Raw genomic sequence first — 72,089 nt, 5'->3', positions numbered from 1 at the left:
GGCATCCACGATGCGAAGTCTTTTTATTCCATTAACCCGTAATTGAGGATCCACAACAGTGGACGGGTCTTCTGGAGAACCCATTTTACAGGTGGAAGTTGGGTGATCTATTGTTACGGCCATATGACGAATATAACATTCCACGTAGGCGTCACTCAGAAACTCTTGTCCACCACACACAGTGATATTTAGTAAATCCAAAGACACTCCGATTTTCTGCATAGTATTTGTTTCAAGGTATTTTTCCATTACTCTGAATCCTCTGATAAAGGTTTTGACGTCATCCTTCTCCGCCAGGTAGTTGGGATCGATAATTGGAGGATCAAAAGGATCCCTGCTCCTTAGTCTAATAGTTCCCTTACTTTTGGGGTGCATCAACCCCACAAACCCATGAAAACCCTCACCTGTCAGTTTAGATTTCATCTCATTCGTTATATCCTCTCTTACGCCAAACATGTCGTTTACCATTGGCAAACCACTTAGAAACATAAACTGTATATCTGGAGCTGTTTTGTTCTCCATACTCTTCTTGGTATTTACATGGGCTACAACCTCCACTAAAGGAGAGCTAAAATATCCGCTGCCAAAGAGGTAATACTGCGCCAAGGTCCACCAACTTGACATGGCCTTTTCCGTGACGGAACCAGTAATATTGACCCCGGTGGCCACTGAAAACATAAGATGGTCCTGCAAGTTCTCACCAACGGGAAGATCTGCTATCACAGGAATTCCAAGTTGCTCGAGGTGTGACTTGGGTCCGATCCCCGACAACATCAAGATTTGGGGAGATCCAATGGCCCCTGCAGACAGAATTACTTCCTTTGCGGCATAAATCTGGTACTTTCGGCCTCCACGTATCATCTCGACTCCCACGGCTACCATTTTATTGAATATAACCTTCACAACGTGCGAGTGGGAACTGACATGAAGATTTTGGCGGTGCATGACGGGTCTAAGGAATGCCCTAGATGTGCTGCTTCGTTCAGCATTCCTTATAGTGAATTGAGTCTCTGCAAATCCCTCGAATTCCTCTCCATTATAATCCACAATTTTAAAATCTAATTCTTCTGCAGCATTTAGATAGTAATCCACCAATGGAGTTACACGAGCATGGCTTACACCCAAGTACCCTCCTGTACTATGAAATTTGGAATCTTTCAATGCTGGTATCAAAATGTCCTCAGACTTCAGGAAATATGACAAAATTTCGTCATATGCCCATCCAGTGCATCCTTGTGAGGCCCAGTTATCGTAATCATAACGACTGCCTCGATTATAGATCATGAAATTCAGAATGCTTGTTCCTCCAAGAACCTTTCCTCGTGGCCAATACGATAGGTTACCTCTCAAGCCAAAATGTGAAAATTTCTGGGGTTCAGTGTAATAACCCCAGTCAGCCTCTGTTTTCTGAAGTATAAAACAACCGGTAGGGATATGATATAGGGGATTTTCGGTCTCTTCTCCACCCGCCTCCAACAAAAGAACCGTGACATCGTCTTTCTCTGATAATCTAGAAGCAAGGACAGCGCCAGCCGACCCACCTCCAACAACAATGTAGTCGTATTCTTTTCTGATTTCCGACATGATATTCGAACCGCCATTTTTCTTCATGGACATGAGATAGGCTACCAACACAGCTACTGATATTCCCAACACGAGGTGAGATCGCAGTCCCATTTTAGATACGGGATATACACCGTGAGCAATTCTGGTTTACTATCTTTCAAGCAGCTTATATAATGTGAATGAAAAACACTTCAGTATATAGGTCAAAATCAAGGATATGGATAGGTCAGAAAATTGTATTCGTTATCGTGCACGTGTTCGATAATAAAAACGTATCTGATACGGAGTGGGACATCATGTATCATGTCTGCTGCATGATGTCCCAGTGCTAGACATCACTATAAACTGCCACACTGCAGACATCGTAGCGAAATGACTGAATTTGTTTTTAAAGTTACGTTAAATAATCCTGACACACACATACACATACACACACACACACACGGCAAATGCAAGGCGCGTTGGAACAGAGTGAAATGTAATATAATCTGTGTAACATGATAGAGCTGAATGGATGCCTGGATCGAATGACAACACAACACAATGTGATGAATGATGAGAATTTATATAAAATGAATTAATAAAAATAATTATATATATATATATATATATATATATATATATATATATATATATATATATATATATATATATATATATATATATATAAACAAATACAGTGATTCTTTCACGCTCCAAACATACGTCTCATTCAAATATTCTATCCAAACATTCACAAGTAGGACAACAAAAATGATTCATATGAAAGTGAGATTCAAATAAGCTCCTGGAAAGTAAGTGAGATTCACATAATCTCATGTAATCAAAAATAGAGATTCAAATAATCTTATGTATTCAAAATGACTCAATTTTCTCATTTGAAACAACCAATTGAAACAATCATGACTCAGTCATTTATACAGCCGTATGATTTATATATATTTGTAAAACTTGCAAAATGTGTCCACTGACAAACCGCAGCTCTCCCGAATTCTTGGGTTGGCCCTGACTTGTATTGGCCGTACACACCCTTCATGGATCCACCATGCGCACAAGTTCACAAACTAGCGGTTTCGTCTTCGTATGGCCTTGATGGTTACATCATCTTCCATATCGACCCACAGACTGCCTGACAGATAGCTTGAGATACCCGCACACACATACGCACCGACAGCACACAGTTCTCCTAGATTGGGTTGGCCCACTTGTATTGGCTACACCCTCCCTTCATGGATCCACTGTGCGCACAGACATACGTATAGACATACGTACAGACAGCTACAGACAGTTCTAGACAGTCCTAAACATCTTCAGCAGCCCTAAACAGCTACAATAAAACCAAACTGGTCATAATAATAGGTTCAGAATTAATATCTATATATGTGCTACTAAATTAAACTCTAAATACCAACTTGTAATTCAAAAGTTCAAAACGTTTCAAATCTGCTTAGTAATAAATGCATCATTTCACGATACGACATTAAAAACTGAAAACGCTACACATATCAAATAAAATACAAATTTTACACTTACCCTTATGACTGAAGAACGCAAATGGAGAACGTTCACTCCTTGACAAGATCCATAAACCAGTGTGTCAGTTAGAAACAGAACTTGCCTTAAATCCACAGAAGAGTGAGTATTAGGGTACAGTTTGGTACACGTTTTTAAAACAGAGTTGCCCGTGTCGCTGCCAGACGAATTCAAGCTCGCCATGTTTCACTTTTTTTTCTTTAGAAAAAAACGAGACACGTCAGCTATATCTGAAAGGTGGGGACATATCTCATGTTTGAAAGGAGCCAGTCTGCTCTAGTTAGTGAGAGACCCAAAGGCTAATGGTTGTTGTATATACGATTTAGTTTTTAAATAGCGAGATATCAAGTGCATACAGTGTATTTAGTTCAAGGGGGTCAGAAAATTTTCCAAGTTCTTACCAGGCATAGTAATAGAACCATTTTGGGGTTCAGACTAAAGGTTTACTGTTTAGTCAAGCATTATTCTAAATATTGAATAGGTCTCCATGGTAATGTGCAATGCTTTCTATCAAACTTTGCTGAAATGATAGGTGCCCTCCAACATCCTTTTGTAACGGTGGAGGGGATCAACTTGGATTACAAAAATAAACACCATTCCCCACTCCGTAAGCATGAAGGATAGATCTTATCAAGTTCCATCAAATTCCTATCTTTGCAAACCATATGTACACAATGGCGGATCGAGAAGATATTTTAGTGCTTTGTATTAGCGACATCAAATGGATTTCATGAGTTGCCTCCCTTAGTATGCAATGCCACGTAACCAATAGCGTGTAACCGCTGTGCATTGTACATCGACCGAAAATGGTGAATACAACTAACTTCAAAGGGATACTTTGTAAGTTTAACATCAAAAGTACGACTACGAACCAGAGAGAAGCCATTACAGGTGTATTTGAGTGAAAGGTATTTGAATAAACACGGGCTGGGCTTGCCGCCGCATCCAATGAAGTTCACAGACCGAAAACACATAAATATCCGTTCAATCCACCAAGGTGTAATAGGATTAACATATCGGAACTTTGGTTAGCAAAGACGTCAAATTCTTACCTTGGGATTTCCACGAAAACATGAACACAGAGTTTAATGAGGTATCAACATATGCATCAGTTAGATGGTGACCGTTGATCTCCCTCAGCTGTAGCATTTGTGATGGCGATTAATTATAGATTAAAAAAAGATGGAATAGTTGCTCAACATTAACCATACCGAAAACATTCAGATGGGTAGTCTTAGAGTTGATGGGTTCCACAAAACTTTATCCTATCAAAAATAAATAAAAATGTGGATCGTGACTACCGCCACCCCACCCCACCCCACCCCGTAATTCTTCAGCAAAATATAGGTTTTGATAGAAAGAAGCATACCACACTTCTTCATACTAATCAGAGCAAAAATCATCTAATTCTTAGACTTAAACTTATGGGCTTGCGCAAAATTTCTAACACGAGTTTAATTCACCGCCGCCGAAAGACATCGTACTAGCCAAATGTCACATTTTTGTCTCGTAAAGACAACGACAACAAACAAACAAAAAGTCAACAATTCAGAATTTGTCCCCAGGGAACTGCCTCATACGTCAGCCACAAATGATAATTCCACCATTTCGACCGCACTGAAGGCGTTTGTCAGATGTGTTTGATCTCTTTGCTGAAGATATCCAAGATCTCCATTTAATTAGAGGTGGTCACTGGTATCAGCACAAATCTCTCTCTCTCTCTCTCTCTCTCTCTCTCTCTCTCTCATGCTACTACAATATTGTTTTTCTGGCGGGCGGCTTGTTGTACTGACCATTCTCAGAATAGAGTTTAGGCTGCTTTGTACTGCATGCAGAATGAAAATTAAGAATAGGATAATCCCAATGGTGAATGGCTAACAAAATGTTAAAATTCTCATCTTCAACTGCACTACGCAACATACACACGTATATCTTAGTGCTTACCCTTGTCCTAAAATAAGTTCATGGCGTTTCTGACCAGTGACATTTATTTTGTAAACAGCATAATACGTAGCTAATATTTCTCATAGAGTTTATGTTAATTATTCCGATCATTATATTTGGAGGTAAACATGTTTGTTTTTCACTTAGAAATTCCTAAATTTGTTTCAAATTTGAATATTTTAGAAATGGGACTCACCTACATCCTAGCTCTATTATTGTTTATTAGGTTTTTTATTTTATATAACGTTATTTACTTGAGAAATTGCTTATTCTTGCCTTAACATAGAGAAGCAGAATCAGTCTTTTTGTTGTGTTCAATTTTTCATCTGTGTGGATTTATTTACTTCTATATTAAAATTATTATCAACTGGAATTACATAATGCTCAATAATATTCTAGGACGGAAACATTAATTTTGAATTATAGAGAATTCAAATAAAACTGTTTTGGATTATACTATTGTGATACGTCAAAAGACTGTAGCACATCATCAGAATTCAGGCCACCGGCACATTACTTAAGACTACAATCACATCAACGCATTCACTTTTGGAATTCAACTGGAACTTCATATATCTGGACTTGTGGGAGAACCTTTTTTTACTATTTAGAATTTAATTCACAATGCTTTATATTCCTTTTAAAATTTCACATATCAATGTCATAAACTTGGAGTATGCGCCATTTGCATATAGCTCTCCATTTTAAGTCTTTGTTAGACTTTCGTGATTTCTTGTTTGATTATGGGAAGTCGTGTTTGGGAAATGGTCCTAAACCCGATCAATTAGCCGGGTTCGCTCCTCCTCCACTGTCCAGCCATTTAGCAGAGAACTTCGCGGTACGTTTGTTACAGTTTTGGCAACCATTGGAAGGTAAGAGGCTCAAATCATCACGGAATCATATATTGATAACTTCTTCAACCAGCTGTCAATTGTTCCTCGTGCTCTTTGAAGCCCATGAGCCATCGCAGGCTACTGTGATCAGTGCGTACTTTGAAAGTTCTGCTGTTAAGATAAGTCTTTGGATACCGAATCAAATGTACGACGGCCAACAGCTCACGACGAGTGAAGCAATATTGGCGTTCCGTCTAGTCCAGGCACCGACTAGCATAAGCCATCACTCTTTCTTTTCCGTCAATGTTTTGGGATAGGATAACTCCTATGCCTTCAATATAATGGATTCGAGTTTCGTGCTTAGCCTGTGTGGGTATGTAAGAAAGCTTGGCAGTAGCTTCATGCGGGTCAGCGGTTCTTCCTGGGGATTTTTCGGTTTCTTTTTCCGCCAGTTATATTGGCGGCCATGTATAGCCCATCATGTGCTGAAAAATGTCGTTAAGCCCACAACAAAAACAACAGCAACAACTCAGTTCTAAAGCACTTTCCTTAAGGTTGCTACACAAGACGCAGGTACTAAACAGTATAACCCTTTCAAAAGCACTAGTCAGTGCAGATGACCTAGTCTCAAGTTGGTCTCACCGTATTCACATGCAAATGTTTATGTTATTTTTACATTTTGGCTAACTTTGTTTTATCAAGCCGTACATGTAAAGTTTCAAACAAAAGCCAACACTCTAATATTTGGGCATTTCGGTAGGGGTAAGGACACGTGGGAGGGGAGGTCTACAGGATTCCGTTCCACGCATCCCCTCGAGGAAAGGCAAAAGAACAAAAGAATATACTAAACGATATTTCTTGATCCACCCCTGCAATTCTTACATGTCTTTTGTTTTCAGAAACAGAACGATTATCTGTAAAATATAGTAAATAATGAATATGGACAACGGATGCAATCACAACATCCTATCTTGGCTTAACCTCAAACAGTGTTCCAGTAATGCTTATATCAATTTGAACAACTTGAATGCATCCAGTTACATTTGTTTCTTTTTCACCGCAAAGAAAGTTATTGATTTCCAGGATTTCACGACAATCCCTTGATTGTCTTATGTACACAGAACTGCGTACGTGATTTAGTCCGAATCGACGTCTATACGTCGAGGCCGTCAAGCAGAGATATATTCATAAGCCATATCACACGAGTTATTTCCCCAGATTCAGCCCCAAAAACACTAATTCGGTTTTGTACTTATTACATACCCCCTTGTGGGACCCGACAAAACGTACTGGATCAATATCTTCGGGTTTAGCCACTAACACATTCACAATTGAATGTACGCCATTATATCATTTATTTCTCGCACTCCTAGTACACGTGCGAAAAAAGACAGGGATAAACTATTAATTGGTATTAGGGAGACGTCATTACCTCAATATATATCGTTCAGATAAAGTATTATTGGTATTTATGTATGTTATCGGACATGTCGAATGACTAGTGCTATTTCCAGATCAGTTGGGATTGTCAATTGAAAATCTTCCGATTTTTCAAACCTTTAAACATATCTTCATACTTTTCGAATATTGTCAACGTTCCCTATTCTAAATGCATAATTATTACAATCCTCGTCTGCTTCCTCTACTTGCCATGCGTTTCTCGAGCCTCCGGCAGCACGTGGGGTTCCACGACTGAACATTTTGGTCTTGCACTTTTTTCAAAATGCCCAGTATGATGACATCTGATTTTTTTCTTTAGCCGGGCGTATTTTGTCTTTTGCTTTGTGTCCTTTATAGCCAGGTCGAAACACTCTAGCTGACCTTGATCATATGCAACATTTTCAGGGACAGTCAGCCTGTTCAGATGCGCTCTTCGGCCTTCTATTGATCTTGCCTGTTTTTCTGAATCTTACAGTGCACGAGCAATTTCTCTCAGCTTTGTAATGTCAGTGTTCTGCCATTTTCCAAAAGCTTCCTTCTGAGGTGATGTGAGATACATGTTTCAATAATTTGGTCACGTATTTGCTCGTCAGTTGTTGCAGCATTTCCAAATTCATATGTTTCTGCATTTACATGCAGTCTTGTTATGGATTGTTCTATCGCTTCATTTGGCTGTTGAGACATATTTCGAAAAACGTGTCTTTCGGATGGCGCAAATATATTCAACATATTTCAAATGCAACTCTTCGATAGACACTACACCCCTCTTTTACCTTTTGTAAACAGTTTTTGTCGTTACTGTTGGAACTATATTCAGCACTAAATGGAGTTTATAATAATTCACTGCGTCTAAAATATATGTATGCGTAGAGGTCAAAGAAGGCATCGAAGTAGGTACGCCAGATGAAGCATGTTCGATTAAATGGTTTACATTCAATGGGTATGTAATACGTTAATGTGTAGCCTATTCTCAGATGTAACAATTATATCTGGCCTTGAAGACCTAATAGTGAATAGGAGGGAGGCATGCTCAAAGTTTGGAGTCCGACTATAAATAATGCGTGTTTGACTTTACTTTTCATTTCTGAGTCGCCACAAAGCTGGATCTGTTTTTATATAAAATACAGATACATCTGCTAGAGTAGAATAAAGCAGCATAATTTAAAGAATGAATACATATCACGAGTCTAACTGGGGCTGCAACGGGAATCAATATCCATCACGTCGAAACCAAGGCGGTTTAATATCCTCACCGATTTGGACGAGTTGACAAAGGCGGGAAGAGTTGTATCAAATTACAAACACCCATGAAAAGGCCAGCTACATAGCAAGCCTTATCTCTGAAACGACAAACCCCCCCCCCCCGAAAAAAAAACAGCCAGAAGCCGCCATGAGAGAGATAAGTACCGGTCAGATTACGTTTCAGATGATGTGAAGTTTGGCAAAATTGGTGATCATTACGGTTTGCACGCAATTCACACTCGGATTAAAGGAAAAGGAGTACATTAACTTAGTGTTAATTTTCGTGTCTAACATACCTAAAATGCTTTTGGATGATATTATTACTGATGAAGCAATATCTGTTAAATTAGTAGACTGAGACACACATTAAAAAGCTAATGGCGTATGTAACCCTGTATTCAACAGTAGTTTCCGCTGTATAGGTTCCCTTTAGTGCCATTGAAAAACAAAACAAAGTAAAAGCAAAGCAAAACAAAACATGACAGAACAGAATCAAATCAAAACAAGAGGTCTTACTTCAAAAACATCTTTCTGTGTCCTTGTTGAGCATTGGTTATGAACACCTCAATGCTGTGAAAATGACATCTATGCAAGTCCTTGATTTTAACGAAGCCAATGCTCCAGAGCTAGGCGTGGATGGGGGTGTGGTAAAGTGCGCAACGCTGTGAAATAGTATAGAATGGCTGGGGGATGGGTGGTGTCACTTTCAAATTGCTCCAGGCCTCCAACTACCTTAATCCTATCTTGCATGCGTACATAATCTTTTAATGTGAAAACATCAACAGTTTTGAACAAATCAAAGTTTCCAAATCCATTTTTCTCTTAGGAATCTATAAAAGTAATGACAAATAGTATATTTACAAAAGATACATGAATATACCAATGAAGTTCAATACCATCTGAAACTTCTTTATAAATGTATCGCGATGATTTTAAGTGCTGCTTCACTAAAAGAAACATCAAAACTAAACAAACAAACAAACAACAAAATCAAACAAAACAGAACAAAACAAAGCAAAACCATCCATCCAAACAAACAAACATTCAAACTAAATAAAATGACGGCACACAAATCCTATAACTGGTACAGTCTTATTTGACACTGGTCGCTCATTATCCACTAAATAAGTATAAAGACCAGCTTCCCAAATAGTGAAAGCAATGATCTCGAGTTACCTCTCAAAAACTCGAAATTCCAAAACGAGGTTCTCGGTGCTGTGTGATTAATCCAACATTATGGACTTATTTCTGCCTGTAAAAAAATCGTCTACTACATACGTGCATAAACATGTTGAGTTTTATTTCAAATATCCAGTTCAATAATACAAAGATAACAGCTTCAAAAAAAAGCATTACACTTGTTAGTTTCGGATTTTCATAAGTTAATGAACCATTCAAATCATGATCTTAAAATGGAATTTCAGCTCGCTAAACGGAATAATTTCTGTGAAAGTTTTTATTGTTTGATACAAAATCAGATGCTGATTTCTTAATGTGACATACCACTATCGTTAAGTAAGTGATATAGCGCATTTTCTTGTGAGATGTACCACTGTTTTGAATATCTCCATGAGTTCCCTTTAAATATTAAGAGAATTATAAAATCAAACTCTGTGTTTGTGTGTGTATGTGTGTGTGTTTGATTTTTAACGTAGCTTTAACCATTTTTCAGTCATAATGCTACGATGTCTGCATTGTGACAGTTTACAGGATGTTTAACACTGGCGCGTCATGGCGCAGACATGTAGCATCATGTTTCACCCAGTCACATTATCATGACACCAGGCTGACCAGTCCCAACACATACAAGATCAGACATCGCCCTGGGAATGATAGGATGGACATCAGCGCAGTCCGAAATTGATAGAAGAAAATTGATGTTTTTACACAGATTGTGTTTGATGACTAACAATGGACATACTAAACGTGTGTTTAACGTTGCGTTAATTCACTTCATTCTGAGCGGATGCATGTCAAGCTACGGGTTAATTTCCAATTTATATTATACCTCAAAGAAGTTTGACCTGCTCGGGTATCTAACTGATTATTTGCATTATTCTGAAATTCCAGATAAACATAATTGGAAAGAAATTGTAAGGTCAAAAATTGTTGGTCTTGAAAATAGCCTCTGGAGAGTTCGTATGTCTAATCAAGCAGATTTTGATAGATTCTCTTCGATACACTTACGACCTGCCTCAGTGTGGCAGTCGGCTTAAGCCAGACAGCACACTAAGGTATTTACATATGTAGCTAAACTATGGGCTGCTGTTCCTCAAATACAGCTTGATATGTGTATTAGACGTGGGAATGTTTATACAGACTTGGTACTTCATTGTTGTGTTAGTTGTCCTTATATGTCGAATTTTAGAAACTCTTTCTGGGATTTCCTTACTGATAAATTTCCGTTATTTAATGCAGAAGATGAGCTGCAACTACAATATCTTCTAGGTAAAAGGTTACCATCAGGTGTGATCGATAAAGAAAACTCCAAGCTATTCGTCCTGTATGCAGCATACTTTGTCATGCAGTGTGCAGCTATCTTCTGCAAATAAAGGTACTGAAACTTGAAACTTATGCAGTTGACGAACACTTTGTTGACTGATATAGTGTAAGAATTTGTATTCTATTATTATTATTATTACTTATTTATTGATTGTATTCAGATGATTTATTCTTATATCATGTAATATTCCATTGAAGGAAATAAAGATGATGATGATGAGTAAGCAAAATTAGATCACCTTCCAACTTAAAATGCAGCGGAACGAGTGGGAGTAAATAAGCAGTTGAACAGAACTCCAACTGTTTATGTGTTTCTAATATAGTTGCAGTAGATCTCAAGGGTACGTTAGGTTTTTCCGATTTTAAGTCGCATTCATTTTACTCATCTGATAAAGCCGATTACAGAAATCTTTCTGACTTAATTCAGAAATAATTTCTTTCCCGTATGGCATACGTTAAATAAAAACGGACAAAAGGGGGATTGAAAATACGAACAAGAACATAGAAAATAGAAATTACTTGATAAAATTTAGGTTATGATATACATTAGATGCTGACAATGCATTATTTATCGTGCTATAAAAATTAAGCTCTGCTCGATAATGTAACATGAAGTTTCCCTATATTGTCGAGGGCGATGTTCATCAAATGGGACTCAGTGCACTTTCCAAGGCATTCTCAAGCCTCGTCGCAATCCACGAACGATAATCCGCTACTCTCCTTTATGAAGTGGCCACCTGAAATTTCTTTGTTTTGCATGAATATGCATAATTGTGCTTAACGAATCACTTCGAGTGCAAATATATTTTTCTCGCCTTTGTGATCCAACATGACTATTTACGCTGTTTGAATGAGCCAATCATAAGTTATCTTCTAAGCAAAGTCATTGATCGATTGATGAACGTGCGCCTTCGTTTATGTGAAGATTGTAACATTGTATTGCTCATGACGTAATAATGTTTATGCGTACTCATGAGTGAGGAAATCTCAGCACAGGAGGCCACGGACGATGAAGGAGAGTAACGGATTGTCTCCCGTTGTATGCGATAATGATAGCCAGGCTAACTTGTATAAAGTTTACATACTGAAATATATTCATACTATCACAGGCATTAATTCGTAAGATGTTTTTAATATAATGTGTAATAGTTTGAAGTTTTGAAACGTTTTTGCACGATGGGTCATGCATTTGTTGACGGCTCATATAAAAACAACAGATTCCTGTAGAAATTGGCCCACAGTTACACGCCAAATACGAAAAAAAAATGACAAGAAACGTTTGAATGAGATTACAGATGAAAAAACATAGGTTTACTTTTTCAGAACCCGACCCAGGAGAAAATAATAAAGTGTAGATCGGAGAAAACGTGTTGAGGCCACAAATCGCTCGACGTTATCGAACTGTCAATAGAGTTTTATATGCATTTTTTCTTTCAAATCAAAAGACGCGATCATTCCAGATACACGTGCCCGATTTTGTTAGTGTCACTGAATATCTTTGGCCCCAAAGTGTTGCCAAATTTGTGAATCACTACACAGCCTTCCGTCTATGCCCTGTGCACGAGGTATCCATCTATAAATCCGCCATTGCGGCAGACTTTCTGGAGTAAAGCATCCAAACTTTTGCGCATTATCCATACAGCCATCCTTAAGCTCATAATGCTTTTGTCTCAATCTTAGATTTCTCTGAGGGGCAGAAGATTTGAAATCCCCTCACAGTGGATGTACAGGTTTCCACTGTATGGAGATCATATAAAAAAGTTAATATAAAATGGCATTTAATAACTGAATAAATGTATGTAGAAGTGCATGGTGAGTAATTTGAGGGATACACCGACGTACTGTTCACTAACAAAGAAATGTATTGTATGGCGCACTAATAATAAAACGTTTTTAAATACTCCTGCGGATGTCGCTTGCTGACTGAATCGCTCAGGCTACAGTGTTCATTGCGTAGGATTGTATCGTAGACCGCAAATCTGATTAAGTCCAACATGTCGCAGATGATATTATTCATATTTAACAGCGGCAAATTCAATCTATGCAAGTCTGATGAGACTCAGATTAAAAATACCTCTTTCCCGCACAAGTAGCAGCAAAGAGGGCGAACTCACCTTTTGCTTGAACGTCATTTTTGAAAACTAAAGCTTCTTACGAAAATGAAACTATAAAGTCAATAACGCCAAACCGAAGCCTCTAACTAACTGAGAGTTTCTTTAATTGGGTTAGATTATTTTTGTTACTGCATTTTTGTCGTCGTAGTTTTTTTAAAAAGTATACACGCGTGTTTACCCGCCATGACACAAAATTTGTGGTCGCGCCCTCTCCGCTGCTGTGAATTAAATCATTGTTATATCAATAATGGCACCAGCTATGGAGTCTCATACAGCTAGAGTTGCTCGAGAGAGATTATAAGCAATTAAAAAAAATTCTTCCCGTTTGTGATTCTGTTAGACAAAACCTATAAGAACGTCAAGAATCTCAAGTTGAATTTGCAGAGGGTACAGAACAATTGTTTAAACCTGTCACGAAAGTGACTGAAAAAATAGCAAAAGGAACTAAACAAACAAAAAAAGATTTTACGAGATCTTCCAACTAAGATAGCTGGCGCACAACCACAGTTACAAAAAGAAATACAACAAGTACTTGATAGTGTTGACAAAGTCCACGAGGAGGTCGGCGATGTAAGGGATCTTGTTACACCAAAACCAAAACTAAAACCACCAGCTCAGTTTAACGAAGAAGGTCGTAAACTACTTCCAGAGAAAACTGTAGCAGTTGCCGCAACAGGATATCAACATCATGATAAATTATTAGATAAAAACACCGCCAGTGTTTCAGAAGGGAATTTGGTTCCTTTTGTATTTCGAAAGTCCCGTGGTATATTTAAAATCACTGATAAATATAAAGATGAATTTGCAGATTTTAAGAGAGAATTCGAGGAGGCTAAAACAGCACCATTACTCGGAGATATATTATCGCCAGGAAAATTGTCATTCAGTCACCTCGTATTGAGGAAGAAGAAGCAATTGGAAGTTCAGGTACCTGTGGGAGTGGCCTTGTTACTCCATGTCCTAGCAATGTTCTTTCTGACGTAGAACGACTAGAAATTCTGATTGGAGGTAAACGTGCTGAAAATAATTCTCTAGAAATTACTAATGAAGCAGCTGATATTTTGTCGAAGATTATTTACAGGCGGTATCATGGACATCGATGTTTATCGGTAACTTATCGATGAAATCGTTGATGATTACCACAGTGATTGGATAAATAAATAATAAATGATCGTACATAATGCTCAACGTGGAGCTGTAATGGTCAGGGTGATGAATTTGCGATTACCTACTTATGAAGCGATTTACGGTGATGGCTCGGCGATGTTGTTCAGGGTCTATTCAGAAGGATAACCCCAAAAGCAATACCAATTGCAAAACAGTTAGAAATGAAAGCTATTGACGTTGTTCATGATAAAGGTATTGGTGCTGTTGGTGATGTTGCTGGTAAAGCATTCTTGGCAATCAAGGATAGACTAGCACGATTAATACGACGAAAACCACAGGAACTTGTAAAACCGGTCACAGTAAAACTGGCCAGCACTGAAGTTATGCCTGCAAATGTCAGTAAAATAATAAATCAAGCCGCAAATCAAAAACTAGCAGAGCTGGTTGGTGTGCCATTATTAGAAAAAGAAAAAGAAAGAATATAACTGCAAATCTGATAGCAGGAAATGGAATTTCCCGAAGTGGTCTTCGTGTTAAACGATAACAATTATAATAAAATGTTCAAACGTGTATCCGACTCAGCATTTGACATGGACGCACCAGTTCTCAAATATGAGTCTGTGCGTGAATATCAGTATTATTCGTATGATGAGCATGTACGTAACGTATGTGGAAGAATCGAATTATAAGTTCAGGATACAAGTAGATATTTCTTGCCCGCTGAGGCATTTGTCAAGGTTGAAGGTAGACTTTTAAACGCAGATGATACAGCATACGGAATTGGTGATCGTGTTGGTTTTGTTAGCAATGGCGTCATGTCTTTGTTTAACGGTGCTATATACATGATTGACGGAAAGAATATTGAATTGTGTCTCGAAAATGTCGATGTTGCCACGACTATACCTGGTCTTACGCGATACAATGATGATTTTACGAGATCGGCCGGTCCAACAATGATGTTTGCAAAGATACAACTGATCATCCGGAAAACAGCAACGTAACAATGAATGCAGCTGGAACTGAAATTGCATCAATGAATGAAAATTTCAACTTAGAATTTTCCGCACACCGAGGAATGCTAGGAGATGATGTAGAGTTTTCAAGCGCAATTCCATTGTCTCATATTTTTGGATTTTGTAGAAATGATAGAAAGGTTATATTCGGTGCTAAACACTCTGTGGTACTTGTTAGAAAAGCCACTGACGATGATGCAATCTGGCGACCCAACGCAGTTGATGCTGGTAAAGTAATACTAACAAAACTATCGCTGTGGATGCCAGTAATGACTCCATCGATTGCTGAAGAACAGCGATTGCTGTCTTTTATGAACTCAGGTGGTAAACACTGTTATCATGGTTGACAATGACCACAGATAGTATTCAGGGTAATGCTGCTAGGTTATTCACATGACAGATAGCATCACAGCAGGGAGTGTCGGCACCACGACATATATTCATTGCATTTCAGATAAATACCAGATTAGACTCGCAGGAAGGAAATCCAATGGTATGTGACACACGTGGAGTTTCTGAAATTGCTTTAAGAATAAACGGACATCAAGAACCTTCTGAGGAAGTGTTGCTGAATTTTGAACACAATCATGTAGCACGTGCATATCATCGGTTGATGATATTTATGGGACGTGATCAAAATGTTGATACTGGTTTGCAGATATCTCAGGGGGATTTCACAACGCTGTATCAGATCTATTATTTTTCGTTAGAGCATTTAGATTTATTCAGGCAATCTGTCGTTGATATACACTGTCGAGCTCGTGTAGCTTGTCTATCCGCTGGTGGCTATAGATCAATCACTGTTATACTCAGTGACAAATCAATGTTACTCGAAAGTGTTGGTGGAAGAATGCGAGTTATTGACGCACCAGTGGAAAATATGTAACATATAATTAGATCACTGTTGATATTTATTTGTCATATCATCATATCAACGTCAGTCTGACTCCTGGTCAGATTAAAAGGCTTCAGTCGGAATCAGCAGCGCGTACTGAAATAAGAATATCACTAAAGCGAAATCAGATCACAGGTGGTCAAAATAAGTTCTCGTTGACCGAACGTCAACTCAAACATTTCAATGATGCCAAACAATTAAAAACCGGTGTTAAACTATTTCTGCGGGTGCCATCAAAGACTCGATTAAAACTGGTTGTATATTTCCACTTCTTGCGGAGATACCAGCGACGATAGCTGCTGAAGCTCTAGCCGTTGCAAAGGCAGCCGCATTAGGTGATGTTGGAACCACCGCTGGAATGGCATTAAAGAAAGCAACTGGACAAGGAACAAAAAAGAGGGAAAGGCCTAAGATTACCAGGAACTCCTTCTCGATACGGAAAAGGTCTGAGACTTCCAGGAACAAATCGTTAGTGTCACCGGTGACGGTGTCATTGATGTCAAATTTTGATTTACTTGATGCTGATAAGAAATTAAATATAAAAAAATTTAGAGGTGTTTTTATGCGCGATCAGTTACTTTTCAAACCAAACAATATTGAAACGGGTATTATCAATCGTGATAATAGTACAGGTGCTGGCACTCATTGGGTGGCATACGCGATTGATCCACGTGGAGTTATTTATTTGGATTCGTATGGGTTGGCTCCACCAAACGAATTTATGAATTACGTAGACCGCTTGCTGTCCAGCACAATAAAACTCAGGCGTCGAAAACGCCTATCTGGTATTCAACATTACCAACACAGACAATAACCGATCCGCCAATATACGGCCGTGAAGCAATTGCTGTACTCGACGCTATATCAAAATCAACGGTACCACCTCACAAAGTCGTGCATGATTATACAAGTACACGGCATCGCCGCGCGATTTCAATAGATCTTAAAGTATAATGGCAGATATTTACGGAAGATCCTCCTCTAAATCTTGCAAATGTGGATCCAAAGGAAGTGGTTGTATTTCAAGATAAGCAGGGAAGATCAAAAACGAGTAATCTTTCATTGCAGGATATTATCGTCAGAATTAATGGAGTAAACGAAAATAGCATAGCTGTGTTTGATAGTAATGGAAGAATTAAGCCCAGTGTTGTTATGTAAACGATATCAGATGCTATTCGCAATCGAATACAAAAATCCGGTGATGATATGAATGGTTCTCTCCATATGACTAATAATAAAATTACTGGTCTTGGAGAATCAGAATCAAACGATGACGCTGCAACGAAGCAATATGACGATGATAGAATGACGAAGTCGTTAAAATCAGTCAATAATGAAGTAATCAATCTTAGATCTGATTATATGCTCACATAAACACGTTCTTTAGTTTTGGTAGAAACATGAATAGAAACATTAACAAGTTTTTTGGAAGTTCAGCGGTTATCGACATTAAAATCGTTGACGTAAAAGAGATCACCGACAACATAGTATATACGGTAGCTTCTGGATCAGTAGTGTGGTCATCGCCTAATAAATTTATTTAACATCGCGCTGAGATTACCGGGTTACACAGGCTTTCAGTACTAGGTACTGCAGTATTTACAATATCCACTACAATACCACGTCGTTATCCACTAACAAAATCTTCTGGATCTTTGTTAGTCTACTAGATCAAAACAACGAAGTAACATTTGAAGCGGAACCTGAAGGAAAAAGATTCTGATTGATTTACTATTGGTGTCTTGAATTAATCGCCAAACTACCACCTACTTAAATAATGAGCTGCCCAATCAACGTGCAACACTAGACGTACAATCAGGTGCGTGAATGGCAAAATAAAATAAAAAATATAGTTGATAAGTATACATCAAAGGTAAACAATATCGCAATTGTTTTTTCGGTGTCAGCTGTTATCGCTATAACCGGCTTATTTGCTATCAACAATAACATCGCTAGTGATGGCAGCAGTAGTTGTAACAATTTGTGTTTCAGCTGCAACAACAATTGCTGGTGTTCTTAACATCATCGTGAAAAAATATCTACATGTTGCGAAAATAAATTACACACAGCGACTCTTTTTTTAATTTTAAGGACTGCACAACCCTTAACTTAATTATAAGGACGGCACAGTACATATACGGGGACCTTCTCTACGTACAACATATTTTTGCACACTCCCCGCATAATCAATCCCTGGAGTGCAAAAGGGCACCCACCAGATGGTGACATGGCGGGAGTGTGTGTTTGTCTGTTGAAGTTCGAGCAATTTAGGGTGGGACCCCAAAGATAAAACGGATCCTATGCTGTATAAGCCAACTATTGCTTGGAAATACAAAAAATAGCTCACGTAATAGGCGTGGCTTTTTTGCTGTTTGTACTCTTCTTTTTTCTTAAATATTATCGCTAACAAAATCTAGATGAAGCAAGAAACCTGACAGATTCAGAAAAATAAGGATAATGTTATTTTTATATAAAAATCAACTAAAAATAAATTGTTCATCAATAAATGAAATATATTTTTTAAAATTTCAGACTCTGCCTTATCTAACAGAGCTATCCCCCTTGACGCTATCAAGGACTTTGTTATCGACAACGTCATAAAACATTTAAATTACCCTGTTTTACGCTAGAGTTATTCTCTGAAGTAAGATACCTTTGTTTGTATTTCTTTCAAAACTATATTATTTGTAACGCCGATTTGCTTGTTGTACCGAAGGAGACAAAATAAACAAAACAAAGATATTAATTTATAAACGAGTACTGTTATAAAATACCGGCGAGGTAACTCTAACCGCGTTACGTATCCTCGGCAGAGTTATCTCACTTCACAATAATGAACCGATATTTTTGTTAATACTTCTGCGAAAACGCCGATTTGTTTATAATATTTGCGAATATTGTACCAAACGCGGATTAATATCAAAATGTCTGCCAGCTACATTTATCGATGGAAATATTATTTCTTCACCAGTCGCTGTATTTAAAGACCTAATCACCCTCCTTGCAGTTGTTTTACATCACCCAGTATTTCCACATGCAGAATTTTGACTGCATGATAATTCGTAAATTACGAAAATTATTATTACGTTTTTGGACATCAATATGATCGATTACATGACCATCTTGGATTGGTCCGTGGAAACATTCTAATATAAATCGGTGACAGTAATATATTTTCTTTCCAGCACTAAATTTGATAACCAGTATTATGACAGCACCGACTGGCTTTTTTAGTCGACAGTGTCTAATGATACCATCCTGAGATGCTTCGTACTTGTCGATATAGGATGTTTAAAAAATTTCTTTTGCTCCATTTATATATAACATTATTTGTCTAAATCACTATTTTGAAAATCTTGATATATAGTCTTCAGCGTTTCTGATAACTTTATCATTGCTGTCATTGTTTTTTTTTAAATCATGCTATAATTTCAGTTCTCTGTATTATTTGCCTCCACAACGCACACACAACTGTGTTTCTTCTCTAACTCCAACACCACATTTTAAACACGGTTTGGTCCTAAACTCTCCCTCCGTACGCTTTGTAAATGATGCCAGCAGAATTCATTTACACGGGCTTTGTTACAAGGGGTTGTAGAACCTATCATTGGCTACTTGCATATATTCTTTGTTTGGATTATTTTATGTATAATATTTTAATTGAAATGTTTGTCTTAGTTATAGAATGGAGGAGTTTGTGAGATTATCTAATATCAAACCTTCTAAATCTAGATTTCATCTTCAGAGACGAACACATGACTTACCGAAGCAAGAATTGTTTGATCTGACGAATAATCTGATAGAAAGTATTAGTGGCGCCAAGAAAGAATTTCGCAACGATGGTGCATATCATGTGTGGTCAACATTCAAAATTATAGGTAACACCAAGGATATTGGCGATGTTATCAATGCTACAATGAACGACGAAACAGCAGCAACGATTATTAACTTTCTCGACGATCAAAGATATATTCTCAAAATAAAATTTATCGTATTAGCCGAAACAGACAATAATACTTTATTATCCGTGACAAACGTGACCCTGTCCTTGCTAAAGAAAAAATTGAATAAAAATTCTAAACCAGGAATATTGACTGGTATTGACAAACCGTATTATACACGAGCGTATTCTGTAACCGCGGTTATTTATTCGCTAAATGATAATCCCAGCATTGATGATTTAGCGCCGATGAAATTTTCATCCTTGACTTTGTCAAGGCTAAATTGTGTAACCGAACGAGCAACGGAACATTTCAGAAATGCGATACGTGGAAATGGGTTAACGGATCTACGACGTAAAAAAATAGATGAGTGGGCTAAATGAGTCAAGGATAAGGGAGCTACAATTAATGATGTCGCTAAGTTAGAAAAAACGCTAAAATTCCCAATGAGAATACAAACGATAACATGAGAGATTTCACACGATTCAAAACATTTTTAAAAAAAGGGGGAGCTTCGAGAAATATCGTTGATCATAACGCGGACTAATGCAGTAATAATATTTCCACGTAATCGAACTGTAAGATTTTATGACTGTGATATATTTGATTTTATTAACGAAATAAGTAAAAGCGATCCTGGATCCGTGCGGTTGTTTTCAAGTTCCGATAATGACCAGTCGCTCTTTCTTTAACAACTTCAAGTTCACCGAGTTCATATAAATATCTTATAGTCACATTACCTAATACTGGTTGTTTTGAAAAGTCATGTCGTTGTATTGATATATGTTTTGTGATTGCATTAACGGGTTTCATAACAGTTGCACGAGTAATTTCATTATTTAATGCAGCTATCACACTTGGTAGTCTTGTAACCCATTCACGAGATCTTATATTTTACTGACTTATTTCCTTTGCATATTGATATCCAAATAATCGCTCAGTAAGTGTTCAATTAAATCGCTCAACAATAGCATGATCACGATGAATCGAGATATGTCCTCGTTGTATTTTGACGTTATGTTTTTTCATCAACTACGATACTGCACCTTGAAATGCTTTGCCAGGATCAACCTTTCGTAGATGTGACCATCAAAGACCACCTTGTGGTCCAGATCCTCGCCGATAAATTCGTTCAAACGCAGAAGTAACTTCAAAGCTGTGTTAGTTAATAAGGGCTCTGCTTCTTTATATCTACTTGCACAATGCGTATTTGTATGCGTATTGACGTTTTCCAATTATAATAGTATCGTGTGGTAAAATTATTTTGAACTCTGCGATCAAAATGTGCGTGGTCAATTCGTTTAGGCGGCGGTAGTTAATTTGCCATATTGCCTGTCGTTCTAACCAATTTGTGGCAGCAGAAAGTGTAACATTTGCTGCATCAGCGAGTTTACTAATCGCTGCTCTACCCTTCCAATATCCGCTTGCGCTATAATGAATTGATTCTATTATTTCAATAATCGGTTGATTAATTACCGGCTCCAAATAATAATGTACCTTTCATTGCGGATCTTACTAACCAATTAGCTAATGATTCTCGAAAAGATTTATTTTGTATAGAATTTAATGCATGAATTAATTTCACATCTGCAATATGTCTTTGTTGTAAATCTTTACTTTTATAAGCTACATCATGAATATGAAAAGTTTTATCAATTGCGTTTACTGGATATTCACCAGGTCTTGGATGATATTGTTTATCGAATCGGATATCAAATCTGGTTCCAGGACCAAAATAACTATATCCTGGAAGATGTTTTTCTCCTGGGTATTCAGCCCATGAAGTTTCTGGTAATTTTCCTAATGAAGTAGCTATCACCATCTATATTTTTGTCAGGGAGACAAATTTATATTTTTTGTACCACATTTCACACACTTGCCTGTAAGTGCTCGCTTTTTATTTTTGTCATGTTTGTTGTTACTCCATCTGTAGGGGTCGATGCTCTAAATTTTACACAGTATTGATCCATATTATTTATTATATTTGTATAACATGGATGTCATTGATTTCTCAGCGACACGAAAGCAAGAACCAGTCAAACATCATACAGCGTTACCGAATTCTATCAGAGCATTTATCATAGGTCCATCTGGGTCTGGTAAAACACAATTGCTGCTTAATTTATTAATGAGATGGCTCAAGTGGAATAAGTTGTATTTAGCATCTCCGTCAGTTGATGATCAGAGATGCTACGATGTGCTTAAAGATTTTAATGAAAATGCAAAATTGTTGGACGAGGATGGCAATGATATTATCGAATTTATTACTGGTATTGATGAAGCGCCATCTGTTGATGACATTAATAGATTTATTAATAATTTAGTAATATACTACGACGTGATGCTGGATAAACAGTCAAATCCAGTTAGAATATTTTCCAGAGGCAGGCATAAAAACACAGACGTGATTTATGTTACTCAGCGATATACATAAATACCTAAAGTGATTGGAGATAACTGTAACATTTTAGTTGTATTTAACGGAGTTGATAAATATACTCTGCGAAATATTCATCAGACTTGGTGTAGTGGGGATATGGACATGATTAAGTTCAAAAACTTCTTTTTGCGAGCACAATCTACCGCACACGGATTTATAACTATACATTTGAATGATCCCCGATCACGATATCGTATAGGACTTGATAAAATCTTTGGACAAGAGACTGATTTAATTCACAGCAGCATAGTGGGCGCGACCACAAATAAGTGTCACGGCGGGTAAACACGCGTGCATACTTTAAAAAAAAAAACGGCGACGACACAAATACAGTAACAAAAATAAACTAACCCTATTAGAGAAACTCTTGGTTAGTTAGAGGCTTCGGTTTGCTGTTAATGACCTTGTAGTTTCATTTTAGTTTTCAAAAACGACGTTCCAGCAAAAGGTAGGTTCGCTCTCTCTGCTGCTCAAGTTTGCTTCAAGTAAATAGAAAATAATAAGTGAGAATTTATCAGCAAATCAGGTGGGGATACAATCTTTACTTCCAACTGCCATTGGATTCGTGACTGCAATACAAAATATAGAAAATCATGTCAATGCCACAAGAGCGAAGAAAACCAGGATTCATCCTAATCCAGTGGCATATACCTAGTATTGTATGTGTGTGTGTTAAACATCAATAAATCAATCAATTAATCTAATAATTAACCTTATTAGCTCCCGTGCTTCGATGGCGTAGAATCTTGCGGTTTTGTTTAAAACCCAGCGAGTTAAATATTTACGAGTTATATTTTAAACAATACGAATCGACCGGTAGTTAAGTTATGATGATGGTAAGTTCAGCCTGGGTTTATTTTGGTTATTTCGTTCTGAGACCTGCAAATCGTCATAATTTCTCCACCGCAAAAAGTACTCGCTATATAGTTATTAAAGAAGGGACGTTATTCTAATACCATCCGCTAAATCTACCTACCTAGCGACTGTAGAGCGAGAAACCCGAAAACACAGTCTAACTGTAGATGAACCTTAGCTGACAATCTAAATAAAAAGGGGAGGTACAATTAAGACTATCTGTTTCCATCACAAAATCATATAATATCTTTTGCAGATGATTTAATCAGCCGTGAAAGTTGCCTACATAACTTCACGGTTATAAACGGTTATATACTCTGCATATTTGGTAAGGCAGATGGTAATTGTGTATAATAACATATCCAAGTATAAATGACTTTGATGTCGATCGCATATTCATTTCTGCGATAATTTTGGTAATTTGGAGACTCATTCATTCACATAACAATTTTCGAATTCATATCGAGTAAATTGGGAAGTTTTAGGTAGGTTTATAAACGCTTATTATATAGATGGAAAGACGTGTGTGTGTGTGTGTTTTTTATTTGAATTTTAGCGTAGCTTTAAAAATTTTCAGTCATATCTCTACGATGTCTGTAGTATGTCAGTTTAAAGTTATATAGTCTAGCGTGCCTATTATTTTCAAAACGGAATAGGACAGTTTTTGTCTTATACAAGAGTCGGCTAGAATGATAATTGTCAATGTGAAAAATACTCAAATTATTGTTGTTGGCAGTGCTGTCAGTATTTGAGATCTAGATCTATTATTATTTATTATTTCAGGGTTATATATGCTTATCATTGCACGGGACCATGCATGTGCATGTACATAATAAGCCATGGAATAGTAATTAGTTTTTCCGACTGAAGCAGCCAGGACGGGTGCGGGCGCACAATTTTCACCAGTTTAACAACTTCAAGTATGCGTTCTTTCACTTACTTCATAAGTGTTATATGTATGCTAATTGGTTACCGTTTTATAACTTCAGATCGGAACATGACAAGTCACAATTAGACTCGCGCGGAAGATAATAGGGGTTTCTTTAATAATTGAGGAAACATAGAAGCTTACATTGGTTGTGCATGAAGATAAAAATGAACTTGACTATGTAAGGTTGATGTCAATTACAATTACGAGATAGACATAATTCTTTATAATGTAATTTGATTTGAAACAACATCTAAGCCTTCTTGTCTGTTCTTTGACATGATAGGGGCTCATCTGGGATTGTAAATTCAAGCCGTCGTAAATGATACTGACTATACATGTATGTTGACCATACTAAATTCATAAATAACAGCTTAAAATCAGCAGCGTGCTTAAATCTAAAGGAAATACTAATTTACAAGCACAATCCGAGCAGATACTTTTTCCATTTATATTAAACACTTACCTCGGTATAGAATTGAGTATGTGGATATAGATAGCCCCGAAAATAAATCATTCAAACAATTACCTCGGTATACTATAGAATGGAGTATGTGGATATAGATGGCCCTGAAAATAAATCCTTTAATTTAGTTGAGTCACAGTTGGCATTCTCAAATATAGGAAGAAATCATTGCTTAAATGATGAATTTTGTTTTTGTTTTATTCAACCAAGATCAGAAATTGCAATCCCTTCAATCTGGTTATTATTTCATTGAATTATTTATATTTTTTCCTTAAAAACATCGTTGAGTTTTTCTACAGTAATAGGTCTTCGCTTGTATGCGAGATGATACTCGCAAACAGTTCCGCATGGTCAGCAATGCTGATTACGCTATTTTGCTCTGATAACACATTCAAGCCATGGTCGACGACTGAGACCAACAAGTAATGCGATGAAAAGCGATTTACGATACAAGGTGGCATGTTCCGTTGCAGACTAAAAATTTTCCAAGGACCCACCTTTGTGCTGATTGCGTCCCAAAGGACAGTGTTATTACCCAATTAGATACAACTTCCACATTACATATATATATATATATATATATGAGGAAACTTTATCTAATTGGGTAAGGACACCGTACTATGTAGAGTATGTACTTCATTTACAGTAATCTGTACGAGGGTCATGTAAATAAAAAGGCATGCAATTTATATCATCAGTAAAAGTAAACCTAAATCTGCAAGCAGATGTAAAATATCTCTTAAATCAATGTTGGCCAATATTAAGCTACACCACTCATCAATGGGTACTGCAAAAGACCTGCATGCACCCGTTGGAAAACTTAAAATTCAGTAGTTGTAAACATTTTGGATTGTTTGTATATCTCCGCTATGGGTTTTTGCTCCTCCAGACATAAAAGTGTTTAACAAAATCTTTCCCATTGGTCTGTGTGTGTGGACGCCATTGTTCTATTAATACTGAAAGTTGTTGTTGTTGTAGGGTTTAACGCCATTTTTCAGCACACGACAGGCTATACATAGCGGCCAGTGTTAATGGTGGAGGAAGAACCCGGGAAAACCCCGGAAAGAACCACCGACCCACGAAAAGCTACTGGCAAGCTTTCTCGCATACCCACATTGGCTGAATCCGAGACTCGAACCCACGCAGTATTTCTTTAATTATCATGATTTTTGCTGTCAACGATGTAATTGCTGTGTTGGCTACACATTTAGATGTCTTCATCGCAAGTTTCACTCATTGACGACTCAGATAACATCGACGACTTGTTCACCCACTGGCGACTCAGCTAACATAAACCACTGGTTCACTCACTCACGACTCAACTAACATCGACTTGAAGTTTTCTTGCACAATGACATTTCTAGCTTTTTGCCATAAGTTTGACCTAGTTGACATCGTTCTTGTTACAATATAATTCCTAACTCGATTAATTTACGAAGATTCTCCTGACTCGTATGTGAAAAATCAAACATCTTTTGAGCCTCTTTGAAAAATCTGTATGACACATTTAAGGAAAATAATGATTTAATTTTCTGTATGATGTTACAAACACGTCATAGTTTGGTCGATGTCATTTCCGATTTAGATATTAATGTATTCAAATTACTATGCAATCTGTGAACTTTAGAAGTGGTCGTTTTATTCATGACGCAAGCGTTGGTGCAAACCACGATTATGTACGTGAATTTGACCTGTGTCTGTACTTGTGGCGTTGATTTAGTTAGTCTCAATCTCAGACACGTGTAAGTGGTGTAATAATGGTGGTTCATTTGTTTACTGATCCAGGTTAAAATCTTCTACACAACATGAGTTTTCTCATGCATGGGCGCTTCGTGGCAAGCTTGTTTGGCGTGTTATCTCGGGGCTCGTGTGCACCAACGTGAGGTTTTAGAATAAGGCTCTAACACGGATACGTAGCGATAATGCAAACCCCTTATTATCATACTACTACTCTACTGTATGGGTGTCTGATTAATGTGGAAAATAAACACAAATTCGCTTCATTTAATTACAGTCACTGCTACCAATAAACCATGACAACACAATAAACGTGAACCAACAGCCTTCTCTACAAATTATAAAGCTAAAATATACATTTAGGATATTTTACTTAGCGATCTAGATAAGTATAAAGGAAAATACCAACGGTAATACGTTTGGAAAGCTACAATTATAACGGCTTTACACTTGTCATCAAATGAAGGCTGAGTTCTATTTTGTAAGAATTTATTCAGAAGAGGCATATTATATTTAATAACAGAATTTGTCGGTGCACTTTTTTAACAGTATTAGAACTTTTATATAAAAAACTGAGTTGTTACCTCTAAACATCTCCAACGTTGTATTATCATTTATTGATCAGGCCGAATGAATCACAGTAAGTCAATATCTTAGTTTGCATGTTCCTACTGAAAATAATTATCATGAGCAATTAATTAGTCATAATTGTTGTCATCGTCCTTGCCGTCATCATCATCATTTTATGAGTGTCCGAAACCATAACTTTCTTGCACATTGAGGGAGTTTGACAACTCTAAATTCGAATTAAAAGTTATGTTGCCAGTAGTATCAATGCCTCTCTCTGTCTCTCTCTCTCTCTCTCTCTCTCTCTCTCTCTCTCTCTCTCTTATACGGAGCAGAACGTAAAGAATGCATGACTAATCTCGAGCTGGATGATATACTGGGTTCTAATTGGTTTTGTTCAGATTGTACCGTTATAAAATACATATATACGGTATGCAAATCAGCAACGTCATCATTAATGTCTGTATAAATATAGTACTTGCACACCCCGCAAGTAGTCTCTAGATGTAAGTTGTGCCATTAATTTCTTTTAAGTGATTGTTGTGGAAGTACTAAATGTAGTATGCTTTATGTAAAAAATATATGTGTTCAAGAGAGCGGCTCGAAAAAAGTTAATTAATATTTAAAACTGCACTGTATAACCACGGGGACTAAAGAACTATACAAACGAAAAATGAAAGGCTGCATTAAAAAGGAGACAGTTCCCTCTTTCCTAACTGTTCAAGTAATCGGAGATGTAATCATTTGGTTAGCAAGTAAGTGGTGATATATATATATATATATATATATATATATATATATATATATATATATATATATATATGTATATATATATATATATATATATATATATATATATATATATATATATATGTTGTGTGTGTCTGTGTGCATCTGTGCATATGAGCACGGAAATATATATTTTATGTGAAAAATTATCTTGATATTATACACATATTACCCATAAGCATGCATATTAGATTCAATTATGGAACCTACGACTTTTAAAATGTTCATCCGATTATATATGTAAATTATTTATCTGAGTTACGTTGCTAGATTGTCTTCCAAAGCATACATATGCTGCTAGATTGTCTTCCAAAGCATATAAATGCGAGGCATACTCCAGTACTGTACCTGTTTATCGAATTTCATCATTAAGCTATTGTTTAACGACTAAAGCATAGGTCTTACGTAGGCATTACTTTCGTAGTAGTAATACCGCTTAAGACCGCTCTAATACCGCTTGCAAAGTACGCGACTATTTATTGTGCAATTGTGCAACATGCAGGAAACTTAGATGCGATTGAAGTGGAAAAAAGCGTACTAGATCTATAAATAATCACACACACACACACTCATATGTATATATATATATATATATATATATATATATATATATATATATATATATATATATATATATATATATATATATATATATATATATAGAGAGAGAGAGAGAGAGAGAGAGAGAGAGAGAGAGAGAGCGTAGATAATCATATAGGTCAGATGGTTATCAGTCGTCACCTAGATAAAATTAGTATCACACACACAAATAAAGGACACATACACTGCAAATAACCTTACTTTTACTAGTCATTTCCGTAATGTGACAAGTGGACTACAGTAAATGCCTATCGCCAGTTTTCTTGTTCTTACTTTAAAATTCCACTAGACAACTCAACGTGAGCAGAAAAATCGTATTTACCGTACCGTATCGCTTCCTTAGAAAGTCACAGGTTTACCACTGAGTTAGCGAGGCTCCTTCCACCGTTAGTAGGCTTCTATGGACGTGCAGGATCGCGTATCGTGTCTTCAGCTCTGGCGGTGTTACAAATGAAGTTCGTCTATCGGATAAGAAATTTATCATTTTTGCGGATTTAAGATTCAGGTAATCGTGGCGTGATTGCATTTCAGATCTGATGAAACTAATTAAATTTAACTTCTAACAGCTAACAACTTATTTAGTTGTCGATTAATTTACTTTATTAAAGAAAACTATTTGTAGTTTTTATTTTTAATAATTGTATACATCAGGCATGCACAACCTTTATCGGACAAGGGCCATATTGCATTTTCTAAGAGCACTCGAGGGCCTCAAACACTAATTTCTTTAATGTAATTTCTGTTCACGGGCCAGATTTCTATGTTGTTTTAATTTGCCTCAAGGGCCAGACAGAACACGTTCGCGGGCCGAATCTGGCCCGAGGGCCGGGGATTGTTCACCCCTGGTATACAGCAAATATTTTAATAGTCCTAACAAAATGCAATATAAAAGAAAAGAAATGTATTGTTGCTATTGACAGATAACAAACGTGCCATGAAAAGTGTACAGTTACTATATGATTCTTCTGAAAGATTACGAAAGATAGAAAGAATGTACTTTCACGCTGATTTTCTCAACTCTGAAATGTTTTCAGTGAAAAAGAAACCAGGTCCAGAATTTAAATTGCTTTTATCTAATGAATCCATTACACGTGCGTATTATTCAGGTTTCAAATCTTTTACAAAAAGATCGGCCATAAAAATAAAATCTGAAGTATTAGATGAGTCAGATTTGGATATGAATGGAAAATTTATTTTTGAGGGAAAAAATGTGTGTACTATTGGGTGGTGGTGGTTTTGTTAAGGGGTGGTGGTGTTTTTTATATTTTAAATTCAGCTTCATTCAATTTTTCTTTCTCGCCAAATGGAATTTTTTAAAATGGCGTCTTGTCTTAGTTGAACTTTATTTTGCATTTTATTAGCACAAATAAAACTAGAATTACACTTGTGGTAAGATTTTATTTTATTTTATTACTAATCATTTATATTCTTTAAACAAATAGAATATTATTATGGAAGTATCAATTAAATTATACACAGGTACACAAAACACAGCAGAATTGATAAGATATCTGTAACTAAAATATTTGATATACTGTAACAGCCACCAAGTCAAAGCATAAAATAGAAAGAACATTTGCTTATTTTGAATGAATAAGGGACATATTTCATCGAGTGAGGTGAGTGTGGGGAATACTCAGTAATATTAATGCTTGTATCTCTTATTATATTTTACAAGCACACGTGCAAACACATTCAAGCGCATCTAATATCTTTACTTTTTCCAAGACATTAATTAATTCGTGATGTTTATCCCATCTTAATATCACCAGTTTTATCTGACGTGTCATGCGCAGTGGTAATACACCGAGTCAACTTTCTATTTGTTCAAAACACAGGTATTGCATATATGTCGATATATGGTGTCTCAGTCAAAGAACCGAGAATCAGTCAGGTATTGATAACATAACGATGACTTCGCTAAATTTTAATTTACTTCCATATAAAGACTTGGCCATGCATCGGTGCCTATCATATACAAATTTAATGTAGGTTTTATGTGGGGAGTGGGGCATGATTGATTGATAATATGGCATCTTATGTAGTGATAGACGTCACGGATTTAGTCTTAAATCGATATATACATGTACAATACTAACTGTAATTCTTTTCTTTCTTTTTCTTTTTTTCTTTTTTCTTGTCAACGTCATTCTCGAGATAAACCAATCCGAGCATATATAATTACACTTGGACAGGTGATTAACTGGGTATTTATCGGTATAGCTCCTGTCACTGGAGAAGTTCATCTCAGTAAGGGTTATCGGTAATGCGAATAGGTTTAACGGGATGAGTGGTTGTTGTAGAGTCAAATGTCATGTACACTACTTAAAACGTGAGCAGTTATAAATTTTCAGCTTAAAAAAAAAGCAAAACATAATTTTCACAGGTTCTATCTGATTTGCGGAAAAGGTATTAATATGAGCTAAATAATAAAATTTGACATTGCATTGTAATAGATCACAGCATCAGTTAAATATCCCAAATAAACCTTATCTGCATGCATAAATGGAATAGAAATTGAATTTGCTTGAAAGTATTAAAACTATCGTAGCTGTGGTAGGCGTTTCCGCTAGTGTGTGAGAAGGCACTTCAACAGAACAAAAGTGTGGTTCAAATTATATTAAAAAAAAAAAAAGATTTTAACAAAATTAGAAACTGACCAGGTTAGATACATGTGCAGCTGCATAATTTACCAGATGATATGTCGTACACGTCAGTTGCATGTTGCAATTCTCACTAATTGTGAATGTTGAAACTAAGTATAACGCATCGAGCTTAGTGACTTTGAAAATGGCATGTATATATTCAAGTGGTTTTCTGCAGTGGATTCTAGGGAAAGAGTTGACGCTTAATTGTACAATTATTCATGTTCACATTAGTGATGATTATTGACATACTTCGGTATTTTTGATAAATAGTTACTTAGATTGGTTTGTTTAACCTGGGTAAACAAGCTTGAAACTTGTACAGTGTAGTTATTTGCAACGACATTGGATAATGGGGTGTTATGGTAGGGACCATACAATGATGGGGTTTAATTTGGTTGGTGATCTGCATAAAGAGGACATATTAGACCAAAGTCTTATCTTATTATTGTTATATTTTGCCTTGAAACCATTACAAATATACCAGAAAATTAGTCAGAGGTTTAATGTCCTGTCTTATTGATTAATAAAGTACAGAAAACAAAATTACCAGTTATTTTAGAATAGACAGACAAGCGTACAGCATGCACAGAAGAGCATAACAGCATAAATTATGAAAGTACATGCTTCTGGCCAATACAGACCTCTCCAAATTCTCAAGGAACTACTTTCAAAGTTGTTTAGGACAGACACAAATATATTTTATTTACTAACAGTAGGTGTATAAAACGTCTAATGTCCAATGTCTCCAATTTGTATGCAAAATTTACTTCTCCTGGCCACTAAATGGAATATTCATAAGTGTCAATTTTCATCTATTTCACTACATACAGGTTCCAAATTGTTGTACACTGCATCAAAGGTTGTGGATTAAAAGGTACGGATTTTTAGTTTATAAGTTATTATTTCAAGTACCCACTGCTACATGTGACAGTATACTTACTTTAAAGAAATGGACATTCTTATTACCATAATTTGTAGCTATTTTTTTCAAAATAAGAATACCAACCCCAAGTTCCCAACCCACCGGTAATGAATTGTGCATTACCAATAGCCCTTGGAAGCATTCCAATATTTATTGCCTTGATGTTCTGTTCAAATCAAATGTGTTGACGATTTTAATAATCGAAGTCAATGTATACCGAATGTTTCCTCTCACCAGAAAGACGTATTTAACCCACATGGTAAATCAAGAATACATCATATCTAGACGTATATCGAGATAAATAATGCATCACCATTGATTTCACGAACTTCTATCATTTGGAAAAGGTGTGCTTTTCAATTTCTTCTACCGTTTTAGTCCTGGAAGTAATGAAGTAGAAATTTGAGCGAAACTTTAAAATAACTACTGAATGTGAATAAACGCCTTGGTCTTTGTAGTTCATTTAAAAATTCACTGTATAAAAACCCAAACGAGATTGTAACTGCTCGATTCAACGAAATACATATCTGTAGCGATATTCAACTGAACAATATAGCATATAGACACACAATTGTTCCGATACGCGGGTTGGTCAATCGTCTCACGTGTTTACAGAACGTGCTTGATACGTAAGCACAATAATAGACACACAATTGTTCCTATACGCTGGTTGGTCAATCGTCTCACGTGTTTACAATCTCAGATTAAATTAAAGCTGATTCAAATCTGAGCAACCAGAAGTCTCAAGTCGAAGACAGGTTTGTAGGAATTTGTACAGTATCTTCATTTCAGACCACTCCGGTGGCCTAGTAGTTAGAGCGTCCGCCCCGGATGCGGGAGGTAGTGGGTCGATCCCCGGCCGAGTATACCAAAGACTTATAAAAATGGTACCAACAACTGCCTCGCTTGGCGCTCAGCATTAAGAGGGACTGGTCAGCTTGGTGTCAGGATAATCTTACTGGGTGGGATATCATGCTACATGTCTGCGACATGATGCCCCAGTGCTTGACATCCCTATAAACCTCCACACTGCAGACATCGTAGCGATACGTTAAAAATCCAAATCCCATACACACACATCTTCATTTCAGAAGGAACATCAGATGTAATTGGTGCATTGGTTATTTTGAGCCATAGTCAGACAAAATGTCTTTAGAGAGGCAAAAAGGCACGGTCTGCGTTAGACTATTCGCTGCCTCCAGGCAAAAAGGCACGGTCTGCGTTAGACTATTCGCTGCCTCCAGGCAAGGACTATGTAACGGTATCTCTTCCACTTTTTACGTCCGTTACGACGCGTAGGGGGCCCACAGGTCTGTTTACAATATCACCGTCGGCTTGAAATATTCGAATCTTTAAGCTTTAAGTTCTTCGTGCAAAATGTGTGATTTCCACCAAATCGGAACAAGAGCTATAAATATAATAGGTAAGCTACTTTTTTGTTGTGCAACATCATAATCATTCTGTCTTCAAATCATAAACAATTTTTCAGCTGTGCTGGATATTTCAATGACCATAGGGTTTGCCATTGGTTTGAAACACCTATAATATAAGACATACTAGAGTATCTTAACGTTTCTAAATCTTTCTCTAGCCTCTTCAGGTCTTCGTGACTTCAGTTTATGTTACTTCGATACACCGAAACGTCGTTATAGTGCGTTGTGTTGGCGATCATCCAAGTATGAAGTCCGCAAGGAAAGGTGCTGTTCAATTTTACAAATCAAATTCACCGAGATAGTCAGATGATAATAGTGTCATCAGTACATGGTTTCCTCGAGTAAAATAAACTAAAATAGAATCTCCCACATGGAATTTTAATAAAGGTTTTATAAAGAGAGTGGTTGCTTGAGACGAAAAAGAAAAAGTTCATCAATCATGACTAATAACATAGATAATGCATGGTTTCAGGCGTTTGACGGGTTCACTTGAGAAACGAGTTTTCATTTTAGAGCGGAAAATATTTCCAGTGTAGGAGGATTTGTCAGTACTTAGCAAACACTTCACCAAATCAACCATGTAACTATTCCATTATTTAAAACACTATTTGCCCACTAATGTTTATATCATAATGAAATTAATGCTATTTTTGTGGAACCCACCTTCCTATTCTGGCGTCCGTGTTCGTGTTCGTCAAATACTCTTTTAAACTCAGTGTTAAAATAATTGTATGTCGTCCGTTTTTCAAGTACAACTGGGCACAGACCCATGGCAATTGCCGTGTGGCTATATCTTGATTTGCACCATAGCAATTTCCCAAAAGTTCATGGGGCGGGTTCGACTTGCATGCCGTGACCAGCATTTTGAATTTACACGTATTTCTTTCGAGTTCGTTGAAAATATGGTGTTACAAAGTGTTTGTGTAGCACATGTGAAATACCTAAGTTTCAATCAAATCAAAGGCAAACACGTAACACCGCCTTAAACTGGCCAGAGAATGTGTGAATAGGAATCTTTGAATTCAGACGGGTGTGCAGATGTGTCGTTAACTTCCGGTTGACGTCCATGCCAAAGCTCACCTTTTCGATATCTTCTGCAAGTCTTACATTTTAGATAAGCCTAATCACACACACACACAAACACACGTGTGTACACACAAACACACGTGTGTACACACAAACACACGTGTGTACACACAAACACACGTGTGTGTGTATATGTTCAAAGTATCAGCAGCATGTCATTGCTACAAAAGAAATAAGTATGAAAAACGGGGAAATCGAAAGTATCATTTTCGTTGATTTAATTGTATTCGTATTATAATTATAATATTATTACATCGGAGCAGCAAGACCTCTGTATCGGTCGAGTAATGACATTTGTTGTTACCCCATCTAATGTCTTGTTAACCTTCAATATCATAAATACATCGTACGTAATAATTTATACAACATTTGTTGGGATTATTATATCAGGTTTTGTTACTGGGCGTATCCATTATGTTTCTAGTTGTCAATTACTGTACCTCCCATCTTGAAAGATTATCTTGAGATAGCCGTAATATTTGATTGGGAAATTACCAAAATGCCATAAATACGATACATAGATATATTTGCGACTAGATTTTTTGAACTTTAGTTTTAAAAGACGCGTCAAATAGTACTATTTTCAAGTCTTATGCACACTGAAAAATTACATACCGCTTAAATAACAACTCCTAAGTGTACATGGTAAATTCAGGCCGTCGAAACACACTCTCTCAACCCAAGTTTTTTTTTTAAATATCAAGTGTACATAGCAATAACGGATGTTAATTAACCCATAAAACAAGAATAAAGATATTTTCTCTACTTGTATTAATGGTCCCCCCTCAACCTCTTGTTGTGTTTCTTTAAGAGAGTGACATTCTATTGCTCATGACTTTTAAACACCTGCAAAGCAAACATTACTCTTGAAGTCTGACACCCCAAACATGAACTGTCATTTAAAGTGTGTCATTAACGTTCAGTTATTCTATTTTGAACATATATTTTATATTTATTGTACAGCCTGTTTTCGTCATGCACTCTAAATTTTGTATATCATTAGTCCATATACAATATTTTTTCTTTTAATATTTTGTACAATATCCATCATTTTTTAAAATTAAAATTGTGCATTCTTTTGAGTAACAGTAAATTAGAATCACTAGTTTATACCTATAATTATTTGTACCGCTTCAAACTCAAAGAACGAAATTACAGCCTTTCCGGTAAGCCTGCTTGAATCCATTAATGAAAAGTCAACCCAACCAAGCTATCTCTTTTGAATAATATTCCTTGACAGTCTGAAAGTAAGAGATCTTAATATGTAAAGAATATGCATTGCCAGAATATCTGTAATTGTAATATTTGAATAACGATTTCAATTAATCTATGAGCGACAGAATTAACTCAAATATTTTGATTCTTCACATAATATCCACCAGCTTATAGAGAATCTCACTATATTTCTTTACTAAATGAAGAGAATGGAAGTAATTTCACTCAGAGTTTGAGAAACACGCTTACTTCTTCCTTTTCATGATTATTTATCGTTACTTTTTTTTAAATTAGACGAATATGACGTGAAGTCGCAGTATACCCTAAAAGTTACATATCCCGTGGTTTTCATTACAGTGTGACCTAATATAAAAAGTGCCTACGCATGCGTAGTTTTGTCCAAACGGAACAGTTATGAACATTCACCCTGTTACACGTTTGTTTCTCCACAGAAATCATAATGTTCTTATGCATAAGATGAAATAAATAATTGTGTTGAGGCCTCGATTAAATTACACAGGCCACTGTTCTTAGCTTGTTGAACCAAAAGTATCACATTTTTACAGAAAATTCAATATTTTTGTTTGCAAACAGAAAGCCTTGTGCCAAAAGGTGCACGAAGCATAAAATGAAGTTTTTCTTCAAGGAAAACTCTGACAGTAATTTTGGAGTTCTTTCTTCAATGAAAATTCTGACAGAAATGGTGGTGCTCTATCTTCGTCAAAATATGTTGCTACCATATAAACGCATGTTTTTTTCTTTTTTTCTGTGTAAATATACTTTTGGTTTACGTAACTTGAAGGTTTACGCTTAAAATGGTAATCAACTGGACACAGGATCTCAACAAATCTTCTACTCCCGCGAGGTTTGATAGAGGGTGTCCCTTTCCTGTCTCGTCGTACCATACGTTGCCTTTCGTTTTCTTTTATTGAAATCCCCCTCCAAAAAGAAGAAAGAAAGAAGAACAAATTCCACCAACAACAAAGAATAAAAATATCACTTGTTTGAATGTTCTGAGTGTTCATTATCAAACAGTTTAGAAGAATGGAAATTAAAAACATTTTAGACATAGAAAGTGACGTCCCACCCAGTCACATTATCCTGACACCAGGCCGACCAGTCCTTACACTAGCCTCTTAATGCTGAGCGCAAAGCGATGCAGCTGTTAGTACCTTTTTTGTAAATCTTTGGTATGATTCGACCGGGGATCGAACCCACGACCTCCCGCATCCAAGACGGACGCTCTAACCACTAGGCTACCGGAGCGGTCTGAAATGAAGATACTGTACAAATTCCTACGCAAAAGTTGGACATTAAGCCATGATTTTACGTAACACATTAACATAAATAATGCCAACGTCCTATGTTCTACATTTATTAGTGTGAACAAAGCTAATTTATCTCTTATATAGCTTTAAAGTCTTGTCAACACTGGTACACGTTGAAAATTGGTGGAAATGACTATGTTGTCAGGCAGCGTATTCCGGTTGGATCTATGATGAGTGATTTTGGTTGACACCATATCGCGATATGATCTACATCAATAGACAATATGTGTCTAAGTGGCACGTGTTGTGTTGTGTTGTGTTGTGTGTGTGTGTGTGTGTGTGTGTGTGTGTGTGTAATTTGTATTTTTGACGTGTTTTAACAATTTTTCAGTCATATCGCCACGATGTCTGGAGTGTGACAGTTTATAGTGATGTCTAGTACTGGGGCATCATGCCGCAGACATGAAGCATCATGTCTCTCCCAGTCATATTATCCTGACACCAGGCCGACCAGTCCTAACATTGACATCATAATGCTGAGCGACTAGCGAGGCATCTGTTAGTACCATATTTATAAGTCTTTGGTATGACTCGGCCGGGGTTCGAACCCACGATCCCCCGCATCCGAAGCGAACGTTCAAACCAATTAGGCCACCGCTACGGTCGTCTAAGAAGGAAATAAAGGACATGGGGAGATTATGATTGTTGTCAGACTAGGAACTAGCTACCATGGGGAAGTTATCCATATATGATTTAGGATCTCTCAAGTTTGGTTAGACCTTTCTTACAATATGTTATTCTGTTTGTGACCCAGATTCGCAGGTCATACAAGATGAAATTCAGAAGAAGAAGAAAAAAGTTCCAAAAGCAGGCATCCAGTTTTGTTGCATCCATTTATGACCATACCCAAGGAAGTATTCCCTCAGTACTTTTGGAAACCATTGGCATTGAACCAACGTAGACTGATAAACAGATTAATATCTTTTGCCAAGGTTTTTTAATTAAAAAACAACCTGTTACGATTTGATCAATTCAAAAAGAACCAGTAGAAGTCAGAGTTGATAAATTAACCCGATACTCCATGCACGAACTAATAATTACAAATTTAGTTCCACCCAACTCCAAGAACAATCAGAGATTTGAATTCCTTACCACAAACATTAATCAATACGGCTGAATCATCAGTAAGCAAAATAAATACTGTTTCACAATTAATACGGTCGCATTTCTTCTAAAATAAGTCTTTAATAACGGGTGTCTGCGCGGTGAAGCAAATCAGCAAGACGTAGCACCAAACTAATTAATTGAAAGGGGCGATAACCAGTTATGATGTTCACTTGAGAGAGTGAAGTATGTAAGGTGAAGTTGTTTGTATTTGTTACATGCACAAACAATTCAGAGAATGTCGGCATACCTCTTTGCTACTTTTTATGTACTGTGTCTGACATTTCTTTGGATATTGTACTTGTACATGATCTAAACACACAATAGACCAAAATGGTTGCTTAAATCTGAATTAGTCAAACAGTAGACCAAAATGATTGCTAAAACCTGAATTAGTCAAAGTACGATACCTTTAGCAGTTTTTAGTCATATAGAAAAAGAAACAGCTAATTTTGCCAAAGTGGACTATGCCAACTTGTGGAAATATAACGATTGAATTACATAACACCTGCAAAGTATAAATGCTATCTGGTTTTCTTTTTACAATTTACCTCTGTAGTCCAGGAAGTGAAAATGACCAAGCGGAGATAGCAGTTTTTGAGAGGTGCATATCTGTAGTGAGCCCAAGCGGTCTACTCTAGAACCCAAATTACACCCATCAATCATACACTAAAATAAAGGGAATTAAAAGTTCTTTTAGCAACACCTAAGACATGCGAGGTAATTGTTAAATAGCCAATGTAACCAGTGAGAAAACCCGGAGAAAATTCTTTTTCATGAAAGATCTAATCCTATGCAAAATATGAAATGGTAGAGCGCCACTTTAAAAAAGACCAAGATCATTGATGAAAGCTACATCTATTTCAAGTGCGCGTGCGCTGCATTACACAAACCATACCAACTGGGGTTAAATCAGAATATCAATCAAGAGCGATGGACACACACGCACGCACACACACACACACACACACACACACACACAGAGTCGAGAATTCGAATCAGCTATATGAAATAATGAATAAGATAAAACTGAAGATAATACCGTATTCATTTCATTGACACTAAGGAATATACATTAACTTGGGAAAGTCAAGAGAGACACGTCAAATTTCCATTCTGTAAAGTACAATAAGATATCCGATATCGATAATTTCTAACGTAACTGCCAAATTAATTAAACATTTTGACATTGTTTTACTTCGAATTCGCCCAGTAAATATGAATGCCAAGTTATTATCGAATTAGTACCCAAGGCTAACTCGCAATCGTTTATGTATTTTCTTCTTTGAATCCGACAGAGAAGGACTTTTGTGGAGCTGCATCGATACAACAATACGCCTAGTTTGATTGCGAAACGATATAAGGAATCGCATCCCGATATCGTGATACGCACGATAGAAAATAAGATTAATAGTAACTATGAAAGTTTGCACCAAATAAATAACCAATATGATCGATGTACAAGAATAAATTTATTCAAAGTACAGAATGAATCGAAGCTAAGTATTGTATTGTTTGTAATATTTTGTCATATTACAGGTAGTTTTGACCGGATGATAAACCGTACGCTAAACAGTTACAGTGAGCTGTTATGGTTGTAACACATTCTGGTGACAAAATCAAGTACAACATAATGATACAGAAATTAGAGCACAATATTTTCGGGATACTTATCGTATCATAGCCTAAGTGTCGTTTTGTATTGATACATCACAAGTCATATTATTGATTGTTCAACTGGGTTTATTATCAGAGCTAATTCAGCTGCAGGGTGCATAATTAAAAATCATTTAAAAAACTGCAACGGAAAGAACCATTTGTTTTCTAGTATTTTTGATAATTAGAAAAACTTCACGTCCCTTATGTGGTATTGTGTTTAATATGTTTTTCCTTTTTAAGTAAAAACTACAACTGTTTCACCTTGCAATGCCTGAGTGCTTCTGCAAAAAGCTGGGCAGCGTCTGAGTCATCATGACTTCTACCAGTTGTCACACAGAAGACACTATTCAATTCAAGGGTCAAGTACTTGACCTCGTATTGTGAGTGTCTCCTGCTGATGATGAGAATGTATGAGTAATGAGTGACGTCATTTTGTGACGGTTTTCATTCACTTGTATTGTGAGTGTCTCCTGCTGATGATGAGAATGTATGAGTAATGAGTGACGTCATTTTGTGACGATTTTCATTCACTTGTATCTGCATACAAACTGAGTTTTGGTATATATCCTCACCCTTATTGTTGTTGCTATTGTTGTTGTTAACCTTGTTGTTGATGATGTTGTTGTTGTTGCTGCTGCTGCTGAAAGTTGGATGCAGAAGTATTGACTGTAAATACCGCCCGCAAGAACTTTTCTGTATTTTGTTGAAAATGTTTTCTTTTGCTGCTAAATAAGTGACTACCTGAAGTTTGTAGACAACGAATATCCCCAACGTCAAATACTCTGACCCAGTGTAAAGTTCTGAATTTTCAAGACAGTTTGGTGTTGTACAATACAGTAACACTAGTAGCTATGTGTATGTATGTATGTGTGTGTGTGTCTGTGTGTGTGTGTGTGCGCGCGTGCGTGCGCGCGCGCGCGTGGGTGTGTGCGTGCGTGTATATGTGTGTGATCTGTTTTTTCTCATTGTTGTATGTAGATTTATTTTCTTAATTCATCAAAGGCTTTTACACAAAGCCTGTGCATTCCTTGACTCAGTATATAAACCAAAATGCCCACTAAATACGTAGGATGTAAATCTTGTTCTCAAATGCGCTTTTGTTTATACCAGTATTGTTATACATCAATTATTTACTGGATATCTCGTGGGATCTCACACGTCTTGTTTACCTTGCAACACATAAGGAGATGACGATTTCTTGCATCTTGAAATCTGGCACAAATTTCTCTATCGAAAAAATATCCTGCTATCGTTTATTTTGAAAATGCACAGAAAATTATATCAACTTAACACAACAAATTATGAACGAATATGTGATGTGCTTACGACTGACGGCCAATCGGTGATTGAATTTTATCAACAGGTAGCAGCTGTGGTAGATCAGTGGTTAGTGCATATGCACTAAATAGCCGTATACTGTTGCTTTCCTGTACAGCGCCAAACAAAATCTGTATTTAAAAAAAAACTACATTAGGTAAGCCGTGCTCTTTTGTAAGTCGTTTTTAGATCGCAAATTTTAGTTAATTACTGCATTTTGAAATGAGTCGGTTTAGATTCTTTACATCTTTATTGGCAGCAAAATTTAATGACTCAACATTTTTGACATGCTGAAAAATTGGTTCACTATAGATATTTACGAGACAAGAGCGAACTTTCCACTAAAGTAAAAATGTTACCGCGTCTTTCTGAAACAATTATAATACACCTATGTAGCCGTTGAAATTTACCTGACCTTCTTGTACCCTGGAGACGGATAAAACGCGTTAAAGTGTATTCACACTATTCAGACATGGAAAGGCCTAGTGGTTAGAGCGTCCGGCTCGGATGCGGGAGGTCGCGGGTTTGAACCCCGGCCGAGTCATACTAATGACTTATAAAAATGGTACTTACAGCTACCTCGCTAGGCATTCAGCATTAAGATGTTAGTGTTAAGAATGGTCGGCCTGGTGTCATAATAATGTGGCTCGATGTGTCATCATGCTATATGTCTGCGACATGATGCCCCAGTGCTAGACATCACTATAAACTGCCACACTGCCGACATCGTAGTGATATGACTGAATTTTTTTAAAAAGCTACGTTAAAAATCGAAATTACACACACACACACACACAGATATATATATATATATATATATATATATATATATATATATATATATATATATATATATATATATATATATATATATATATATATATATATATATATATAATATAGTCACTAGATGGTACAGGCCTGCTCACCATATAATACAGACCTAGTCACATTGTTCACCTAGTCACTATAACATAGACCTAGTCACAATATCATACAACGCATGTGCATGGCGTTAAAGAACATATTTCAGTTGAAGACGTCGCCTGGATAGAAAAAAGGAGGAAAGAAGCACCCAAGGCTGCATGATGGTGTGTCGACGATGAAGCCTTGAAATTTCTTTACTTGTCTACGTTTTATTATAAATCACAATTAAAAATTAAAAGATATATTTTGTTTCTGTATATTCCTACATTAATAGCAGCTTTATTGCGGGACGGAATATACATTTTTCTATTATTTTGCTTCAGCCATTTTTCTGTTTTCTTTCGAAGTCCGATTCGTAGGTAAATTGCAAATGAACGTTTTTTTTTTAGTCCGACGAGATGATGTAATCGATGCAAATAGACATTCGTATCCGTCAAATGTAGTATGATATTTAAAATCTAAGATCGACGTACATACAACTTTTATATCATATCCCGTACGCATGGAATATAGTTGATTGCACTGAACTTATTTCAGCAGACTGTAAATGTCTGGTTAGCGTGATTTGAGCAAATAGATAATTCGTGTATTGCAAGACATCATGGTCGTTATACGATTCTACGTTCTCAAAAGATAATTTTCTTCGTAATAAAAGAAACGAGAAAACATATTTGCTAATATATTTTTATACGATTTGATCGAGAATGTCTATTATGATTTTGTATTTCATTTATTTTCGTTTCTCTTCAAACCGATATCTGAGACGATATCAAGGTCTACTTATAGAAATGTTTCGACAAAATATGCCCAAGTCACAATATGACAACGTTTTCAGAAACTTACGTTTGTGTAAAACTGTGTATAAAATTTATAAACGAACAATATACATCGAATTTAAGTTTTGGCTTATTCTTTCAGACACTTTACATCGCCTGAATTTTATTGGAATACCCTGTGATATGATAGTCGCTGGTGATTTAAGCAGCATTATATTAAAAAAAAACTCAAACACGACGTATGGAGTGGGTGAACTCAGAAAGCGCAGCAATCTTAGGCAACCGTATCATTATCTTATTGAGGAAAATAGGTGCAGACAATAGTTAGATTTCGGTCATACATTAATCTCATTGGGCAAAGAGTATTAATAGAAATCACGAATAGATAGAGGTTATTCACAATTTGGAAGACGTTAATCAGTTTCGAAATCTCAGTCGCGGGTTATATTAATCGTGGTCCCTGAAATGTGCTGAAGACACGAAGGGTAGCATGACGTAGCATGACGTTCAAAGCTACATTTTTTGTCCTGGAAGGAAAGTTTAATCTAAGCTTAATTAGAATCTATAGTACAGATGGATTAATAGAGTGAAAAGTCAATTTTGTTACCTGATTAAATTAATCTAACGTACAGATATCATAAATTATACTTCGAAATAATGCATACATATTACGACAACAATGCCATCCAATCAGCAAGTCGATTCTTAACAATCCCTGTCCTAATCGATCCCATTGAGAAACGGACAATGTTACGCTGACAAATTAGCATAACTATTTTTGTACAATCGATGTTTGTCTCCTTGAAAAATAAAATGCGGTGGTTGAAAAATTACTTGTAGGCATGTGAAAAACATTTTTACATGAAAAAGAGAGAAGAAATATTGAAGTTAAGAAGATTTAAAACTGTATGTGTTACATATTAAAAGCCGAATGGGTGACACAATGGGCTTCTAACAACCGCTGGATCGACCCAACATGTGAACAATTCGTACAGAAGATATGTAAAGTTGCGTTTCGCTCTGATATAACGGTACTTTTTTTTAATACTCGATATTGATTTTTAAATCGGCTTTAACTTATCTACAAAATTGTAGAAGCTATTCTCCATTTCCCTTTATTTTGTCAGTCTTGGAAACAAATTTTCATTATTAAAACTTTGTTAGAATATACAGATTATATATATCATTATTCAAGTAGAACTTAATTTTAATATGCAATTACTCTAACGTACAGTAATTACAGCCTATACAGTGTGAAATAAAACAAAGGATTGATTTATTACCGATTCTACCAATTTCAGCTTAAAAATCAGTTTAAATTCCAAATTGTTTAGCATTTTTGTCAAGTGTATAATCATACCTGTAGATTTTAACAATACCTGTATGATGTACCACTCAAACTTTCAAGTGAACTAATAAACATACACTAATGATCATGTATTAATTTTCGCCAATCATAAGATATAATGAAGATAGAATAACGAAAGGCGGCTCTAAGTTTAAAGATGCAGTTAACGGTACCACGATAATTAACATCTATCTTTGAGAACGACTCATTTGATTCCTTTCAGCATCAGGAACTACTGATTTTTGGAACAATGTTGCTGTCTATAGAAACGTAATGCTGGCTAATGTACTGACAGCGTATCGGTGAACCGTTTTGTACCTGACATCATAAATCAAGGCTCTAGCCATCCTCTCAGTTATTTGAGATATATTACCATACATCGCTTTTGCATCCTACCATTTTCAATTTGTTGTACCACAGGCAGACATTTCTTGAAACTGACATGTTGTCATTTACTCTATACTTGTAGCTGACATAAAAATACAGTATCCTTAAGGTTCCAGTTTGTGTTTGCTGACATCAATAGAGAACCATACGATCGAAAAACAGGATGGGATAAGATCACAGCATAGTGAATTTCATGTTTTTCTCATGATATGGTCAGTAGACGTAAGAGTTTTTTGGTAATTTACTCAATTTCTGCTCTCAAAGCACCAAACGTTATCGGCCATTAAAGACATGTTCAATAAATTTTCGTTACTTTCCTTCGATTTCTTGGAAACGTAGTCGGGATTTATTAATTCATTGTAAACTGGCTGAAAGTTCGCTCTACATACGTTATTCGCAATAATGTAGGTTCGTGTATTTCACAGTAAAATTCACTGTGTTGTATATCCGTGTATTGTATAGTGAAATTCACTATACTCATGGTTCGTGTATTGCATAGTCAAATTCACTTTGTTGTATGTTCGTGTACTGGATAGTCAAATTAACTATGCTGTAGGTGACGTTCTCTACTGTGAGCCTAACAGCTGGATGACGATTAAGACAAACACGAGGCAGCGTAAGTTTGCTTTATAGGAAACTAAAATAAATGAGATTCAACGTACTGTGGTACTTTTTTTAATATATAAATTGCCATGAGTACGACTACAAGTCAAACTGATTGGCCCTGCACGATGAATTTACACGTATGATGTCTATCTATTTGTTGCTTGTTTTTCGTCTACCTGGCGATTAAACAGTCTATATTGCCTCAAAATAGCTAACTGATTTTTTTATAGTTATCAAGTTTCCTAAACATAAATTTATGAATTAGACATTACTGAATCGTACGCAGTCTAATCTTTTAGAACACGTGCTGGAACAAATCTTATCAACATGGGAAGTATATATCATTATTTGTTTAATGGTTAATTATGTGACACAAAATGAAGTTATTATCACCACTGACAGAATAACTCAAATATGTTTTATCTACCAGCCTCTTTTTAAATATACAATCAAAATCTAGCGTTAAAACTATAAGCATTATAAAAGTATCATATCACCTACATCCTATTAAAAGTGTACCAACTATATCAACCAAAGAATATCGTTTGTTTTTATTCATGATAAACACGCAATAAACGTATTACACACAAATATCCTTTTGGAAATATGAGCTCACCGACCTATTGTTCGTGTATTTTTGGGTGTAAAATGTTTTTAATAAATCAGTATGTAAGCATTAAATATTTAATTCCGTAAGTTTTAAGTAAACAAAAAATTGATAATAGAAATCATATAGTTATATGTAAAGTATATTTGTGTAAATACCACACAATACACATAACCTTTGAGAAAATGTAATTTTTCCTCATAGTAAATTTAAATGTTCAGCTTTTGAATATGTTTCATCTGCCCAATGATAATGAAAATATTACGATTACCAAATGTGTAAAAATGTAAATCGATTTATATATACAGTCATCGCAAAATTGACTTTTTGGGGAAACGGTGGGGAAACGTCGTATTTATATCTGAAATAATAATAGGGAAGGCGCCTAGCACTTGTGTTCTCCAATAAGATTCATAATTTGAGTGTCCTTTTTTTTCCAGAAGCGTAAACACCTGGCTAATTAAGTCTATATGATAGACATAGATCTCAGAAAGAGCACTTGTCAGATTTATGACGCTAATTACAGCAAGTAAATAATGGGTGTCCTTAAAACTCAACGCAATTTTTTAAAAAGAGCTCCCATCCTAGAATATACAACAACTGTTTTGCATCTACTGATGTACAGCGATTATATTATGTTTTTGGCACCTGCATTTCTGTCAAAGGGGAACAAATAGGAACATTCCTTACTCAAAGGATTTCTGTTTATTAAAGACAATTTAACAAAAATATCAAGTGTCATGAGCATCATATTTTATTGAATTAAAAGAGGAAACTGACTTCGCCAAAAATATTTATATTTCGTCACTGTGGAACACTAACACTAAATAATGTATCTAGTTGATCGCTTGTACTCTCGCGAAACTACAGCGTTAACTAAATTCTCGACATTCAAATTGTATAACTTTGTGAGCGCTAATTTAGAAATGATTGGTTTATCCGTGACAAAAAAAAATTGTTTTTATTCTGAATGTCTCTCTTCCCGTATGCAACATTAGAAAAAACTAGTCAAGTCATACACACGTTATCGGAGCGCTTCATTCTCCGTATAATTTAAACAATGGGACCGTAAATCGAAATATGCGAGGCCATAATTTAAGTAGATAACATGGTGAATTAAATGCAAGACATTTTAATTTAAACACAGCTGACTATATCAGTTTCAGTAAAGAATTAAACCACTTTTATTCTGATTTGCACGTATCACGAAGTACCTGTTTGTTTTGGTGCGTGAGAAACATGGCAACTGAACGAAAAGCAACCATGCTTTGTAATAGCAAATGGAGACTTAATTAGCCCTACCCATACATTCACTACTAGCATCTTGTTGTAACATTCTGATGTAAGATAAGCTTAATTGTTTGATTATCAAATAATAACGATTGTCGCCAGTGAGAGGCATCCCCACCTTCTGACTACTATTAGAACTTCATGTCTGAGATGGTTATCACAAGGGTTGTCGTAAGGATGATTTGTTATTTTAATGAAGTGATCCACTCTCCATCGCCGTCATTATCTAGCTCAAATTGTTGAAGTAGTAAAATACACACTTTTATCGAATTTCCAAAACTGGCTCAATGTATTTTGATTAAAATGTTGATAATATGTTCTAATATTGAATCTGAGAACCCGTTACAGTGGACCCACTTATGATAGTCATATACTATTGTAAAAAGAACAAAGACCATTTTCACAATTATCTTTTGCGATATAAAGATCACAGCTTTAGAAGTTTCCGCCTATAAAGAAAATCTCAAAGGTTTTTTGTCGTGTTGATACATTTAAGCGTCATTGCCACTTTCTCGATGACTTTTGTAAAAGAAACCAACGAGGCGAAATGTAAACTACGCAAAATTAAATTATTTTACAGTAAACACACACACACACACACACACACGTATATAATCATCATAATCATTTTTGTCATCTTAGTCATCATCGTCATCATCATCAAAATTATTTTAAATTTGCCCTAAAAATAGAAATAAGCTACTAATTAATTTTAAGTTTTCTACACTCCTTTCCAATTTTACTTGAATTAAAATGTTTAGCATAAACATGATGAAATGATTGTCGAAGACAAGTTTTCCAATAAACATGATGAAATGATTGTCGAAGACAAGTTTTCCAATAAACATGATAAAATGATTGTCGAAGACAAGTTTTCTATTCAGATTATTCACATTTTTATTTTTAAATGTAATTATTTTATCATAATTCATCACAGCTGTTGTTATTAGGATATTCTGGACTTCATAAAATAAATGGATGCTACATATACAGATTTTGTTGATTTTGTCTCCTAAATTTATAAATATACAGAAGTCAAGAGTTTAGAAAATCTTTCAGATGTGGTTAATATTGTATGTATGCCCAATGGCTAATTGTGTTGATGAAATATTAATAAAATAAACTTTATATTTTATCAAATGTATAACGAAAATAAATAACGACGTTGTGAACAGTGTGGCTATTCTATTCAAAATTGACATTAGATATACTTTGAAGCAGGTTTTAAGCTGTTGCTGTGTGTGTATGAGTGTGTGTGTGTGTGTGTGTGTGTGTGTGTGAGAGAGAGAGAGAGAGAGAGAGAGAGAGAGAGAGAGAGAGAGAGAGAGAGAGAAAGACAGTTGGATTTTTAAAGTAGCTTTAACCATTTTTCAGTCATATCGCGACGATATTTGCAGTGTGGCAGTTTATAGTAATGTCTAGCAACGGGGCAACAGGTCGCCGACATGTAGAATGATGTCTCACCCAGTCTCATTATCCTAACACTAGGCCGACCAGTCCTAACACTAACCTCTCAATGCTGTGCGCCATGTGAGGTAGCTGAACCTTCGACCTTCCACATCTGTAGCGGATGCTCTAACCACTTAGGCCACCGTAGCGACCTTATTATTATTATTATTATTATTATTGTTATTTCAGTTGGGTTACCTGCTCTCGTCCTCTATATAATGGGATCGCCATACAAAACGGGTTTCTTTTGTAACGATACCAGTCTAAAATATCCGTACAAGCGAAACACAATCTCCGACGCTATGCTATCCGGCGTGGCATTTGGACTCACGATAATGACGGTACCACTTTAATTCTTCCTTTCTCCGAGTTTGTTGAACAATATTCGTGCTTCATTTTGGTCTCTAGGTTGATTACAAGATATTGGAGTCTGTAAATCAGATATTTATTTAACATAGCATGATAAATAAAAACTCTAAAGTTATTAAACTGGTTTCATGATTTCTTTTTCAAAATTATATGAAACTATATGTTCGATTCGGTGTTATTGCATGACGGGATATTTTTTAAAATCTGTTTTAACATAGCTATTGTTTTGACTTGAAGTTATCAATGAATGCATCTCTTGTAACGTTTTCATTTAGATTTTGTGGTCAAGACGTCTTAGTATATTGGCGTAATATTTATACCCCGTTAACGAAAGTTGTAGGGTATATATTTCACAAGTATCCGTCCGTCCGTCCGTCTGTCCGGAGGGTCGGGTGCTCGTGTGGGCTTCAGTTTTAGTTTTAGGATGATAACTGAAGTTCTATTGAACAGCAGCAAACGCTACTTGAGAAACTGGACTCAGAACAAGAAATATTATTCTCGATTTTAAAATCAGTAGCTTCAAGGTGAAGGTAATTCCGGACCAGAACGTCAGTTCTGTTTAACGACTTCATTGAAATGCGGCACATGTATTATAATCCTGTTATCACAAAAAGAGCCATTTCGATTTGGGAATCTTTACTTGAAGTTCAATGTGAACTTTCGTAAATGTACATCTCGCCCTTGCATTGCATTTCTAGGAAACAATTGAACTTCTTTCTGAACTATTTCAAAGAAACGGGGTAAATACGTTTTCGATTAGCTGAAAAAAAAACCTTTATTACTGAAAGTATGCTAAAATTTTTACATCAAAACTCCACTTATGCTCTCTTGTCGAGTATCACGCATTATTTACAGTATTTTTGGTACCTAACAAGGTATGACAATTTAAATATACGTAGGGTATCAGTATCGATTACAGTACTGTTAGTAGGTAATAGGGTATGACTATACTAAATATCCGTAGAGTATTACTTACCGTTTACCGTACTATCGGTTGGTAACACGCCATGACGATATTAACTATACGTATAGTATCACGTATTGTTTACAGTACTATTGGTAGATAATAGGGCATGACGATGTTAAATATACACGAAATCGAATGCAGCTATTACATGCAATATATATTTTCGAGGAACCAAATATGTTATAGTTTCATTTACGTTTACAACGCATGCATGCACACGGATACCATCACTGAAGACAAAATATTTTAGGACTTGAATACAGGCTTTCAGTGGTCTTTAGGACGATAAAGACTGTTTTGTTTTTCATACTTTTGAAGTGGATTACCCTGATGATGCATTAGGAATTTCATTTTAGCGTTTGCCATCACTTTACTGAAGATTCTACAAAATATGTAAACATTCATTGATGACGGTTAATAATGTTATAACATGGCATACACATATATAAATTTCATATAATTGAAAAGAGATCTTTGAATGATTTTCATGAAAATTTTCATGTAGACTGCATTTCCCTCTTTTCAGCTTCTGATTGTTGAAGTACTGAACATATTTGAAAAGAAAAACAAAAAACTTAGATGTCTAACTCGAGGTCCATTCACCTGCCTGAAAGGGTTCGGTATCTTTCTTTTCGGCTTCGTGATCACGCAACTCTTTACTGAGGTGCTGAAGAACACCGTCGGCCGATTAAGGCCGAATTTTTTCGACCTATGTCGGCCTGATTTCTCCAGTATAGATTGCAACCAGGGGTGAGTACATGTAGTCAAATGAAATGTGTCCTAAAGATTTACACCAAATTTAAGCTAACTTGAACAGTGCTTTCGTAAGTAAGTAACGGTTGATAGCGCTGAAAAAAACATACTACAAAAATTTTTAATAATGAAACTTCACTGACCGGCTTACTTTGTTTATTGAAAAGGCAACTCGGATGAGTACTGGACAAACTGTACAAAATCTTCCAGCTTCCAGGATTACTCCCAGTTTTGTATTGTGTTATCCAACACCATAGTTTCTGTGTTGTTGATTTCTATTTGTTGAAAGTTAAACCTTACTTTTATTGTTGTGATTTCGATGACGCCGCTTGTTTATATGTTATATTCGAGTCTTATATTAATGTATTATACATATTAAAGACAATATTCTTGCAGGATCATAATTCAAGGCAGGGTGTAGAAAATTAAATGGAAGTTTGCTTCTTGGTTTACGTTCATCATCATCTTTGAGTAATCCTTTCTTATAATTGCTCGTCTGTGTTCTTCATGCAACGGAGGAAATAATGATACAAGTCAATTAATCAGTTAGTCAATTTGCGACAAGATCGGATCACTTGTCAGTGAATATATTTAACATGTATATCATCGAGTTATAATATTATGCAATAACGTGATCATCATCCAATAACACAACCCTTAAATTACTTTTAGAAAGTAAAAGAACCAGCGTATTTGGAATACTGAGAGTGTTTCACTGCAATAATTGTTTTCCGATATTGTTTAGACAGAAAAGAGGCCATAGAATGTGCTGATGATGTAAGGAATAACATGGCATATATTTTAATTTCTGTGTTTACAGTGCTTATTTTAGATTGGTCATATGTCGAATGCCAAAAAATGTTTCTCATGTGGCAATGATGTTTTACTTCTCCATCGGTGACCACCTATTACATGGTTACTAGTCTTTGAGATCTATATAGTGGCAAGGTACCGTCAAGTGGGTTACACGTGGCAGTAATGGCTTTGAACAAAAGTGAATCTAAACGGAGATGACATGGTATTGGGTCAGTGAAAAGAGTTCTGGGTATGGCCTAATTTAACGCTTTATATTTTCCGATGGCAATGAAATCATGCACTCAAATATCATTGGCTTAATAACGTTACTGAGTACAAATTGTTGAGATAAGCAGTGACGTCACGATCTCCATGTCCTTGAGCACTTTGTTTATTGAAACTCAGCTGATGTTGCTTAAAAACAATCCAGTTATGGAAAAAAATTTGTGTTCTGATGCGCAATCAAACCTCAAATTCTCTCTATTTCTGTTCACAGATATATGACTTATTAAATAAAAGCCCATTAAAATATTCAATAAATTAATATCAGTTCTATACAACCTGGTTTTAAAATGTTAAAGAAAATCTAATAATAGACTTAGCGAACCACCCTCGACCCATGGCTAAGGGCTGAATGCGATAAAGTAAGGTATCAATAACCGATTGGTCATGTGAAATTTCATAGTTAACTGTATTCATTCTGAAAACGTAATATTCCAAGTTACTCAAAGCTACGAGCAGGGCATCTGAAGTAAATAGACGGCCCCAGATGATGTAGTAATCAGTCAAAATAACGTGATTTTCCTTTCCATAATTTAATAATCAAACGTTTGTTTACTGCATCTGCAAAACTAGGATGTCGCCAAAACTATATCGATACAAATAAGTTCAACTCAGATAAGTGCCACACCAGAGACTCCTAATTATCATTAAGTTTAAGAGCAGAAATATCCACTATCTGTCTCTGAATGCTTATTTTCTTATTTCAGTCTTTCAATATCTCATTCAGGTACATTACTAACTACACCTGCACCAATGACGAACACTCAGCCAGTACTCTGCGGAACAGTCGTCAGTCATTTCCGTCGGGGCATGCGGTATTCTCCATATTTACATCGATGTATTTAGTTGTGAGTATTGAACGTGTGCTTCTTTTCTCCAGAGAATGAGTTACTTACAAGCTAACCGTTTTATCTGAGTGATTCTAGCGCAAACATTTGACGTTCCCATCGACTGGGTGATCATCATTAACACATACATTCTATGTACTAAATATTTCCTCTAGCACATCGAAAAATGTAGACACATGTTTTCGCGCGCGAGAGAGAAAGGATTTAATGTTTGTACATGTAACATATGTACATTTTACGCAGACATGCGCATGAACGAACATACATATAGAAAGACTTCAGAATTTAAATTCACTGATACTGGCTTCATTTCTGAAAAGTCACATCATATTTCGGTCCACATTGTAGAGATATTTAGAACATGTTTTTGTTTCATGTTTCCTGTAACATTTCAGCTCTATATCCAAAAACGACTTCACATTTCCTATTCGCATTTCCTGAAACCGACAATGCAAGCTGCTCTCATCCTCTTGTCATTATTGTGCTCAGTGTCACGGATCACAGATCACATGCACCACTCCTCTGACGTCATTGCTGGCATTGTGATCGGTCTCATGGTGGCATGCGCAGTGGTAAGTTTTCCATAATCAGTGCAAAAACCAAAAAATAAGATGCAGATGTTTCCTTCATTATGTAGATCCTTCAGTATTATTCGTTCAAATATTTTCCATGTATACAAGAAATAAAGATTAGAAAGTCTTTCAAACACAATACTTAATTTAAAAAGTAATTAAAAATATAGTTTCGGCTTGTCTGTCAACATTCACAACACTTTGTTTTTATTATTGCGTGAATGTCCTGATACAGTGAGCAGCTATTGTGTTTAGAAAACATTATGCACGAAATTTTGGTAAAGTTTTGAAAAATAAAGATGAAGAAAATATATTTCTTTATTTAGTATTAAATATATAAATATTATTCTCGATATTTCAAATTATTGAGATTTTTAGAGTAACCAGCTTTTGCTTTCTTCTTCATTTGTCTGTTACAGTTTCATTCTCTTGGAACCAAACTTTTAAATGATCGGGAACGTAAGAAAATATCAACTAACGAGGATACAGAAGAGAATTCAACACCTGCTTTAAAGGACATCAGACACCCCTCCCACTGCTACATAACACGTTTACAGTTACTGGACGACCAAATTCATTTTCCTTAATATACGCTGACAGGAGCAGGAAAATCAATGTCCCTGTAAAGTGTCTTTACTTAAAGAATACTTCCAGGAAAACTGTTCAAACTGTTGAATGTTGTCAAAACGTTTTGTATGCAGTCAAGTTATTTATCAATTTACCATTAATCTAGACATAATACTGAATTCTTTGAAAGGGTGCAGGTCAAGTGTAGCATTGTCAAAGTACAACATTTTTGAAGACGACATATTCGCACGCTTCAAGACATTCGTGCACCTTCTTTAGGATGGATTTCTATGGAGGAATTCATAATTTACGACTAATCAATGTTCATTAGTTGTATCATAAAGAGAGAGAGAGAGAGAGAGAGAGAGAGAGAGAGAGAATGATCAAGGAGTTGTCATGTCATATCAGTTTAATTATAGTAACATTGCTCGTTTGGTTTCCTTTGGTTACCTTTCTGTACAGTAGAAATATGGGTCCTTATACCATATTTAATATGTAACTAAACGGAATACGCTATACTATTTATGTTTACTGTGATTATCTTTGGTAAAAAGTTATATCATTTGAAATCTCTCTACAGATCTGCTTCTTTGCTATGAAAAACACGGAATATTGTTTCACTCATTGTACTATACATAGAAAGTCTACCAACACCGCACAGCTGGGTTGGGACACTGTCAGGCGGATGAGTCATTATGTCAGGCGGTTGCCAATCTTCCCTTTCAGGTCTTGCCAGCGAAGTATATAAAATAACATTTACTCGGATAATCCTCTGCATTAAACAAAACACTGTCTCAACCAGGCATCTTTCGCCATGTTTAGACTTTCTCTGAATGCACATATCACTTAGAACACACTGATAACCGTGCGAAACATTCTTTGATATTTCAAATTAATACCAAATAAGTCGTTACAGAGCAAAGTGGTTTGACCGTCATATAAAATTAACAGTCTTTTTGAATCACTGTTAAAATGTGAACAGAAAAATAGTTCCAGTCATTAATATGATTGGCAAAACCAGCATCCATTTATGGCATATAATTTTATATACTTCTGGCGAAATGTTTATATTGCTTCGATCATCAACAATATATCGATTCACATCCAATGTGGTATAAAGGTTAGACGAGCGACGTTACGAATTAATATCACGTTTCTTACCCGAGTTTAGTCTGTGGCATACAACTAGAAACCATTGTCTTCTTTTGTTTTGTTTCTTTTTGGATTTTTGGTTAGGTTGTTTGTATGTTGTGGAGATTTTTTTTTTGCTTTGATTTTAATTATAGATCTGAGACATACAAGACAAGCATACTTTTATAAGTTTGAAGTTGAAATTAAAATGTTAAGCATGATTTAATTTATCTGAGCCTTTCAGCCTTCTATCACAGTGATAACTCGTATATTCTAGATAACTCGTATATTCTAGATAACACGTTTATTCTAGATAACTCGTATATTCTAGATAACACGTATATTCTAGATAACTCGTATATTCTGTGATATAAAAAGTGTGTCTTGATATAATTAAACTCTTAATCCCATTTATACACCTTTATATAATGACATAGAAAATAATTAAACACTTATGAATGCAAACAAACATAACTTTAATGCTGAACACAAAATCATTCCGATGTGTAAAATATCCAATGTACGTCAAAAGATTTGAAGCGTTTTATTTTGTTTAATAAAGGATAAGTAAAACTTTTACGATATACAAGGGCAAGTAAAATGTTTACCATATATAAGTGCAAGTGAAACGTCTATCATATACAAGGGCAAGTCAAACTTCTACCATATGCAAGGGCAAGTAAAATGTTTACCATATATAAGTGCAAGTGAAACGTCTACCATATACAAGGACAAGTAAAACTTCTACCATATGCAAGGGCAAGAAAAACGTCTACCATATAAAAGGTCAAGCAAAATGATTACCATATCTAAACACTTTTCTTTAAAAAAACATTTAAGCTCATTTTCGTTTTCTATATGGTCTATGAGGTCAAATACTTTTTTTAAAAAAAGACTTAAAACTCATCGGGCTAGACCTATACTATATTGGACATGTTTACTGAATAATAGGATACGGCTGAATGTGCTATTTAAAGGTCTCATGGAATCTCGGATCCATGCCCAAAACAGTCTGATTGAATTTAAAGTTGAATGAGGCAACATAGCAGTTCATGTGTTCAAATTAGCTTGGATGTTCGAAGAAAATATTCCTGGAGTGGGTGTCTGCTTTCCACGTCAGACTGCATGTGAAGCACTTCATCTTGGATGATAACCATCGCTAACAGTTCCAAAGATTTTCGAGGATGGCTTAAGAACTATTTTAAGATTGGGAAGACACATCAGATATATGTTAATATGAGACACTTCATTATTCCCCGAGGGTTTGCCACGAAAGCATTTTCATGTTTAATCTGGAGTGCCGCGTCAGAAAAATTACTGTTTTATCTGGCGTGCCGCGTCAGAAAATTATTTCACTTGTAAATGTTATTCTTTGCTCTTTACCCTGATCTTTACCTTAATGAAAATAAATTTTCAAGTTGACTAACTTCTTTGCTGAACCGCAATTTTTGCAGGCGTTTACCTACAGACGTTCCAGCGCGAAATTCCTCATTGATTTAGTCTAATTTAATTTGTCGATTGCCATCATAGTTCATGAACGGCGGAGATAGGTTCAGAATGAGACTAGGCATCAGTTTTCTGTTTTGTTATCCATGTTGTTCCAGTTCAAGCAGTCCGTGATTGTTATCTGTCTCAAAACATAATAGTTGAAACTAAGTATTTTGGAATTCTTTCTCTTACTGCAAGAATGTGTTTTCGCTGTCGTATCAAATGTTATTATATTATGGGTATACTACATACAATAAAACAAGCACACTTTGACGTTTATTCTTATTCGCACGTACTTATTTATAGATACAGATGTCGTAAAAAGGAATAAACTCAATCGGAAATTTTTTAATGCAAAATGTGTGTCTACTGCGATGAAAGCATGAAAACCAATATATGGATTGCACGCTAGTAAATTCCAGACATTCCATTTATCTGAAGAATGACAACATATTTCTTCTTTTTACATAAAAACATTTTTATTAATATAATCAGAAATTTCTGTAATACATTAAATCAACTTCTTTCACATAAAAATAAAACCTGACAACTGTTTTCATCGTCGAAACATTTTCACAAGAAAATATTTTTAATTTACATATTACAGAAGCAATACAGGAATCGGTAGGCTTTGCAACTGGCTCAGTACTAGCTCAGATCAAAGCAGAACATATAATGTTTTTCAAAAATCATTTTCAAGTTGAGATAAGAAGCGGATATTGACATGTTAAATTCAACGTCATTCCGGGATGTAAAAGATGCGTGGGGTAAATGAATACTGCACAAAGGTTACACGTCAAGCAGTAGCACTAAAGAACTCTGAGATGACAATACATTTTGTGGTGTAGCTTGTATTGTAAACAAGGAGCTCAGAAGGAATCCGAAGGACTAATGAAATCGATGGTAAGGAGTTGGGAAGGGGAGGGGCGGAGGACGGCAGCAATATTATCAAATATGGCAAACTCGATATGGATTTAGTTTTCAGATGATATTTGTTTGCCGTTGCTTGCTGTTCAGCGGGAGTAGGGGCTATAGCTTTCGGCCTTTCCTATCTTCCACGCCTCCATTCAATCTCTTCGTTCTTTGTCTGTCCCGGAAATCGAATTAGCAGGACCATGTATTGAAAGTGATTTATCTTTAGAATGGCATATGCTATTTTACAAACACATTTAGCTTTTTGTTGTATATTGTCCCAATGTAGCCAGGAACACATAATATAAAATTCATTGACAAAAATATCATCCCACATTCAGGTCTACCCCGGAACGTTTGTAAACACTTCCCAGAAACCTACTTGTGACGAGGAGAAAAGGTTTGTCAATTTTAGGCGTCACAGACGAAGGATAGGATTAATCAATTTCCAAGTGTGTAAAATCTGCATTTTACCCACAAGTTTAAGAGCAACGTATAAAAGAAAGCGTAATGAAAATGGTGTGGAAACATTTTGATGGAAAAGAAAGACAGGCACAAAACATCATTGAGGAGACGGTGTTAAATCGTGGCTTTTCGCTGTGTATTACCCTTTCAAATCGCTATGGCACTAAGGATTTGGCAACCGCTATGTTTATCAAAGCGATTTGTCTTAAAGTTTTAAGTTCAAGACAAAACACATAACCAGGAAAGAAGTGAATGAGATTAAAGAAGAGATAAGAATGACCTTAAGACTTAAAAATCAATACCATTAAAATCGATAGTTTGCAAATAATTTACTAGTATACTCATTTAGTGTAAACCGTTTTCAAATAGTTCATTGTTATATATATATATATATATATATATATATATATATATATATATATATATATATATATATATATATGTGTGTGAAATAATGTTGACACACTTTAATATTGTTATTATTGAGACGGAGTATTCAATGGCAGTTAAGTTCAATGAATGTGCAAAGACAATATTCATCTGAGATGTTAGATGACAATCCCTACCTGAGATTGTTCTATTGCTCGCGATATAATGCATAAACGGGCACTTTTAAAGTCTCTTCTTAATACTTTCTTCCCAGAGGCTGGGAATATAAACATTATGTTGAGCCAAAGGGTAAATATCTCGCTTAATCCAAGGATATAAATTGACAAACTGAGTGATTCTGCGACAGTTTCCAGGCAATATAGCATCAGAGAGCACTTATTAATTAACAAATACAAGTATGTACGCAGAATTACCCAAAAAATGGAATTACGTATGAGCGCCATTACATGCGTAAACTTGTACGTGTTAGTTGGAAACAAGGGATGAAAAAAAAGGTGTCTTTCTCGACAATCCTCTCTCACAATAACACTTATAAAGAAGTGTTAACTCTTTTGTGCACGATCCTCCGAGACCATTTAGTTTATCACGTTATTTACGAAATAATAAAACATACGAGAAACTAGTCTCTTTACAGTCTTATTCAACGTGTCTGCTTTGCATTATAGGGCCTAGTATAAATCGCATTCAACGTGTCTGCTTTGCATTATAAGGCCTAGTATAAGTCTTATTCAACGTGTCTGCTTTGCATAATAAGGCCTAGTATAAGTCTTATTCAACGTGTCTGCTTTGCATAATAAGGTCTAGTATAAGTCTTATTCAGCGTGTCTGCTTTGCATTATAAGGCCTAGTATAAGTCTTATTCAACGTGTCTGCTTTGCATAATAAGGCCTAGTATAAGTCTTATTCAGCGTGTCTGCTTTGCATTATAAGGCCTAGTATAAGTCTTATTCAGCGTGTCTGCTTTGCATTATAAGGCCTAGTATAAGTCTTATTCAACGTGTCTGCTTTGCATTATAAGGCCTAGTATAAGTCTTATTCAACGTGTCTGCTTTGCATCATAAGGCCTAGTCTGCTTTGCATAATAAGGCCTAGTATAAGTCTTATTCAACGTGTCTGCTTTGCATCATAAGGCCTAGTATAAGTCTTATTCAACGTGTCTGCTTTGCATTATAGGGCCTAGTATAAGTCTTATTCAACGTGTCTGCTTTGCATCATAAGGCCTAGTATAAGTCTTATTCAACGTGTCTGCTTTGCATTATAAGGCCTAGTATATTTTCTGCACGACGCTCGTTAGCGTCATCGGAGAAAGACCAAACTAGTTGTTGACTTGTAGCAGATTATATTCGCACACAGGTTGTGGCTATTGACCAACTGTCAAATATAACAGATTGTATTCGCATAAAGTATACAGCTTTTGGTTAAATTTGAATTATAAGTATAACATATTCGCACAAAGTATGCGGCTAATGGACAACTTTGAAATATAACAGATTATATACGCACAAAGTATGCGGCTAATGGACAATTTTGAAATATATGAAATGCATACCATTCTGTGTAGTAAAGGCTTTTCTAATCATGAAGCGTCAAGAAGACCATCGCCAAAATATCATTTGGAATCTTGTTATTTTGGTATTCTACAGAATTATTAAGACCTTTTGAAATAGTGTGGTTGGAATAAATAGGTCTACATTCTCTAATTTTGAGGACTGTATTCTGTTTGCCTTTGTCTTTGAATCGCGTACCTTTCTTATATGCGTGTACATTGTCTTTTGTCTCCTGGTGCGTGTTGGCTTTTGGGAGGAGTTTTTCTGGGGATTTTGGCAATTCATCCATCCATCCATCCATCTATCCATCATCCATCCATCCATCTATACATACACGCATACATACATACATACATACATACATACATACATACATACATACATACCGTGCCAATCATGTTCTCCCGGGTTCTTCCTCCACCATTACTACTGGCCACCATGTATAGCCTATCGTGTGCTGAAAAATGGCATTAAACCTTCAACAACAACAACCAGTCATGTTCCAAGCCCTTAGTGCAATAAAAAAATGTGACACTGGTGGTGGTGGTGGTGGTAATCATTATTTAGAGGATGATCGACCATGGTTGTTATTGCCTGGATCGAGTAAATAAAATAAAAATTAAGACTATGAAATTGATGGATGAAATCAACAGTGATATTGAATAGATCAATTTAATCATTTATTCTAAACACACAAAAAGGTAGTTGTGCAAAGCACTTGGAGGATACACTTCTATTATGAAATAATTAGCCCAAAACGTTATTACAAATTTAACAGTTCCGTTTACAAGATATAATCAATTTCATAATGAAATCGATTGAAAATGTTCAAAGACAATTGTCCAGCTTAATTGCAGGACCTGCTGACTGTTTCCGGGTCACTCCGGATTCAAAATTGGTGGTAGATTTATCCCTCTGAATTCTCATGTGATGCGGTCTACAGAGACCATTCTTTTGTATCCAACTTCTTACGTGTCGCAAATGCAATATTGATCCCTTATATGTCCCCGTTGCGTTGCCTTGTTTTGTGGAACTATTTCCCTTTTAAAATATATAAATAGGCAATCTAAATAGTTTGTTAGGTCTTTACTACTCGGATAGAAAATCATCTCCTATCTCATTACATCAGATATCATCATATCTCGTAATTCAAACAGACACTAACTGCTAATACGGTTTTCAGACCGGAGCGTTGCATTTTAGAGAGTAATCTGTGCAATATTACCTCATTAAATATCATCGGAACTTAATATCTATCTGACAGACTAGTTCACATCACTAATTGGTCTATATCATAACCAAGTTCTAATAAGCCATTACAAATAGGCCCCTGCCGTGTGCGTTATTAATCACTATATAAACGACGTGGCGGCCCGCAGGCCCTCCAATGCTGATACAATCGATTCTCGGCTAAAAGATTTCACATCTTAATTCTACAAATAAATTAACGAAATTCCGGTTATAACTACAATATTTGGTAACTAACACTTCATTTGCATACCATTTCCAGACATAGTAATATCAATTTCTAGTCTACATGATTCGCGTTACATATATACAAATAAATTCAAAAATTCTCTCAAGATTCTTATCAAAGAAACAATGTATGAAATTTTAAGAATAAAAGAGTCATATAACATTCAAGACAATTATCTTCCGAACTCAAATCAAAGGAAAACTGAATGATCTCTTTTACCCTATCAGAATCGTCTCTTTACCATTTTACAGAACCGTCTCTTAAGACCTCTAATACACATCCCTTGGAATTTTGTTTGATGAGAAAAAATACTCGCTATTCTTCTCGGAGCTAAAACTTCGCCTCTTGCAAAACGTTGACCAATTTTACGATGGAGAATATGTATTACACACGAAATTTCGGCTGTGAAACCTACCCCTTATTTAGATTAACCAATCAGGATTAGAATTAACTAACAGCCAAAAATTAACACACGTCTGTCTAGGTTTGAGTAATTACTCATATTTCTGCGCATTCTTAATAAGCCAATTTCTGGAAAGTTTCATCTTATGATGCCCATCTCAACAAGTACGAATGTTGTCTCTGCATCATTTAAACTTAGAACCGGATTTACCTCGCCTTGCCCAATTTGCTTCACCTTTATCTGATGGAAACCTCATTAAAAATCAATCATGCCTAAACCATCACCGTATTCTACCTCAGGCCCTAGACTTAACACGTCTTATGTCACTTGTAAAGGCTCGAATAAACAGTAACACAAGAAAGAATGAAAACAACAAGCTTTGAAAAAATACGATAATTTATTTCCCTGGAAAAATTCTGTAAAAATGAAAAAATATGAACTTATAGAATCAAATCCAAAAATAATCCAAGAATAATCCAAGAATAAAATTTGAGTACTCCTAATAACAAAATGTTCCTCGGATTTCACGTTTGAATCCCGACGAAGAATCCAAGATGGAAGACGATGACGTAAGCTACAATATGTAGTGTTGAAGTCTACAGTTCCTTGTAGAAACACGAATTATCACACCGGTTTCTGATAGCTGAATAAATTTTTTAATAAAAACTGTTCTTGTTCCACAATATTACACGAGCGCACGTATTTTCCAGAAACATAACAGAATTAATCCTTTTGAATCGAAGTAATTTGAAATAACTCCAAACCAAGGATTTTGAAATAATTCCAGAAAAGCACAACATCCAACAAACAGTTTAACAGCCCAGCTTCTACTGAGATTAATTCTCCAAAACATGGGTTAAATCGTATTATAAAGGTAAACAAGGGGTCACGTGATCATCTTCTGGAAGCTTATAGAAAGCAAGTACCTGTTATAGGTCATGCACACCTAGTGTGACCCTGACGAAAACCAATCATTATAAAATAAAATATAACTTGTTTACGATGGTTGCTACAAATTTAGAAACAAGGTCAGGATTTAGATCAACACCTGGTGTTTATAAACTAACAATCAAGGTCGAACCATTTTCTGAAAAAAAGTATCATCTCTAGTGAATAAATCTACATTATAATATCATGTAATGAAAAATTTAAATAATTTTTTTTTAAAAACTGATAAACAATTAAATTGAAATCAGTATTTATTGAATCAGATATAATTAAATCAAATATACACAACACACGTTATCTCAACATATACATCAACTTAATCGGCTATGTGTCACGCTGACGTTGCAACTCTCACTCAGTTATGTGTTGCCTTAATAATTTACACTATTACAGGCCGTACAGGTGACTTTTCTCAGGTGTATGTGTGTGTGCGTGATTTAGATTTTTAACGTAGCTTTATCGCTACGATGTCTGCAGTGTGGCAGTTTACATTGATGTCAAGTACTGGGGCATCATGCCGCATACATGTAGCGTCATGTCCCACCCACTCATATTATCCTGACACCAGGCCGACCAGTCTTAACAATAATCTTTTCATGCTGAGCGCCAACTAAGGCAGCTGCAAGTATCATTTTATAAGTCTTTGGTATGACTCAGCCGGGGTTCGAACCCACGACCTCCCGCATCCGAGGCGGACGCTCTAACCAGCAGGCCACATGGCCGGTCTTTTTTCAAGAGTACGGAAAGTATTTCATTCGAAGTGCTGGATATTCAGTGTTCCATCTCCAACATAATTATTATTGTAGATGGCACGAAAAATGTAAATAGGAACTCGGTCAATCTGGCAGCATTGAACAGAATAGAAACGTGACAGTCTACATGTTGCTTGCATGTAAATGGCATAAAAGTGACAGTCTAAGTGTTGCATCTCAAACATATAAACGTGACATACTTCGTGCTGACTGAACGTGAAAGCCGCGTTAAGAATCGGATATTATAAGACAGTATATAGACGCTTCGATACCTAAATAGATTACTTTGTTCCATTCTTTTGAAGAAATTAGGTTGCTCACGACAGGAAATAAGATTAGCGGTAGTTCTAGCGCATCAAGGTCGAATTTGAGGCATACTGTACATGCACTGAGTATTTTTTAATATATGATAGAGCTTGACAGTTATGCATTTAGCAGAATCATGTAAACATGTATTTACCCACAATAACACGCGTCAGCAACGGGCAGGAATAGCGTTTTGCTGTTTTATTCCAATTTTACACTGGATTGTGTTCTTAACGACAAAACCTAATATTTTCAGTTGAATATACCTTTCCAATTTATTTCAAATGGCTTGTCGTGTACAGAATTCACCTCGCTATCTTAAAGGTCAAGGCCACATCAAGGTGAACCATGCTATTGTTATGTATATCTATCTCTTTTGTAACTCATGGTATAAAATTTTATCTAAGTTTAAAATTTTTATTCGTAGCTGTAAATTGTACAGAATATATTTAATTAGTTTTGCCTAAGTGCCCAGAGTCTATTAAGAGCAAAATATTACATAGGATCTATAAATAGATGCTGACGCATGTTCTTACAATTGTTAATAACAAGATTTAATGGCGCATTTAGCTTAGTTCACTCTCTGACTGATGGTATTTCGACGTTTCTAGAAGAACTCAGTAACTTCCCATTGGCTGGGCTGTTTCACATGAATTGGCAAGTTTGACGATAAATGAGCAGCGTGATCCTTCAAGTGGGGTCTATTGCAAAATACAGTCACAATAGACGGTGTATGTAAAGATGGAATTGAGCATTCAGATTCATTCCGAATTTGGAGTCATTCTCATTTATTGTGTTCCTGCTGTACGTATGCAGATGTGTTTTATGTTGTACTTAGATATTATTCCAGAGCAAAAACATTTGTTTGGACTGTTAATTGGAAATAGAAACTTCTCATTATTTGGATTATGATACTATTTTGGAACTGAATTATTCGAAGGAGTTTCGGACGACGCCATCTTGAAAACGTCACGATTCTTGTCAGACCAGTACACTTTCAGTTTTGAAATTTATACAGAACTTTTCGTTCATTTAGGACTTTCATAAAATTGTATCAGGATTATTCTGGATTCACATCGTAATACTGTACTGTAAGTTCTCTCACATTTTCCTGTATGACTTTGATAATTAAGTTCTTTGTGAACTTTTACAAAACTTGTTGGTGTTGATTCTATCTGTTACTTAGTTTGTGACCATAGAGTTGTAACATTATTTAAACGATATTATTGTTTGTATTATAGGAATTTAAACTTTACGTAATGTATGCATTTGACCTTGTTTGCATACCAGAATCAGCTGCTTCGCTCAAAGTTAACTAACCGAGCAAGACTGATTTTCAATACGTGTGTATTACTCAGTGTCTTTGTTTATAAATGGTTACCACTGCCATATATTCTAGACCAGGGGTCGGCAACCTACGGCACGCGTGCCATAAGGCGGCGGGTCAAATGGTTTTGTGTGGCACGCGAAGGGCAGACAAAACTCTCTATTTTAACAGTGTTACTCTCTTACTGGTGGCACGGGTTTGTTAATTTTGTAATCAATCCGGGAAAAAGTGGCACGCTATGTAAAATAGGTTCCCGGACCGCAGGGCCGGCTCCAGACTATCTGGCGCCCTAGACAAGGTTAGATTCTGGCGCCCCCCACCCCACCCCCAGGAAAATATCAATTTCAAATTTTATAAACAATAAATTTGTAAAAAAAAATTTCAACATTTGAAAGTTTCGTATACGCGCGATTTTCACTCACTCATTTTGCTTGTTCCGGTCAGCCTGGAGTTTCGGTCAGACTGAATCTACCCGATTATTTGTCCCTGTATGAAATAAACCAGGATAAAAACGACCCTCAATAAAACTGAAATTTATTTATTTATTTTTCAAAACTGTTGTTGATTTGGAGAAATGCGCCCCCTGAAATCAGCGCCCTAGGCGGCTGCCTAGTTTGCCTATATGGTAGCGCCGGCCCTGACGGACCCTGTTCTAGACCTGTGCAATGAGTAGATCATTTCGACAGGTCACATCAACATAATGCGTTGAAACTAATGTAGTTCAACATGTCAGTTGCATTTCCAACGAACTCTCTTCCAGCTCTGAAGGGTAGGATAAACCTTTTTTTTTTGTTTTTGTACACGAAAGCTTCGCAAGTGCTCAAAATAGTTGAATAAAGATTTCATTCCCCAAGATAACTTTGATTGTTTCCTCCCTTTTGATGCCTTGAAAAATGGTAAAGAAAGATTAGCGGTTCTGTCAACACTCGTTCGAAGTAATTGAGACAGCGTATCAAGAACTTTCGGAACAGTCTCAAAAATGCAGATCAGCCATTACGGTAGTGCTTACAAAACCTTTTCACTAAAACTGGATACAAATAAAAAAAAAAAAACAAACCATTTTTTAGAATTTTGCATCCTTGCAATTAAAATGGTTTGATTATCTTTAACGAATGTCTTTCCCCATCTATCTCACACAAATCATAGGGAAAGATGTAGATAATGGTCAGGGCCTGTTAAGTTCTCTGTAGTGTGGTCTTTCCCCATCTATCTCACAAGAACAAATCCTACCGGGTAAATGTCGATAATAGTCAAGGCATGTTAAGTTCTCTGTAGTGTGGCAAGCACAATAATTATTGGCACAAGAAAACGATAATCGTGCTGTTATATTTTAGATCGTACGATATTATTCACAAGGAAAAGAGACAGACAGAGAAACAGACAGACAGACAGAGGAGATTCATGCGAAAACAAAAATAACAAATATATGGTAGAGAAAGTGCATGTGACATGATGTTGTTGTTGTTGTTTTGGGGTTTAGCGCCATTTTTCAGCACACGATAGGCTATGCATGGCGGCCAGTATTAATGGTGGAGGAAGAACCTAGGAAAACCTCGGGAAGAACCACCGACCCACGATAAGCTACTGGCAAGCTTTCTCACATACCCACATGTGACATGATAACGTTCTGTTTGTTAGGCATACAGAACAGCACAAACTTCATCATTTTCTTTGTTTTCATTGGTTTGTCACAGCATTTAGTCTTTTCTTTATCATTGACAACCGGTTGGATGCTGGCGTTTGAAAAACATAACACTGCATTAAATTACACTAACTTTTGCTTTATGGACTTTTTGCACAGCTTGATTAGACTCCCTTGGATAGAGGAGACGAGGCAATAAAATTCATATCTGAAATCCATTGCCTTTCTTTTCAAGAATTTTAGCTTGATATCAAAATTAAAGCTTTCAAGAAAATATAAAATGTAACTGATTGGAGGAATAAAGTCGACCCTAATCGTCGCTTTTCTTCCGATGCAAGTTAGTTTTATTTTTTCCTGTTTTAAGCAAGCTTGACGAAAAAGATGGCATTTTTATTTCTCACTCAGATTGGTCAGTATTGATAACTTGTCATAAAAATCCGAAAGCAACCCACCCCCATAAACCACAAAAAAAACAAAAAAACAACTAAAAACAAAACCAAAACAAAACCTCTTGCAAAAACGATTTTCTCACAGGGTATTTGCTGGAATACTTACTCAAACATAACAGCTCATGCAATAACAAACAAAGGATAAAAATAACAGGTGTATTTAATATTATGTGGGTAAAATTCAGAAGGAAATCAAACTTGTATTATTTATGCTAATTTAAATTTCAAACACGCATTTGTCGATAATAACGTACTTAATCTGAGATGTAGAGATAGACAAGCTGATTGATAATGCCGCATTAAAATCAGCCGATTAAGGCTTATTTACATTGATCTCATGAAGCCAATACAATCTGCGTTATTTTGAATGTCAGCACTGCAGGTTATTGAGAACATTTAGGATAGAAGTTTATTGTGAGTTCATATTTTTAAGTTTATTAAATATTCGCATATTTTGCATGCACTCAGATTTTATGGTGAACAAATATATTATTAACCCACAAACATCCCATAATTTCGTGCCATGTTATATTAATTTTGTTTATCTATGATATATATATATATATATATATATATATATATATATATATATATATATATATATATATATATATATATATATATATATATATATATATATATTGATATGAATATACCTTGATTCAACTAGACAAAATTTCATCAGTAATTTCCCATTATATGGGTAAATATGATAAATAGTAACTAAAGCAATTACAGTTAGTAATTAATTGAAATAGTTAAACATGTTATGGTTCAGATGTCTTCCAGGGATCGCATAACTGAATATAGCAATACTGCAAACAAGAGGTTGTTCCAAAACGAGGGATCGCATAGCTGTAACTAGCAATACTTCAAACAAGAGGTTGTTCCAAACGAGGGATCGCATAACTGTATATAGCAATACTGCAAACAAGAGGTTGTTCCAAACGAGGGATCGCATAACTGTATATAGCAATATTGCAAACAAGAGGTTGTTCCAAACGAGGGATCGCATATACGTTATTAATCTCACTGCAAGTAAATCATCATATGCAATAAATGTTCTCAATATGCACAAGCAGAGCAGAATCGAACCGGTAAAATAAAATAGCACAACAAAGAGTGCATTCTACGAAGTACGCAGAGAGAATGCAGGATTATATACATTGAAAGCTTCTCATGGCTAAATATACAATTCTTTATACATGGCCTATAGGGCTCTTTCCTTAAACGGTATTCGTGCGTGGAAGACGAATCCGTTTATCAACCAAGCAATTAATTCACGTGTAAGTATACAGCCACTTAGGATTCTTACGACAGAATCAATGTATACAGAGGTTATGATAGTGAGTTACACCATACTGAACAGAAAGTGCTATCTAAGGATCCTACAGCAGGTTGCGTGATAATATCAAGTGAATTTTTAAATATGGAGAAAGAATAATATCATAGAGGTTCGATAATCTTTAATTAGTACCTTACTGAGATTAGACCCCAGTGTATCATCCAAGTAGTTATTTGTAACTCACTATTATAAATTACTCATACCTTCTATATATATATATATATATATATATATATATATATATATATATATATATATATATATATATATATATATATATATATATATATATATATATATATATATATATATATATATATAATCGTCTGAACGTCTCTAGTGCATATTTCAAGGAGTTCCTATGATTGCTACCGTAGACCTAAAAATCTCAAGACCATCTGATACGTGCCAGAGCAGCTTCAAATAAGAGCACAGATTCAGACACATACCATTGCAAAGACAAGCGATGTCTAATTTGCAAACGTATGCCCGAGATATAATCTTTCAGAAGTTCGATGTCAAGCCAATAATACAGTCTCTCTTCTGACGTGCAAAATCTGTGCCATTCAGTATGTTGGCGAAACCATTGATTTCAGAAAGCGAATGAATAATCACAAAAGCTAAATTTGCAACAAAATCAACGCAAAAGTCGCCAACCACTACAACTCGAATGGACATTTAGTCGTGTCGCTCGAGATGTTACCGACTGAATCCAAGCTAGGGTGGACAGACAAAGGACGCACATATAATGAACCATACTGGATGTAACAATTAAAAACGCATGGGGAATTTGGCAAATATGAACAAAAAATACAACTTTCCGTTGCAGCCTTTTAAAAATTACAGTCATTAATTTTGTACCTAACACAAAGTTTGCGCTATGTACCCAAGTAAATACATTTTTTATTTGATTGTCTTTATTATTATTATTATTGTTTTTATTATTATTATTATTATTATTATTATTATTATTATTAAATATCGTTCTTGTCAGTTATCCCGACACACAATTATTTTAATATCTTTCCTTCAAAACCTCCTTGCATAACTCATTCGGAATATAATTTCCAGCGCAGATCTCTCACCAAGCTTTGTCACGTCCTTTGTTCACAACTTCAAATAACCTCAAACTATACTGACTCGTTCTTGAAGTGACTGAGACAAGAACTCGGTCTTGAAGTGACTGAAACAAGAACTCGTTCGTCTATTACTCCTGCACAACTTTTTATTGTTATATCTCTTATTGAAAGTGCCCCTAGTGATTCGAACATGTAGGAGTCCAGAATTATTCTTTGATTTGATTTTGTATTAAGTGTTTGTTTTGTATGTACATATTTTTTCTCCCCTAACAGGTTACATTATTAAACCGTTTTGAATTTGCGCCGTTATATATATATATATATATATATATATATATATATATATATATATATATATATATATATATATATATATATATATATATATATATATATATTGCAGAATATTGAAATCTGGTAGTCGTGAAATTTAGGAAATGGAGAAATAAAATCACAAAAAACACATGCTTTGCAATGTCAATTATTCTATCAAATCTTTCTATGTTAATGATGATAACCTCTTGTCGTACACTTAAAGAGTATGAATTTGCAACACTGGCGTTATCCGTTACTTTTATAGCCCGTATCATGTACCGTTTTATGAACCAACCTGGTTATTGCCTGTAAATCTAATGCATAAAGTACACGATTTATGTCCATTTGCTAACACTTAAGTATCGGATTTTATTTTTAAATTGATGAATATCGTCTGATTTTACATGGCTTGTCAGCCATGATGAAAAAAATATAGGACTTAAAGATAATTTGATACAAAAAATAGGCTATTCTCAAGATGCGATGCTGCTATTTTTTTCTGTTCTCCGATAAGTGTTTGACAGTTTGATGTTTTATCTTTCAATTTGACACTTAGCGATTGATAACTGGGTTAGATTCTGAGGAACACTTGGGTAACTGTAACTCAATCAGACATTGTTTGGTTTCTAACACAGCTTGATTATAGACATTTCTGAAGAAAGACGATTTAATTTTGTTAATTTCATGACTTTTACAGTTTCGGTTTTATTTGGATGAAATGATATTGAGAAATATAAAATAAAACGAAGTTACTTCTTCTCTTGCATTATTGTTGCAACATCTTTTAGTTTTTGAAGTAGAATTTGTAAAAAAAAATTTTGTGTATTCTCTTGAGCCAGACATGTGGGTTGGATAGAGGTTTTTAATGCCACACTGCATGATGTAACTATACTGAGATAAAACCAGGTCTCGAGCCGCGGACTGTAGGTTGCACATGCCTACTCTAGACAGACTAGGGACCGTATTCCCGAAATGTGACATTAACCATACTCATTTACTGGAACTGATATGATTATTTGGGGTCCTGAGTGGCCGAGTGGTCTAAGTCTCTTACCGTTTCGGATCACTGGCATCTCATCTATGCGTGGGTTCGAGTCTCAGGCTCGGCTAACGCGGGTACATAAGAAAGCTTGCCAGTAGCTTCCCGTGGGTCGGTGGTTCTTCCCGGGGTTTTCTAGGGTTCTTCCAGCAGCAGGGGGGGCGAATCCGACATTTTGTCCAAACGTCATTTGGCTTAATTAATACTTTCTGCACTCAGCGGATCCGGTGTCGTCAGCGCCTGGTAAAAAAAAAACGACGTCGTCGTCGTTGTCATCGTCGAGGGGCCAAATCGACAATTGTCCGGACGTCATTTGGTTTAATTAATACCTTCTGCGCGCCGATCCCCAGCGTCGTCAGCGTCCGGTAAACACATCGACGACCGCGTCGATGTCATCGCCCCCCCTGCTGCTAAGGGGCTATTTACAATGATCTCACAAATAGAGTAACCACTAACTCCTCCTCTTGTAGATCAATTAGGTTATTTGACTGATCGGTAAGTCTAAAATTAATTCTCGTTAAAAACCGATTATGGCATCGCATATAGACCGGATTAATCGGGTTCTCAACGATTAAGAATCCGGGAGGGGCTGTTGGTGAAAATGAATAAAGGATATACCCCTGTTGAGCTTGATTTGATTGCTTGGTATCCACCTGGTAACTCCCTTCGATAGCATCACACACTAGATTAATTGCTATCACCGATGCGATATTTACGTTGTATGGAGCAATATGCCTACCATCATCTCCGTTATCGTGTCTGAGGATATGAGTTGATGAACTGATAAAATCATTAAGAGACTTTCTTAGTTCTGGCGCGTTGTATCCTGGAAACTTGAAATCGGGTAAATCGGCTTCTGTGATATTATACTCGGTTAGGAATTTTTGTTTATTATCATCGCTGCTATCGGATATTACTTTAACGATTCGTTCATTGATATATTCCATGTCTGATATAAGTTGATTTAACACCTCAACGTGTTTTTGTGCTTTTGTCTCTCGTAGCTGTTCTAGTTGTAATTGGTAATAATGATTAATTTCGGCAAACATATCAGTGATATTCTTTAAACTAATTACGAATGTGGTGTGCAATTTAGGAGTTTCCCCATGCTGAAAATACCATTGCATGTTATTCCTGTCTTGAAATGCAAATATACTGGGTAATAACGCGTTTTTCATATTATACAATTTTTTTTGATAATTGGGATTAATCTCATGATACGATTGCTTGTCCGCGGGGGTTTTATGAGGTGGATTCTCAGGCCATCCTAGTATGGTTCTTATTGAACTGTTATAAATATCAACCAT

The 72,089-nt window shown here is 35.8% G+C and overlaps 1 protein-coding gene and 1 pseudogene across 1 annotated transcript; one reads left to right on the top strand and one right to left on the bottom strand.

The window, feature by feature from the left end:
• The window catches only part of LOC149806707 (glucose dehydrogenase [FAD, quinone] pseudogene), a 2,251-nt pseudogene extending 343 nt beyond the window's left edge, over positions 1–1,908 (bottom strand).
• Positions 1,909–27,617: 25,709 nt separating this feature from the next.
• On the top strand, positions 27,618–56,659 carry LOC149806706 (phospholipid phosphatase 1-like). The gene is made up of 6 exons (XM_089956760.1): positions 27,618–27,878; positions 48,804–48,955; positions 50,477–50,700; positions 52,508–52,628; positions 53,024–53,200; positions 53,620–56,659. The coding sequence occupies exons 1-6, from the start codon at positions 27,797–27,799 to the stop codon at positions 53,785–53,787; spliced, it is 924 nt and encodes a 307-aa protein (XP_089812886.1). The 5' UTR covers positions 27,618–27,796; the 3' UTR covers positions 53,788–56,659.
• Positions 56,660–72,089: the final 15,430 nt, after the last annotated feature.

Source organism: Sinohyriopsis cumingii, chromosome 1 (genome assembly GCF_028554795.1).
Source record: "Sinohyriopsis cumingii isolate HCF-2022 chromosome 1, ASM2855479v2, whole genome shotgun sequence".
Classification (NCBI taxonomy): Eukaryota; Metazoa; Mollusca; class Bivalvia; order Unionida; family Unionidae; genus Sinohyriopsis; species Sinohyriopsis cumingii.
The sequence above is the reverse complement of the archived record's forward strand: the minus strand, read 5'-3'. Positions and strand labels throughout refer to the sequence as shown.

Excerpts from the sequence above, each read along its gene's own strand:
- LOC149806706 (XM_089956760.1), top strand. The coding sequence starts at position 27,797 with ATGAAAGGCTGCATTAAAAAGGAGACAGTTCCCTCTTTCCTAACTGTT. Across the intron at positions 48,956-50,476 it reads TTGGACTCACGATAATGACG|CTTCTGATTGTTGAAGTACT; the intron begins GTACCACTTTAA and ends CCCTCTTTTCAG. Across the intron at positions 50,701-52,507 it reads AGTATAGATTGCAACCAGGG|GTACATTACTAACTACACCT; the intron begins GTGAGTACATGT and ends TATCTCATTCAG.